Below are 70,208 nucleotides of genomic sequence, written 5' to 3'. Positions count from 1 at the left end.
GGTATTATGCAATCTAGTCTGTGTAGTCTAGTACCTGGATGGAGACAGTTGGCCAAGTCTGTACTCTAGAGTGAACCAATCCACTCTAGAGGTTGAGTCAATTATATTCAATTATACTAGAAACAACCTAATTAGGGGGTAGGCTTGGTCTTTTACTCACTCTGGGTCTTGCCCCAGGGAATGAGCGTATATCATATTCACTTTAGAATATGGTATTTTGGGTCTTACAACAAGTGTTGGTGATTGAAGTTTGTCGATGTAGATCTTGATTGTCGACTGAAGATTCTCCAACGAAATGTTTTTGATGATCTCTGTGGAGAAGTTCTCACTCTGTAACCCATAACATGACTCTGGTTCCGGTGTAGGCTCGTTGATTCGAAGGTCGGCTAGTTTTCCAAAGACGTCAAGCTCGTAAGTCGTTGCAATTCTCCTAAGATGTCACTGCTGCAGGTGAAAAAATTGTTGATGGCTTGGGAGGGCTGGAGGTACTCCTTGTCAGAGGAGGTGAACTTGGTGGTGGAGTTGCGGGTGCGGAGGGCGAGCTTAATGTGGCGCATGTCGACGACCGAATCGATCAGGTTCTCGAATACAAAAGGCGAACTTTTAGAGGCAAAGATGGTTCAGGTGTGGTTGTCATGGTACATGTTGGAGTGCAAGGTGCACACGGAATGACCGGTTTGGCAATGGATTTTGGTGGAGAAGTGAGAATGAAAGTTGCGGATGTGTGGCAGGAAGTGAGAATAGAAACCATTCTCAAAGCTCAGAGCTTTATAACAAATTTCAAAAAATTTCAAATGTGATTTGAGTTTTTGGGTAATTTAAATTAGGGTTTTGTATTAGAGTTAGTGTGGAGTAAAGAAGGAATTCATGGTGCGAGGAAATGTGGAATTGGGAGGGAGGGAGAGAGAAAATTGAACATGTTTTGGTATAAATTTTGTATGTTTTGACGGAGATTTGAGTGTTGAATGGAACTAGAATTTCTCGCCTTCTTCCTTATAGAATTCAGTTGCAACAGTGCAACCCGTGGGGAGAAAGGAGAGAAGAAGTTTTTTTTTTTTTTTTAAATTGTTAAATAAAAAATTAATTTTTTATTCCAATTGGCGAATGGGTGGGCTCCCGCTCTTGTCGCGTTATCATTTAACAATCAAATTAACAAAAAATTTAACGAAGGTATGACATTGCAACGAATTCATAAGTTGAGGTATGTCATTGTAATGTTTAAAACATAAGGTATGAGATCGTAAGACTAGTGAGATAATTGATATATGAACCCCTCATATGAGGGCTCTTTTGTTCTTTTTCAAATTACACAGAGAAATTATGTATTGAATTCACAAAAACAACATACTACATAATCATGTAAATAAGAGAGTTACAAGGAAATGGCATGCTAGGATTTAACATTCTTACCAGGATGGATCTCCTCGATGACAAATTCACAGCCTAACGCTTGTACCCGCTGAAGCCCTAAAAAGATACAAAAAATACAATACTAGATTAATGCAAAAGCAAAGGGTTTTTTTTTTTGAACCTAAACACATCTTTATTAACATCCATAGTTATATCCATCTGTATTGCATATATGCCAGAAAGGTACCAACATTTTTTCAGAGGCATCACCCCCTACAATCCTAGAAGAATTGCTTTTGACATTGCAGACATCGGCCAATGCTCTTCTTATAACATTTGCATTTGCTAAGATAAAAGCAAGTAAAAACTACAAAAAAAGGAACTGATTGAAGATGTGTAACGCAACTAACAAGTAGAGTCTTGTCGAACCTTACCTGTCGAACTACCAAGTATGCCTTTTCGCTTCTCCATACTTTTCAGACCAGCTTTGATAACAAAACAATTTACAAAAAGAAGGCAGTAAATATATAATTAAAACAACAACTCCTTATCAAAAGAAATAAGACTCCATCCAAATCCACCTCCAAAATAAGCAGAGGAATAAGGTCATTAGTTACCATTACTTTGTTAACTGCTGCGTAAGACCTGAAATTAAAAGGGGCAAACAGATATAATTCCCCCTACAATCCAGATGGTTGGCAATAACTAAACCATAACGTTCTAAAACAACTTAGATATTGATTAAAACCATAACATTCGGTAATCGAGATGAAATTACACAAGTTTAGAACCACAATTACCTGCTTCCGCCATCAGCCTTAGCAGTGTCACTTTCTGTATAAACCTTAAAACTTGGGACATAAACTGCTTAAAACAATGGGAAAAGAATGTCAGAAATTAATAAATCACCACCACAAGAATTTTAAACCAGCAGAAGAACCAAGAATTGCAGTTCCGCACCACTTGCCCGATTCTGTCCTATCCACATTTGGGCTGAAAATTAAGAAAAAAAAGCAGGATTCGCACATGTCAGAATTGCTTTCACCCAAAAGAAACACCAGAGAAAAGAAATCAAAGATAGTTAACCGGGAATCGACAATTGCCACAGAGTGCTCTGTCGATGATCCAATTTCTACAAAGACCGAGACAATTCCAGTCAATTCAAGCTAACATTTCGTCAAGCATCTGCCCACCGCCTATGTTAGTGGTTCTTGATTGAAGATCCAGATCCTGTAATGCATAGAAAGCATCACCATCACAATAATTTCTAAAAGATGAGCTAATAAAGGCTTCCTATAAGCACTTTAATAGGACAGAATCTGAATAGCATACGTCCTAATCTCATCCAAATTTCGGATTTATACACCTTCTGATCAAAAGATTCAAAACTCAATTTCCAACTCTGGTTTCTTTTCGTGATATAGAACCCAATCCGTTCACAATTTTTTCACATTGAACTGAATGAAAGGATTTAGATAACTCACTTCAAGGGGCAGGTTGAAAGTGATTGAAAGGGCTTCCTCATATTCTGCAGCATCCAGGTCTTGAAGGTGCGCTCTTTTGAAAAACTTAGGGAGAAAATACTGCCGCACCAGGACTAGAAGCATGTTCAACAATGGGAAAAGCACCACAGCAATCGGGATCCATGTTAAGCCAAAACACATAAGCAAGTAAGCCTTCTGGAACAATGTGAAGGTCACAATTGTTTTGAAAGGCAGAGTGTTAAGAAAGACTCCATGATTCTTCTCCAGCACCTGGCAAGATGGATGATGGTTACCAGTTGACGAGTTTTTCAAAGATAGTAATAGTCATGATCTAGATCAAGAAAAATGGTACTATTTAAGTATGAGGAAGTTAAATTTTAAGATTTGAAGATTCTAAAACATGTTTACGTGCAGACGTATCTAGAAATTCTGAAGCAAACCTTGTGGTTTAATTTACAATATCCAATATGCGGAAGACTATTTAGTGAAAGAATCGTTGGTACATTACAAGGGAAAGCACCAACCTACTTGTATCTTCGACTTGGAGCAGTGAAAAGAAACAATATCCTCTCCCAAAATTGATTTCCAGGCAAGCTTTCAATCGCCATGAAAGTAAAACAACCCCAAAGAACTGATGTTGGGATTTTTTTCAAAACAGGCATAGCACCTACACAACAACCAGCCATCAATGATTGAAGCAGATTGCTGAGACGTTGCTCTTTTACTTCAATGGGCAGAAGATTGTCAATATCCTTAGCCACATCGAAAACAGTCTCATCAACAGGGGCATCAATGTAGCCAGCACTAGAGGCCAATTGGACAGTGTATTCTTTCAGCTCTTTTAGTCCCTGTTTGAATCACAAATTTTAAAGCAGAAGGGTAAAAGATATAAACTTTTGTATCAATCATGAATAATATAGTAGATAAAAGCAGATGGAAGTTGGTAGACTAGTGAAGTCTGCATTCTGTTGTATGCACTTTCGTGCTCTGGTATAATTCACTCAAACTTTATTTTTGCGTATGCTACTTCGAGCTGTTGATGCAAGCTTAACCGCAAAAGCTATTCCAAAGAAAAGAACAGATCCACTCCATTAATTTACATGTTAAAATCACAATAAAGTATCCAGTATTGCAGAAACAAACATTCTAAAGGGAAGCAGGAGAATGACCGAGAGATGTCCTCTCAGTGAGAATCAATAGTAGCAGCGTGAGAAACAAGTATCAAGCCCACATAACATGACCTGGAAGCAAATAATCAGAATTAAAGGAGAACTTTCAAGATATACGAGTAGGTAAAATCTCTCTCTCAATTTAGCTGGTCCGGAAGCAGCTTACCAGAAAACCCAATCCACTTCCAAAACAATTTACAGAATGAAAGCAGTAAATACATAATTAAAACATAAACTCCTTATCAAAAGATATAACACTCCATCCCAATCCACCTCCAGAAAAAGCAGAGGAATAAGGTCACTAGTTACCATTAAAGCAGCTGTGTTCTCCCGAGTCCATACTTGGTTAACTGCTGCAAGTCCTCAAATTAAAAGGGGCAAACAGACATAATTCCCCCTACAATCTAGATGGTTGCCAATAACTAAACCTTAATGTTCTAAAACAACTTAGATATTGATTAAAACCATAACATTCGGTAATCGAAATGAAATTACACAAGTTTAAAACCCCAATTACCTGCTCCCGGCATCAGCTCTAGCAGTGTCACTCTCTGTATAAACCTTAAAAACTTGGGACATTAACTGCTTAAAAAATGGAAAAACGATGTCAGATATTAATAAACCACCACCACAAGTACTTGAAACCAGCAGAAGAACCAAGAATTGCGGTTCCTGACCACTTGCCCGATTCTGTCCTATGCCAAATTTTGGCTGAAAATGAAGAAAAACAAAGCAGGATTCGCAGATGTCAGAATCGCATTCACCCAAAAGAAACACCAGAGAAAGATCAAAGATTTTTAACTAGGAATCAAAAATCTTAAGGGGTTTTATCTGACCTTAGCAGCCAACATTTTGCTTCGCTTTTCAACTGCCAGAGCGGTCTGTCGATGATCCAATTTCTAGAAATATCGAGACAATTCCAATCACTTCAAGCTAACATTCAAAACAAAGTAACTTCCAGAAAAGGAACGCTGAATTTGTGAAAAGTAAACCCTAATTTTTTCAAAACGACTTCAAACTTGCACGAACGGTAAAATTCAAATTTCAAAACGCAGCCCTAATTGAATCGATCCTTCGAATAAATTCGATTTATAAAGAATTAAATGGAAACGATAATTTCTTGCATAGATTCGTCGAAGAAAGCGTACCTTCCGTGACGTCATCTGGAGTTGGAGATATCTCTTGTTCTTCTCGGTTTCTGATCTTCGGAAGTGAAGAAGAATGAGAATAGTCGACCGTTGCAAAGGTCTTGTCTGATTCTTCCCGTTAAAGCAGCGGCCTTTAATTCTTTCGTTTTTTGAAATATAGATCCAATTTTACGTTTTTAACCCTTGCCTCATTTATTAGGTCAACTACACCCCTTATCAATTTTCAAGTACTATCTTGATTTGTAACATTTTTTTTCATGTATTATATTGATCAATTTTCAATTTCAAAGACTGTCTTGATGTGGTTGGTCAATTTCATAAAAACCCAAAAAGAATAAGATTCTTTTTTGTGGATTTGGGTTTTCCATACAAGATTTACACAATGTGCATTTGCACCCAAAAAAAGGCAATGTGCATTTGCACCAACAAAGGGAATGCATCCTAAATTGTTTATTAATAATTAAGGTACTAATTAAAATTATAATACCACTCTATCTCTTCCTTGTGTTTTACCCTCTGCTAACCTCTTACCACACGTTAGGGGTGAGACGTCGGGTGGGTTGGTTAGGTTAGATTTCAACCTGTTGGCCAACCTAGGTTCATGTTAGAATTGTTCAAATCAAATGTCACTCAAGAAAATTAGCAACCCAACCTAGCTAAATTATTCTTAGATGGGTTGGGTTAGGCTAGTTTCACGGATTGGGCTTGATTGGTTTCTTTTCTATTCCTATTGTGAGTATGACAGACAAATATCAATACTTACGTCAAATAGGCCTAAATCATGTGATTTTTTTTTCTTTTTAACAAATGATATTCTCCACACTAAGGGGGAGGAGTGGGCTTAGCCTCACAATGAGCTAGCAATAATGTGGTTGAAACGCCTTTGACAATAATCGAACATAAGATCTCTCACTTAGAAGTGAAGAGGTACCACTAGACCGTATTATTAAGTAGCAATTTGATGTTGTTATGTCACTACATGTTACTAATGCATAAAGAGAAATGCTAAGGGCACTCTCTCAAAGTGGGACCCTCCATGTACTATCTTTTACCTCACAGTTTAACTTCAATTCATGTACCAACATTATAAAACATTATGCAAAAAACATGACGTGGCAGAGAGTCTCCTTAGCATTTCTCATACATAAATTTCACTATTAAAATCAAGCATTAATAAACAAGTGCATTTAATAGTTACTAGATTTTACGTATAAATCTATTTAATATATGTGTATGTTTAAGAATTATTGTTATTCAGGTATGCTGGTTTTAATCAATTTAGTAATACTTCAACCCAACACAACTCACCTATTGAATAAGTAGTCGGATTTTTATCCAAAATTAAAGATTTTATGTTTAGAACACCACCCAACCCAACCCATATCAGGTGGGTTGGTCGATAGACCCACTAAAATGCCCACCCCTACCACACACAAACGCACGTGATAATTCGCTCTTTTACATTTATTATTTACTTATAATTTTTATTCTTTCTGTGAAGCCTTTTGATCTTACAGTGTGGCTTTGACTTTCTAATAGTAAATATAGATTAATGGGAAGATAATATTCAAATTTGTGACATCTTCCATCATTAAAAAAAAGAATTTCACTAGATCACACCAGTTGATTATATGTTCTATGTTGGCCGAGGTCCCAACTTTGAATCCCCGTCTGAGGCATCAGTTCCATATGGCCCTCGCGACCAAATCGTGCATTTAACCTCAACAAAATTTGGACTGGAGCGAAAAAAACCCATGCATAAACAATACTATTTGATAACAACGATAAGGGATGGTGGGGAATTAAATTAGCAACTTTGAAATGCAGTGATAAACACTCTTTAACTAATTGAGTTACAAATTCATTTTTCAATTAATCAAAGACTCAAATATATAACTTGGAGCTTGGTTTTGTTCAAAAAAATATTAATATTGTGTTTAGGCCGCCCAATTTTACACCATCGGTCCTGTGCAATCAAGATTTTGAATGAAGAGTTTATAGGTGTTTAGAACTAATTATTGCACCGCCGGCCCATGTATATTTCAGACCGTTTGATGAATGAAATTGATCGTATTCTATTTGATCAACAAAATTTTTATAATAAACCATTTAAGTTTAGTGGTTAAGATAATGGTAACTACGTTCATTTTGATTTATCATGTTTAGCCATATTCGTCTACGATGCACGTGCCAATGATAAAAGATTGACCACCACCTATTTTTGGTTTATCATGTGGCAGGATATATGGCGTTTGTGATGTGATTTGGTCACCATTATCATTTGGCTACATCATCCATTTGGTTTACCATTATCCATTTGGGATTTTATTCGTATTATCCACTGACCATAAAAGATGATTTGGTCACCATTATTACTTGATGGCAGATGATTTTGTTATCATCAAAAGGTATTTGGTGTTCACGGCGTAGACTCTACGACACGTTCAAATGCGTTGGTCCAACAAATATAAGACACTGTGCAACAAGGGAGGATTTTTAACTCAACACGTAAATTATCGCTCTAAGCAAACTCTCTCAACTCTTTTGAGAAAATACTATCTGCTCCACTAACAAGTTAGCACAAAATCAGTTTGGTTAAACAGGTTTGGAGTTGGCAGCCGACGGACGATTACAATTTAGTTAAACAGAATTTTCCAGAGATAATCAGTGAAGGTGACAGTTTGGTTAAACATCACTGGAGTCGTAGAATCAGCTTAGCCTAGGAGTCTTGACAGTTTGGTTAAACAACAAGTTCTTCTTTTTCGATTGGTTATTTATCCCAAGTCCGTCGGCGAAGAGTCCTTGATTCTCTCGCCGAACAAGATCACTTCATTAGCTTTCTCTGCAAGTGGAGTGCTCTATGGTCAAATATTCCCAAGTGACGTTCAGAGTTCAACGTATCCCAGTTCAACAAACCTATATTCGAATCAGGTGCTTACACAGAGAAGTGTCACTAGTTTTACATTAGCTTTGAGTGGTGGCTAGAAAGTGACCCTAAAACAAGGGTGGCATCTTCATGGGAAACTTTAGTTAGGTATGAGTGCTGGGTTACTTGGTTGATGGGTCCCTAAAAGTGGGTTAACAATCTTAGCCAGTACCATAAAGCTGAGTGGAAGACCAGCTTGTAAAACAAAAAGGCCACTTGGGAGATACTCCAAACCAAAGCAGATTTTGTAGTGGAGAGTAAGCATGCAATATTCCACCATCTAATGCAAATCCTAGATGATCAGCCTTGTCATCATCTGTTGAGTATTTATGCAGTCTGTTTCTAATCGCTATCAAATATCAATCAAAGTTTTAGAGTGGGAGACAAGAGTTGCAAAATCATAGTGGCACGCATGATAAGAATGGAAGGGGATTCCGAGAATATTTAGTTCAATCCTAGACACCAAACGAGTGTTTCAAGTACAAATATCCTACTAAGTCTCAAGTATTCAGACGGATTCAGTGTTCTTCACTCAGATTTTTGTGGTAAGGTTTGGTGAATACAATGGATTCAGTGTTCTTCACTCAGATTTTCTCGAAAACTTTGGAAAACTGAAAACTGAATGGTTACAAGAACATGCTGCTAGTGGAAATGAACAAATTAAAGCTGTAAATGATCTAAGATTGAATCAGGGATTTTGTAGGCTGCGTAGTTCGCATTTAGTTTGAATAAGAAAATTACGCATATAATTACAGCTCTTGCATTATAGTATTCATGAAAAGTTAGAAACAGACCTACAAAGATGACACTTTGTTACACATAAACTTAGTTCATAACCTCTCGAGATCATTGCCAAGAATAATCTCACCAGAGTTGCAATTTTTAGCTTGAAGAACCACGAGAGATTTGTCCGAGGGTAGATGGCCCAGGGCTGGAAGCCTGTGTTGTTTCAAGTCCCTGTCCACTCAGACGGGGGCTTCTTTCTCCTCTCAGTTCATTTAAACGGGTGCTGTGCACTATCTGTGACATCCTTGGGCTACCTTCTAGCGGAGTAGGGTTCAAACTTGATGTTTTTGAACTATGAGTGTGGCGGATTTCACCTCGGCTTCTTGTGATAATTTCATCAAGCATCTCCCCACCGTCTATGTTAGTGGTTCTTGATTGAAGATCCAGATCCTGTCATGCATAGAAAGCATCAGCATCGGTACAAGAATTTCTAAAAGATAAGCTAATAAAGGCTTCCTAGAAGCACTCTAGTAGGACAGAATCTGAATAGCATATGTTCTAATCTGATCCAAATTTCGGATTTATACCCCTTCTGGTCGAAACTCAATGTCCAACTCGGGTTTCTTTTCATGCTATAGAACTCAAGACGTTCAAAAAATTTTCACATACAAACTGAATGAAAGCATTTAGATAACTCACTTCAAGGGGGAGGTTGAAAGTGATGGAAGGGGCTTCCTCATATTCTGCAGCATCCAGGTCTTGAAGGTGAGCTCTTTTGAAAAACTTAGGGAGAAAATACTGCCGCACTGGGACTAGAAGCATGATCAACAATGGGAATAGCACCCCAGCAATCGGGATCCATGTTAAGCCAAAACACATAAGCAAGTAAGCCGTCTGGAACAATGTGAAGGTCACAATTGTTTTGAAAGGCACTGTCTCAAGAAAGGTTCCATGATTCTTCTCCAGCACCCTAGCAAGATGGATGATGGTTACCATTTGACAATTTTTTCAAAGATAATACGAGTCATGACTAGATTAAGAAAAATGGTACCATTTAGGTCCGAGGAAGTTAAACTTCAACATTTGAGGATTCTAAAACATGTTTACGTGCAGACATATGTAGAAATTCAGAAGCAAACCATGTGGTATAATATACAATATCCAATATGCGGAAGAGTATTTAGTGAAAGAATCGTTAGTACATTACAAGGGAAAGCACCAACTTACTTGTATCTTCGACTTGGAGCAGTGAAAAGAAACAATATTCTCTCCCAAAATTGATTTCCAGGCAAGCTTTCAATCGCCATGAAAGCAAAATAACCCCAAAGAACTGATGTTGGGATTTTTTTCAAAACAGGCATAGCACCTACACAACAACCAGCCATCAATGATTGAAGCAGATTGCTGAGACGTTGCTCTTTTACTTCAATGGGCAGAAGATCGTCAATATCCTTATCCACATCGAAAACAGCCTCATCAACAGGGGCATCAATGTAGCCAGCACTAGAGGCCAATTGGAGTGTGGATTCTTTCAGCTGTTTTAGTCCCTGTTCGAATCACGAATTTTAAAGCAGAAGGGTAAAATATATAAAATTTTGTATCAATCACGAATAATGTAGTAGATAGATTTACCAAAGCAGATGGAAGTTGGTAGACTAGTGGAGTCTGCATTCCATTGTATGCATCTTTCATGCTCTGGTATAATTCACTCAAACTTGAATTTTTGCGTATACTACTTCGAGCTGTTGATGCAAGCTTATTCCGCAAAAGCTATTCCATAGAAAAGAACAGATCCACTCTATTAATTTACATATTAAAATCACAATAAAGTATTCACTATTGCAGAAAACATTCTAAAGGGAAGCAGAAGAATGACTGAGAGAAGTCCTGTCAGTGAGAATCAATTGTAGCAGCGTGAGAAACAAGTATCAAGAGTCCTAATATCCATATATTGACGCATCAAATGCCTACAAAAGACACTAGTTTCACGCAAGCTCGTAGGCTTATCAAAATCTTGAGAGTGAACAATTCCGCTATTTAACAGACAAGCTAACTCTCACTATGCAGAAAACTATAGTACCTGATGTTTTAGAGTAGCTAAGCTTTTTGTATGCATAGGAGATTGTGGGATTACTCCATTGGAAGGGGGAATGCCAATAAGCCCACATAACATGACCTGGAAGTGAATAATCGGAATTAAAGGAGCACTTCCAAGATATACGAGTAGGTAAAATCTGTGTCTCAATTTAGCTGGTCTGGAAGCAGCTTACCAGAAAACCCAGAAGGAGAAGGTCATAATGATATGAAGCCGGTTTCTTCAGATTAAATTCTTTCTGTTGGGCAAGTTGAGATGCAACACTGTGATCAAAGTAGTAGAGCACAGCAATCATAGTTGCTGGTATAAATGCTCCAACTATATATAATGGAGGTACATTCATCATCTCCTGCACAATTAAACAGTATGAGTTCATAGCTGGGATTTAAAGGAAAGAAAGCACAAATTTGGCTCTGTAAGATCCAATTAGATGTAAGGCTTAGATGTAATGGAAAAGTTTTACAAAGTGTTTGGGAAACAATCTCTACAATTTCACCTTGATAACTGTCCAATTTGAGTATGCACCAGGAGACCATGGGTTTGGACTGAACAGTCGTCTTGGGATTCCTCTAGGGACATCATTAACTGGTATGTAAGAGACCGCAGTCCAAACAAGCACCATAAATGGAACTCCATAATCCGCAATTAATCCCCGTAGGCAACCTATAACATTTGTCAGACGGGAATGTTTCTAAGGTATATAGTTGACGTACAAAACTGACCACTCAGAGATTCAATTAAACTTTCACCAGAGAAATAGGGTTGCATTATAAATGAATATGATTTGATCTTTCAACTTCTTACTAGGGCTCAAAAGTAAATTCCACGTACCTGTGCCATAACGCCAGGATCTTGCTTTACGGCTTCTCAATGCAGTTAAAAGAAGGCCAAATGACAGAACTAGCGCAAACATTCCATTGCCAAACCGCCAAGAAGGTTGCAGTGCAGTCTGATGAGGATTTTCTCTCTGGGGTATGCCAAATTCCTCCACAAGTCCCTGTAGAATGGTTTCATAAGTTGGATTCAATATGAAACGAATAGTTCTAAAGCATAGAAGTATAGAGATGTTTGAAATATAATCCTTTTGTTCCTGAAAATAACACCACCCCAGAAATTAATGAATTGAGATATCCTTTTGGAATTCATGAACAATTAAATCTAAAAAGGTTTAAATTCTCGTATACCAAATAAAAATTGATAAACTAATAGTGAAGGATCATAAAGAAAACTCACCTTTATGGCCTGCTGCATAAAAAGCATTGCAATTAGCAGACCAAACAATTCACCAGCAACACGCGTAAACCTATTGATAATAGAGCATGCACCCAGAACCGCCAGCAAGAAGAGCAAAAGGGCTGTCCACATACATACCCTAGATACCCATACCATGGGGAAACAACGTTCAGTTTCATCAGAAAATCAATTGCTTTGCAATTTTAAGATTTCCAAAGTGTTCTAGAGAGATACCATCCAGTCCAGGCTAAGAAGAGTTTCTGCCCCAAATCCTTCCGGTCCTTAGCAAAGTTGAACATAAATGTATACATCAATACCGTTGGCTCAGCCACCCCTAGTATAAGCAGGGGCTGGCCTCCAACAATTGAGTGGATAATGCCACAAAGTGATGTGGACGCAAGAGTCTGTACTGCAGTCAAGCTTCCATCTGTAAAAATACATAAATACAGCACTTTTCAGAAAATTACCTCCAAAAGAGAAACTCTGAGAGGACATGACAATCAAAAGAAAAATAAAAAAAAGGTATTGTTCGACTTGTATTTCTTTCAAGCTGTTCCCCAAATGAGATAACAGGAATTGCTGAAGCAAAGAATATGTATGTTGTTGGCGCCAAGATCCTACATAAAAAAAAAGATAATGATCATGATAACTTGAGTAAGGTACAATGCAGAAGTGCCAATATGAAATATTGTTTGGACAAAAAGCTTCCTAAGCTGTGATGCTTATCAGATGATTTTCATTAGAAACATGAACGTATCCTCTTTTTGTGAAAAAAAAAGAAGAGAAATAATACATTCACGAACCTGATTCCCGCGCGTAAACCACCAGTCCAATCCTGTTTGTAGCACAGAAGTCTCCCCTTGAGGTCATTCTTTATCCCGCGAAAGGGAACAAATGTTTCTTCCATAATAACTCCAATACTTTGAAAACAAGAAAACAGAAACTTTTCGAGTTCTTGTTTGAGTGACAAGTAACCAGGTCGTTAAAGTTCAGATCCAAATTGCAAGGGACTCGAGAGGCGTATATGGTTTCTAAGGTTGCATTAGGATATAAATAAATACTTACGATATTACGGGCAGACAGAGAAAGATTTCTTGACCATCATAGAGTTTTGAAGGTGAAAAACAAGCGGGAAAGAAAAGTGTTGAGTCATCGAATTTTTGAGGTTTGATAGACCCTTAATGAGGTCCATTTATGAATGAACTTATACAGGAAGTGTGAAATTTACATTTCAAGGAATCAATAACGAATGTGGCAGATATTTCTCTGAAGAACAAAAGAATCAGTTAGCAAATTTAGCTACTTAGATTCCATATCTTGTACGAGCCAAGGTTTAGCGAATCAAATTCATTGTGAATCAATCAGGAAGTTTGAAAATTAACGACATGAACAAGCACTTCCCATATGGTCAAATCACACTACTAGCAGTAAACTTGGACAAAGCTTGGATCCACTACCCCTCCCTTCTCTTATCAGAAAAGGCTCCTAATTGTTACCAGGTGCATAAAATGCTAAAACACCAGATATTTGGTACAAATTTACGAGCTTTAACAGGCGAAAATCGCAATCAAGTTCCACACTTTGAGGGTTTCACAGCAAGAACAAGCAAATTAGCGAAAACCCATCATAAACGGCATTTGGAATGGTTTAGAACAATTTTAAGCAAATGGCCACTCACAGAACACAAGAAAATGCTTCTTTTTGCTGATAGAAAAAAAGAAAAGACCCGAAATTTGGAAAAAACTGGACAAAGGAATTCTATGCAGCCAGATTAGCGAGAACCCATGATTGATATTACAGGTAACTTACAACCCTTTTGAGCAAATGGGCAGTGACCAAATAGAGAAAATAACAAAGAAGAAAACTTTACTCGAGATTACATTATTCAACAAAAACCCTTTGCGTTTTCGGATTGGAGCAAAAAAGCACAGAAAATTCAGAACTCACAGAGAATGTGCAAGCATGCAGCTACATCACCAGGGAGGGAGCAAGTTTTCTGTATAAAAATGGCAGAAAGGCAGAAAGAGAACGAGACTCCAATGTGTTCAGAACAGCAGCTACTGACTTCTGAGGGAATAAATGGCAAGTGAGAGAGAATTAGAAGGGATTTTCGTAAACGAACTCTGAAGTGAAAGGATTTTGGTGTGAGTGAGATAGTGTGTGGTGACTAGAAACGATTTACTCTCTACCAGCACTGGAATATTTATACAAACTACATGATAAGTTGAGAGAGGGAGAGAGAGAGGGAGAGTGGAAAATATGATAAAAAAAATTAATTTTTTTTTTTAATGGTAGATAACACTGACTGAATCCGAATCCTCGTGATATCCTCTTTGTGAGGATTTTAAGAATTCGTGAATTGTGTCTATTTATCGTACATCGTACAGTCATAAATTATTTTAAATATTTTTATTTAAAATTAGGGAATTATTATTAGCATACCAAAAATCTCATTCTACACTCCAAACTTTCTATATTTAGAAAGAAAAATACATTTGTGATGAGGGTTTAATGAGATTTTTGGAGTGCCAATAACACTTCGCTAAAATTAAACACAAAGAGTACCTGATAAAAACTGACCGCACGATGTACGATGAACAGATACGATTCACGTATCTCTAGAATCCTCACCAAAGGGATTCAAAGAGTATCCTCTTGGACACTAACTAATGGGAAAAATAAAAAGAAAACTAATGAAAAAGATTTGAAAACTTTAAGTTTTAATCAAAATGACAAAAATGTGTTGTAAATGAATAGTACCATGAATGACTTTTTAGAATAAAAATGTTATTTTCGTTAAAAATGAACAGTACTATAAGTGTTTTGTTAAAACTCTTAAAAATAAATGACGGGAAATATGATTTAGGTAGTTAAAAATATTTACTATTCCGTTAAAAATAAAAAAATAAAAAAAACTATTTACTATTCCGTTTGAGCTTCTAAGTCCACTCAATATTACTTATATAAAAAAGTATTAAGAATGATACCATTATATTCCTATTTTACCCTTCCTCTACTGAATAAAAATTTTAATTACCAAGGATCTTTACGTAAAAAGCAAAACTGAATTTATAGTCGTCTAAACCCCACTTTCTCCTCACGTGTACAATAACTTCTACCAACTATTCAACCGATTATAAGATGTGAGTAATTGCCAATATTAATAATAAAATTGTTTTCATAAGTGATTTTTTAAGAAAAATTATTACTTAAATCATATAATTGTATCATTATTTACATCGTCATTCTAATACGATTACTTTTCTTTAAGAGGTTTTTCTTATAAAAATACATGGTATTAGGTTTGGCTATCCTCTTTGCCACGCCACTGGCCACTCACTTGAGGGAAGCTTAAATAAATAAATTGGATCAAATATGTGGGTGAGAAGTGGGAAGGGAAGACAAAAACAATCATGCAATTCAAAGCTTTCAGCCACCCGTTCCAAAAAGAGCCACTCAAAAAGAGAGAGAATTTTTAGTGTAACTGAAACACGAAGTAATATATTATGCAACCCAAGACTTTCTGCCACCTGGTCCAAAAAGAACCATTTAAAAAGAGAGAAAATTTTTAGTGTAACTGAAACACGGAGTAATAAACCAATGTGATTTTACACATTGAAATATGTGTGTTAAAAAAGTTTATAACTTAAAAAATAAAATTTCTCACTATTTAAATAAGAACACATGATGTACTACCCGTATTCTAGTCACATTGAAAAATTTCTCTCCACAGAAGAAGAGAAAATTCAGGAATTGTTATAAAATAGATCAAAGTTAGAGAGATAACCTTTACTAGTGACAGAAGCGAAGCAGGTGTAAAATATTACACTGTAACTATAGAACAAGATGATGACAAATAAAGGAGGTAGGAATAGATAATGATGTTATTGATCTTTCTCTTCTTTTTCTATGTAATTTGATTGCAGTCGACTGCTCTATTTATAGAGCAACTCGCATTATTACATGTTGAAATTTACATCACATGACTTTGAAAATACAATCCTTTTGTTTCCAAAGTTTACATCTCATTTGTGGGCATTGAAAAACATGTGTGTGGGCATTCATAACAATGCCAATGTTTTCAACGTTTTCAACACTCCCCCTTGGATACCCACAAATCAACATCAGTTGCCTCGTTAAAATCTTGCTTCGAAAAATCCAGTGGGAAAAAAACCATAACGAAGGAAAAATAGTACAACTTTACTTGGATTGTTGATAGAGTGCTAAATATGCTTATGTTGCCTCATTAAAACCTTGATAGGAAAAACCCAGTGAGAAAAATCCTAATCGAAGGAAAAAGAGTACAACATGCATATATCATGGATGCTCCCCTTGATTTTGCATTCTTCAAATTTAGTTGTTTGGTAAGTCGACGTAATCCGATATTTTGCAGTATCTTCTAAAACGTGCACTTTGGTAGAGAGATTTGGTGAACAAATCTGCCAAATTTTCATTCAAACGGATTTGTCTGATTTCAATAACTTTAACCTTCTGAATCTCATGTGCATTGAAAGACTTTGGAGATATGTGTTTAGTCTTATAGCCCTTGATGAATCTTTCCTTCATTTGGGCACACAGTCTGCATTATCTTCATGAATGATAGTTGGAATGTCTGTCTTTGAAGGTAAACCACATGAATTTCGAATATGATGAATCATTGATCTTAACCAAGAACATTCACAACTTGCTTCATGTAAAGCAAATATTTCTGAATGATTTGAAGATGTAGCAACTAATGTTTGCTTTGTTGAGCGTCATGAGATTGTTGTATCTCCATTCTTGAACACATATCCAGTTTGTGAGCAAGCTTTATACGGATAAGAGAAAAAACCAGGATCTGCATATCCAACAAGGATCTGGTCATTTGTGGATTTCTTTGAGTAGAAGAGACTCATGTCTGTTGTCCCACGAAGATATCGCAATACATCTTTAACTTCCTTCCAATGATTAATTGTTGGAGCAGAGCTATACCTTGCTAATAAGTTGACTGAAAAAGTTATATCTGATCTAGTACATTGTGCTAAATACAATAAAACACTTATTGCACTCAAATATGGTACTTCTGGACCAAGGACGAGTTTATCATCTTCTTTTGGACGGAATGGATCTTTCTTAATGTCCAAAGAACGAACGACCATTGGCGTACTGAGTGGATAAGCCTTGTCCATACCAAATCGCTTCAAGATTTTTTCAATGTAAGCTGATTGGTGAACCAAAATTCCACTAGTACAATGCTCGATTTGCAAGCCGAGACAAAAATTTGTTTTTCCAAGATTTTTCATTTCAAATTCGCTTTTCAGGTATTCAGCAGTTTTATTAAGCTCTTTAGGGGTTCCAACTAGGTTCATATCATCGACATATACTGTCACTATAGTAAACCAGAGTTGGATTTCTTAATGAACACACAAGGGCAAATAACATTGTTGATATACTCTTCTTTGATCAAATACTCACTGAGACGATTATTCCACATCGTCCAGATTGTTTCAGCCCATACAATGATCGCCTTAATTTGATTGAGAGCATACCTCGTGGTTTGTTAGTTGTTTCAGGCAACTTAAGTTATTCTGGGACTTTCATATATATTTCAGTATCTAATAGATACGCGGTGATGACATCTATAAGTCGCATGTCAGGTTTTTCTGAAACCACTAAACTTATTAAGTAACGGAAAGTAATTGCGTCCATTACAAGGGAATATGTCTTCTCATAATCAATTCTAGGTCTTTGCTAAAAGTCTTGTGTAACGAGTCGTGCTTTATATCTTGCAATCTCGTTTTTGTCATTGCGTTTTCTTGTGAATACCCATTTGTAACCCACGGGGTTTACACCAGGTAAGGTTTGGACTACTAGTCCAAAAACATTTCGCGTTTCCAAAGAATTTAATTATGCATGGATTGCATCTTTCCACTTATCAACAGAGCGAGGCTCAAGATTATCACTTAATATGATTTCAGTGGCTACGCAAATGTGAACATGTCATCGATGATTATTTCATTCTGATTCCACAATTCATTAGTACAATCATAATTTATGGATATTTCTTTGCTTTCATGTACCTTTGTTTCTTCAGGTACATGTGTCTCATCAAGGACATTTTTTTTCTTCTGAAAGTACAGAATCATGAATTATGGATGTGTCATTCATTTTTTCTTCTTGAATGATTTCATTTAGATTCAGTTGTGCCCTCGAATTTCTCTTTCAAGAGGCTGAATCTTTTGAACCTAGAGGTCTACTACACTTTAGGCGTGCACCAGATGAATCATTCGCTGCCACTTTATTTTGTGCAACAACGACATCAATTCTTACAGGTGCATTTGTAGCTGGTATATGTGATTTTATCACTTTCATAGCATCATTAAATGCATCTGGCATTTGATTAGTAATACTTTGAAGACGAACGATCATTTTGACTTCATTTTCACATTAAGTGCTACGTGGATCAAAATGAGATAAGGTGAGAACAACCCATGTCAGCTATTTCTGTTCTTCTGGAACAATATTTTCTCCCCCTAACGATGGGAAAACTATCTCATTAAAGTGATAATCAGCAAAACGAGCTGTAAACATATCATCCGTTAAGGGTTCTAAATATCTAATGATAAATGGTGAATCAAAACCCACGTAAATTCCCAGTCGGTGCTGGGATCCCATTTTGGTGCGTTGTGGTGGTGCAATAGGTACGTAAACATCACAACCAAACACGAGTTGTATTGATGAGTATTGGTGGTTGGCTATATGTCTCAATCGAACCAATGATGCAACATGTAAGATGGTATGTCCCCATGCAAAAACTGGCAATTTTGTTTTCATAAACAGAGTGCGGGCTATTAACTGAAGCCGCTTGATCAATACTTCTGCTAAACCATTCTGAGTATGGACATGAGGAACCGGGTGTTCAACATCGATGCCCAATGTCATGCAGTAATCATCAAAGGTTTGAGACGTAAATTCACCAGCATTGTCAAGTCGGATTGACTTAATGGGGTAATCTGGGAACTGTGCTCGCAACTTAATTATTTGAGCAAGAAATCTCGCAAAAGCTACATTCCAAGTAGACAATAAACAAACATGTGACCATTAGGTAGATGCATCAACCAAAACCATAAAATATCGAAATGGTCCACAAGATGGTTGAATAGGCCCACAAATATCCCCTTGAATTCTTTACAGAAATGATAGGAATTCAGCATCAACCCTTAATTGTGATGGTCTAATTACCAACTTCCCTTAAAAACAAGCCTTGCAAAGGTTATCATTTGAGATAGCAATGTGTCTGCTCAATAATGGATGTGCATTAGAGTTGGTAATGATTCTATGCATCACGGTAGATCCTGGGTGACCCAAACAGTCATGCCAAAGCATGTAAACATTTGAATCAATGAACTTCTGGTTCATGACAGCATGTGATTCAATTGTCCTTATGTATGTATAATACAATCCACTCGACAAATCACGCAACTTCTCCAATATACGCTTCTGGGTATCATTGGAGGAAATGCATAGATTCTCCACATTTTCTGCACTTTTTATTTTAATGTGGTATCCATTTAAACGTATGTCTTTAAAACTCAAAAAAATTCAAGTAGATCGAGTAGCGTACAACGCATTCTGTATGGACAATATTGTTCCATTTGGTAACATAATCTGGCATTTCCCTGAGCCTTCAATCACATCTGGTTGCCCTGATATTGTTATTACCCTTACTTTTGTAAGCATCAATCTTGAGAAATACTTTCGATTTCGAAGGATAGTATGCGTGGTTGCGCTGTCTGCAAGACAAATGTCTTCGCTATTTCTCATGTTTTGAGAATGACCATAATTTTTATCCATGCTCTCTGAGTAAGGGAATCACAGTTCAAAGCAATTTATAACAGGAAATTTAAATGTCACTTTTATTGAATCTGAAACCCTAGTTTTTAAACTACAAGTTCAACATAATAAAAGTACATCAAACATCAATCATTCAATCGGACCAGTATACTTCATTTCCCTTTTTCACCATGAAGTCCGAGACCTCTAGGTGGGTTGTGTTCAACTTTCTTGATAAGTTGCACACTGAATCAGGTATATCCATTGGTTTAGCCTGGACGAGAAAATTGGTCTCAAAATCCTTTTCTTTAAGGAAGGCTTGATACAGATCCACCAGATGTTTTGGGGTACGACAAGTACGCACCCATTGCCCATTGCCACCACACTTATGGCAGGCTCTTTCAGAGTTTCTGGGAGCATTGTTCATATGAGCTTTGCCTTTGTGGCGATTTACATTTTTGAAGTTTAAGCCGGAATTATGCCTTGGAACCTGATTGTGAAACTGGGTACCATGATTATTTCCTTTCTCGTTCCACCGTCTTCGCATGTGGCCACGTCCTTGTTTATGATTATTGCCACTAGAGGATGTGGCATTCACTTCGAGGGAAGCAATATTCATTTCTGGGAATGGTGCAGATCCAGTAGGTCGGGAATGATGTTTTTCAACAGGAGCTCATTGTTTTGTTCAGCAACCAGGAGCACAGAGATCAGCTGGTTGTATTCAGTGAAGCCTCGCACTCTATACTACTACTGGAAGAGCACGTTAGAGGCATGAAATATGCTGAAAGTCTTTTCCAGCATATCTTCCTCAGTAATGGTATCCTCACAGAGCTTCATCTGAGAGGTAATTCTGAACAACGCAAAATTGTACTCAGCCACTAACTTGAAATCCTGGTCCTTAGGTGAGTCCATTTATAGCGAGCCCTTGGAAGAATCATCGTTGTCTGGTGATTGTATCTGTTTCTCAATGTCTTCTAAAAAGCTAACGAATTTTCAACCGTTAAGTACTCACTCTTTAGTTCCTCATCAAAATGGTGACGAATAAAGATCACGGCCTTCGCCTGATCTTGAGAGGATGAGTTGCTTTCTTTCCTAATGGTATCTCCAAGATTCCCTACTTCCATATGGATCTTGGTATCTAGTACCTAAGTAAGGTAATTATTCCCAGTAATGTTCAGAGCAGCAAAATCAAGTTTTACCAAGTTCGTCATTTTCTTTTTTGAAAGAAAATTGAGATGTGTAAGAACTTGCAATAATATGTAATCTGGGGGATGTAGTGTTATAACTTATGATTCTTACAAATTTTTCATTTTGATATTCAGGCCAAAATGATAAGAACTCGAAACTTCTGGCTTGAGATTTATATGATGAACGAGGAGGACGATTGTACCGTACCATTCTCATAATATAGGATGAGCGATTATTCCGCACCACTCAAGTAGCAAGAAAATTTAAATATGCAAAGTAAGGTGAGCAATTATACCGCACCACCTAAAATTGCAATGAAATTAAACAGCAGACAAATTTAAACAAACAGGATATGATGAGCGATAATACTGCTCCACCTAAAATTTGCAGTAAAATTAGATCTGCAGTCCAAGATAGGCAATGATACTGCACCATCATGGATTGTAGTAAGATTAAATTTGCAGTTCAAAATGGGCGATTGTACCTCAACATCTTGGATTGTAGTAAAATTAACATAAATAAACACTGGGTTAGTAATCAAGATCTACACCAAACAAGAAATCAAAGATATATGTAACTGTTAGGTTGAGAATTAAAAACAGGCATCGTGCAAACAGTTCTTTGCGATGGTATATCCAGCAATTGAGGTAGAGGAAGAAGATGAACAGTAAAATTCTTGGAGGAAACTTTTTTTTTTTTCTTTCGGCGAAGAGAAATGAGGAATAGTTATATTTACAAAGTCGTGCTGATAACATGTTATAAAATAGGTCAAAATTAGAGAGATAACCTTTACTAGTGACAGGAACGAAGCAGGTGTAAAATATTACAATGTAACTATAACACAAGAGGATGACAAATAAAGGAGGTAGGAATAGATAATGATGTTATTGATCTTTCCTTTCTTTTTCTCTGTATTTTGATTGCAGTCGAGTGCTCTATTTATAGAGCAACTCGCATTATTACATGTTGAAATTTACATCACATGACTTTGAAAATACAATCCTTTTGTTTTCAAAATCCACATCTCATTTGTGGGCATCGAAAAACCTGTGTATGGGCATTCATAACACTGCCAATGTTTTCAACATTTTCAATTGGAATAATGTTGTAGGCTTCCTCTCGAGAGAATGACAAAATACCATAACACATTGATTTGGACATAACACTGCCAATGTTTTCAACGTTTTCAACAGGAATAATGTTTTAGGCTTCATCTTGAGAGAATGACAAAATACCATAACACATTGATTTGGACATTTTTTGTCGGTTACACGAACATACTGATATTGACACCCTTTCACTATTAGCTTCCTACCGTTTTTTTTTGCTCTGAAATGTTTCGAGATTTCTCTTCTAAATTATTAATTAGGTGTTGTTTTAGAGTGTGGGTATCAAACTTCTAGTACGTAAACCTCTTCTAAATTATTAATTTGGTGTCGGTTTAGACTTAGAGTCTGGGTATCAATCTTCTAGTGCGTATCTATTTTCTTGTACGTGTTTTTATTATAAATTAGTAGTTATTTTTTTCTTCCAAATTTCGGCAATGGCTTTTTTTTTTTTTTTTTATTTATTTTTTTCTCTCTCAAGGTCTCTTTTCTTAATAGGATCTATCATCTTGTACGTATTCTTGTTCTATTAATGAATATCATAATTTTTTGTCAAAAGTTTAAGTTCTCTCTTCTCTCGTAACAATGATAAGTATAAGCGATAGCTTATTATTATAGTTTTTGTGGTGTTGAGTTCATTTGGAGTTTTTATTTGTGGACTTTCACTCAAGCATTGTGTGTTTGATCAATTTTTTTTATAAAAATATTTAAATTTGAGATATTGAAAAGAAAAATATTATTAAAACATAAGCTAATAACTAGATGCATATTGGAGATATGATCCTCACTGGATCCTTTTTGTCAGGATTCCGGGGATCCTTAATTTAATCCTGTCTTTTCATTGTATATTGTGCGGTCAAAAATCATTTTAAATTATATTATTCAAAATTGAACACAAACAGTACCTGACGAACACTAACCGCTGATGTACGATAAACGAACATAATGAAAGAATTTTTGAGATCCTCACAAAAAGGATCTGGCAAGGATCCTATCTCGCATGATTGGATGCACTATTTTGGAGCCGGTCTGCATTCTGCACAATGCATGTACAAACTTCAACAACCCCCAACCCCAACTCTTGTTCCATACGATCTAAAAGTTAATGTTTATATTTTAATCTTCTTTTTATGGGTAAGAAGAAGTGAGATAAAAGTTTGGATAAATTACATAAAACTACTTCAACTATTGGGCCAGTCACAATTTCATACCCCATCTCTAAAACATTTCAATGTCATATTTTATCTTACGAATTTGTTATAATTTCATACCTTCTGTCAGTTTGTCTCTTAATTCTTCTGTTAAATAGTGACGTGGCTTGAGACGGGACCCACTCTTTATTAAAACATTAATTAAATATGAAAAACTAATAAAAAATCATTTAATAATTTTTTTTTGCATGGGGGACCCACCCCTTATCTCCCTAACCCTTTCTTTCCCATCCACCTGTGTCCCCCCAACCTTCCTTCAATGCCAAAACCAGAACAGCCCCCACCGCCCTCTCTTCCTCCATCTCCACCTCCTTCCCATGGCGCTCTTCCCGCTCCCCCTCCTCCTACACACCCATCACCCTCACCAAATTAATCCCTGTAACCAATTTCAAACAAAATACCCCAATTCCTCCCAAACCCTAACCCTAAATTTTGAATTCACCTGTTTTAGAGAAAACTTCGGGCTTTGAAGGGTTTGTGAGTTTTGGCTCAGGGGACGGGAGGTAGCTATGATTGGGTTCTGGGGTCGAAGGAGAGTGAGTTCGATCGGGTTTTTCTAGGTCTTGGTTTGGAGTTCGGAAGAGGAGGCGGGGAGCAACGTTGACGTGCCACGAGGGCCGCAGGGGGAGAGGTGGGGAGCGACGGTGGAATCCATCACTTGCAAAAAAAATTCTGGATTTTTTTGTTTCAAAATTTGTTTGTTTCTGGGGAGAGAAGAGAAGAGTGTGGGAGTGGGATAAGTGGTCAGGGAGGGTGGGATATGGGTTTGGGGTGGTTTTGGTTTTGGGTTAGGGGAAGACGAGAGCGGGGAAGAAGGGTGAGGGGGATAAGGGGTGGGTCCCCCATGTAAAATAAAATTATTAAATGATTTTATTTTTTTTAGTTTTTAATACTTAATTAATTTTTTAATAGAAAGTGGGCCCCGTCTCAAGCCACGTGACTATTTAACAAAAGACTAGACAGACAAACTAACGGAAGGTATGAAATTGTAACAAATTCGTAAGATGAGGTATGACATTAAAATGTTATAAAGATGGGGTATGAAACTATGACTAGCTCAATAGTTGAGGTAGTTTTATGTAATTTACCCTAAAAGTTTAGCCAATAATATTCAATGTTAATGATCTACATAAAAGATAGTTGTCACTATATAATAAAAAGTAATGTCAGGGAGACTAAATTTGTCGACTAAATTTGCAAATTAAATAATGTGTCACCAATAGAAAATGAGCACGTTTATCAACGTTTAAGTAATAATCCAATCATTAAATTTTATGTCATTTAGTTTACAAAAATTAGTCTCCCTAGCATTACTCATAATTTAATACTTCTCTTTACTTTCAAATTACAGGTTTTTATAAGTTTCGAAGGTGATTCAGAAGCAAACTCTACAATATTGGCAACGATGATAAAAAAAAAATCTACATCAAAATAAACAATTTAATTAAAAGCTTTCACAATTTTTATTTTCTTGCTAGAAAGCTGATGAAGAACCTTAATTTTTATATAACTATTCTAGAATGGATGATGTAAAAGAAAAAGAAAAAATATATTGAATGATGACGTAGATCAAGATTGAATTGGTATATATTAAAAAGTTAATGAAGCATTAATCAATCTAGGTTTTTTGTCGGAATTAATTCCTATAGGTTGAGGAAAAAAGTAGCTACAAATTTTCATGTGAAGATCGGTGGCCATGCATGCATATATATCCTACGTTTATAATAAGTAATTGGTTGAATTTGGATATATACTTCCACTATTTGATTAATTTTAGTTTTTGTAATCAATGATCCTAAAGAATAAAGGAAGCTTTTAAGATCGAATGAAAGGAACACCGAAAATAATATGTTTGAACTATATGGACATGGTAAGTTTCTTAACCCATTTGCCGGGATTTTGATATGAATATATATTGGAATAATATATATGAGCTCGTTTGTAAGTGTTTTAAAAATTGATTTTGGGTTTCAGAAGCATTTTGAGTGCTTTTTGGAAAAAGCATCATATGTGTGTTTCTTGCAAGAAGCACTTTAAATTCTTTTCTAGAATTCACTTAAATTTTTACTTATAATTGGTTAAAAAAAGCATTTGAACTAAAAGTGTTTTCAGTCATTATAAAAACACTTCCTAACGAGCTCTATATTGTTTAAATGGCTTTGGGGATGAATGATCATGAATGGAGTTGGATTTGGTAAATATTTACGTAAAATTATTCACATTCGATGGGATACGATACCTTATGTTTCTAGAAGTAGGAAGACATCAAGCTAAGATGTTGAATTTAAAACTTGGAGGAGCAGACTATATGATAAAATTGACTACCCAAATCATCAAGATATCTCGATTTAGATTCTGAGTTTTAGGAAGTTCACCCTTTTTGCAAAGTAGTCCACTCTCCATCCCTGTGAAAAAAGAAACATGAGAAACATGTACAAATAAACATTTTTACAATTCTTTGCTAACAAACCAGAATTTCTTCACCAAAGAGCACCGACATACAACAAAGAGACTATGATAAAATGGCGTTTTCTTACCTCTTTGACAAAAGTTTGTTTTTTGCCGAATAAAATTGACCTACTCCACCTCAATAGTTTTCCTCTTAAAAAAAAAGTGATGCTAGAAAGACTATCTTTTCAGATTATATTTTGTAAATCATAAATGTGACGGTTAATAGTTGATTTCTTTAGTTAGATTATTAAAAAATAAATTCAACCATCAACAGTTACAATCATGTAGTTTAAAACATATGATTTATCATAAACACTCTCTAGCATATTCATTTAGAAAATACTTTATGAAGTGGCAGAGCCAGAATTTTCATCTAATGTTGTCACGATTTCAACCAAAAAAAAAAAACTTATTAGACCATTTTGTCGAGCACTTGATAGAAACATGTCAATTCATGCCAACATATGTTGAATGCTTATGCCAACATACATCAACAAATACTGTGATATGTAGAAGCTTGTCAAGAGTGGTTACAGGAAACTGTAGATTAATGTTGAAACTGTTAAGGCATGTCAACTGCAGCATTTCATCGAGCATTTGATGCGTACAATAGAATTGCACACAAAAGAGAGAACATGAGAACATGGATGATAACAAAAAATAGAAGAAGTAGGAAGAGGAGGTTGTAATTTAGTTTTTCCTAGCTGTCTATAGAGTCAAATACAATATACATACAATTATACATATATATATATATATATATATATAGGTTGTTAGGTTCATTGACAACCAATGACCATTTGTGCCACTTAACGAAATTATTAGAGATCATGCTTGAATGCTTTACTTTCCACCCGTAAAGAGATCACACACAAGCACGCACCCACTAATATACCAAGACAAGAAGGATGACACCCACAGACTACACTACAAGAAAACATAGATTCTGTGACGAACAAGTTTCGTCACATATACATTGGAATTCATCACATATAGTGACGAATTTCCTACGTCACAAAAGCATCACCTATAGTCTTTGACGAATTTTAACATTCATCACCTATTATATCTATATGTAGCACTTCTTTCCCTCACATATTCGCAGCTCAAACTCCATAATTGAACAAATATGTGACGCTTTGGGTGTCACTTATTATTAGAATATGTGATGACCTATGCTTTCATCACATATGTATTGAATTTCAATTTTTCCTTCTATATTGCTTTTTCTCATTTAGTTTTTTTTTTATCTATAATTAAAACTTTATTTAATGAACTAGGAAGATGAATAATATGAATTACATTGTAATAATAAATGTAAATTTAACATTACTAACATGTTTAATAAATTGAACATATACATGCAAGAGAACATATGTGGTTTTAAAAAATAAAACTGATGAAAAAAAGCCCCAAAACAACCTAAGTCTCCCACTATCATATACAATAAGACTACATGAAGCCCAATTGGGTCATGAAAGGCTCTCATGTTGTTGCTACTGTTGGTTGGAGGGTGCAAGTAACTTATTCGACAAAAATTTCTCAGAAACCTGTGGAGATATAAGAGAAGAAAATTAAAAATTGAGCACTATCCCATGTGTAACAAATAACAAACTCACTCAATTAATCTATACTCAAAATGCACAAATCTAGTTCGGTATAGTTCAATTTTCTACCAAGGAAAGTAAGGTAAATAACAAAGACATGTCAAAATTTAATTAAAACCCAATCCGAAACAAACCATTCCTAAAAAACAATAAGACCAAAATCCTCAATTCCCACATGATAACTAGCACTACAAGAGAAAAGGGCTATAAACCATAATGGATTAGATAGTCATTCCAAAAACTAGCTAGATATAGCCAACTTCCATCATAACTCAGCCTTATGGTAAATAGGAACTAATTGACCTTTAAGATCTTCATAATTGTTGTTTAGCTAAAACCATTGGCCACCCGATCAACCCTCCTTATATTCTCTAAACACAACTTCAGACTACATCATCCAAGAAACGAACATGATACATTAAATTATAAACAGGATGAGTTGGAGCATTTGTAGTGGGAAAATGCTAAAGAGACTTTTTCAAAGTGAGATTCTTTATGGATTTTCTATCACCTCACAGTTTAACGTTAATTTATGTGTCAATATTATAAAACATTGTACTAAAAATATACAGTAGCAAATAATCTATAAAAAATCTCATTGTGAGAGAATTTCCTTAGCATTTCATACATACATGCATGCGCGCCGATTGGATACCTCGCATTTTCGTGGTGAAATTTAGGTTACATACTCACAATCGTACAAAATACTTTTCAAAATTGGGTTCTTCGAGACGTAATTTTCTGTCGTTAAATATGAGATGATGCATAAAAGGTTGACCGAGTGTTTCAATTTGTTACACGAATCTTTAAACTACCACAAATCCTAAGTTTATTATAGATTTAAGCATTGAAAAGATAGCCCTTGCTTTCAACGATAAAGATGTCTGTGTTTTCCTGCTTGCCAATGAGTTTTAAGTTTTAATGGGCGTTTGTCAGCTTATGTATGTCTTTTGTGTGATCAAATATTCATATTTCAAGACATATAATTTAGTCGAGGAACAGTTTTGTAAGTAGAACTCACTTTGTATTGTATTTTAACAGTTTAAACACTTATCTTTTAATTATTTTTACATAATATCACCTAAATCGAAAATTATATTACAGTTTGATTAAATGAGGGTCATTTTAGTGTTCTTAGAATTGTTCAACTTGTAGAAAACAATGTCCTGAAAGGGAAAAAAAAAAGTTTAGAATGAGAGAACGAATTATAACTCATATCATCGCTCAATTGATCATTTCATGAAACAATCTCTCTAAAAAAAAAAAAATTGGAACCTACAGTCTTAGTACTGGCTGGTGAGTTAAGATAATACAAATCGATCTTGCTCTTTAGGATGACTAATTCAACAAGGTTTAAGGATTCAACTTGAAGGAGGTTCTAGATGATATAGTACTCAAGAATTACAAACTTGGAAGTGAAATCTATCAAATTTGTTGGAGTTTTCTCATTTTTTTTTTAATGGCCATTTGCTTTGATGTATATTATACACGAAGAAAAATAAATGGTCTCACTGTGAAAGTGACATTTTCTTGGGCAAAACACTTTTCATGATGTACGTACAAATTATGAACGTTGAATTGTTTATGCTTTAACCAATATAATGGAAGCTCTCCACCAAAGTTTAAAAAAAATAGAAAAAATGTAAAACAAAAAAGAACATAGATGCTTCATTTTCAACATATTAGGTCATACCCTAATATTGGCCCCCTATGACATAAGTAGGGATTCTAAATGTATGATATATAATATTACGGTGAGGGTGATAGAGAAAGAACAGTACGGGTTGGGTTGGTCATAAAGTGCAGTATTTTCTGTTCGACTTTAACATGGATGAACTATGATATATATGATATCGTGTCGAGTTGGGAACAGTTTATCCAAACATAAGACGTGCATATGACCACTCCACTATTCCGAAGTTTTTTTTTTTCTGGATTACGAACACACAATTTAGACATTTTCCCTACGAATTAAAACTGATTTTGTTGACAGAAATGTAAACAACATGTTTTTTTATGAACATTCTATTTATTTACGTAATGCAAAGTATTACCAATATGAGGCTCGTTGGAAATTACTTTTAAAATGGTTGAAAATAGTGATAGTGCTTTTACGACCAATTCTTAGAAAAAATGCAATTGAATCATTGTAGAAAGAACTAGTGTTTCTTGCAGGAACCACTTCAAATACTTTTAGAACTTAAAAATATTTTCTTTAAAAGTGTTTTCAGTTATTTTAAAAATATTTCTAAACGAGTTCTAAGTTGTTATTCAACGATATTGTAAAGTAAAGCTAAAATAACCAAAATTCCAAAATTAACTAGAACCTTAGCTTAACCAGTTTACGGGCTTAACCTTCTAGATGTTCATGCATTATTTTGTCTTTTTAATGGACTAAATTAAAGGAAAATTAAAAGACACAAAATAAATGCGCAAAGGAGAAAAAGTTGGATTTACGCAAATCACTTCTCAAATAATATATTATTTACAAAACTCACTTTAAATATAAGTCAATAGCTTACAGATACAAATGAATAATTCATTAACTAGAACGAACCAAGCCAAGTCTAATACGATGGGTAAGAAGAAGTGAGATAAAAGTTGAGCCAATAATATTCAATGTTAATGATCAACATAAAGATGGATGTCACTATATAATAATGTAGTAATACTTCTCTTTACTTTCAAATGACAAGTTTTTATAAGTTTCGAAGGTGGTAAATGACGAGTTTACACTTATTTATTCTTCCCATCTTTGAATTATAAATATAATTGAATGAAATAAGGTATTTGAAGACATTTAATTGAATGAAATAATGTAAAATAAATGTAGATAATAAGTGAGAGACCCAAAGTAAGTGGTATTAGGGGTAATTAGACATCCAAAAATACAAATTTTGCCAAGTCAAACTTAATTATGGATATTGCTTTAGTTGGAGCCTAGTCATTGGGTTTTTGTTAGAGAAATTCACAATGATGGATTTTAGTTAGAGAAAATTGAATTTCAAGGGATGTACTCATATTTTTTGTGATTTTTATATAACTATTCTTCAATGGATGATGTAAAAGAAAAAAAAAAAATTGAATGATGATGTAGATCAAGATTGAATTGGTATATATTAAAGAGTTAATGAAACATTAATCAATCTAGGTTTTTTATCGGAATTAATTCCTATAGGTTGAATTGGTCTATTTCTCCGGAAAAAAGTAGCTACAAATTTTCATGTGAAGATCGGTGGCCATGCATGCATATATATCCTACTTTATAATAAGTAATTGGCTGAATTTGGATATATACTTCCACTATTTGATTAATTTTAGTTTTTGTAATCAATGATCCTAAAGAATAAAGGAAGCTTTTAAGATCGAATGGAAGGAACACCGAGAATAATATGTTTGAATTATATGGACATGATAAGTTTCTTAACCCATTTGCCAGGATTTTGGTATGAATATATATTGGAATAATATATATGTATATAGATATATATGAGCTCGTTTGTAAGTGTTTTAAAAATTGATTTTGGGTTTCAGAAGCATTTTAAGTGCATTTTGGAAGAAGCACCATATATTTGCTTCTTGCAAGAAGTACTTCAAGTTATTTTCTAGAATTCACTTAAATTTTTACTAAGAATTGAATAAAAAAACATTTTAACTAAAAGTGTTTTCAGTCATTTTAAAAGCACTTCCTAACGAGTCATATATTGTTTAAATGGCTTTGGTGATCAATGATCATGAATGGAGTTGGATTTGCTAAATATTTACCTAAAAGGGTTTTTAGCCAAAATGGTCTCTGAGATTTGCATAACTCCTCACTTTGGTCCCTGAGATTTCAAATCAATAGAAGTGGTCCCTGAGATTGTCCACCATCCATCATTTTGGTCATTTCATTAAAAACTCCGTTAAGTGTCCCGGAGCTCTTGGCTGGAAGTTTGGGCAATTTTCAAAGCTTCGTAACTTAATCATTTCTTAACCAAATTTCACCCATAATATATCAAAATGAAGATAGGAAAGTGTAGAATAAGATTATACCTATTTGGAAGCCCAATGGTTGCAGAAGATGGTCGGAAAATAGCCTCAAAGTTGACTGGTCCGAGGGAAAACTGGACAACTCGCTGGAAACTGGACAAACTTTAAACGTTCATAACTTCTTCAATACTCAACGTAATCAAGTGATTCAAAAAAGAAAATCATACTTCTCGACAAGACGAAGGGAATAGTATCTTTTTCAGCGGCTAACTCTCCTTGTTTTGGCAGGAAAACGGCTCGAAAGTGGCTTTCTTGGTCTCGAGTTAGTCACTTTCGAGCCGTTTTCCGGCCAAATTACAGAGAATTAGCCTCTTAAAATGTACCATTCTCTTCGTCTCGTCAAGAAGTATGATTTTCATTTTTGAATCACTTAATTTCGTTGAGTATTGAAGAAGTTATGAACATTTAAAGTTTGCCCAGTTTCCGGCGAGTTTTCCAGTTTTCCCTCGGATCAATCAACTTTGAGGCTATTTTTCAACCATCTCCGGCAACCATTGGGCTTCCAAATGGTATAATCTTATTCTACACTTTCCTATCTTCATTTTGATATATTATGGGTCGAATTTGGTTAAGAAACGATTGAGTTACGAAGCTTTGAAAATTGCCCAAACTTCTAGCCAAAAGCTCTGGGACACTTAACGCAGTTTTTAACGGAATGACCAAAATGATGGATGGTGGACAATCTCATGGACCACTTCTATTGATTTGAAATCTCAGGGACCAAAGTGAGGAGTTATACAAATATCAGGGACCATTTTGGCTAAAAAGCCTACCTAAAATTATTCACATTCGATGGGATACGATACCTTATGCGTCTAGGAAGACATGAAGCTAAGATGTTGAATTTAAAACTTGGAGGAGCAGAATATATGATAAAATTGACTACCCAAATCATCAAGATATCTCGATTTAGATTCTGAGTTATAGGAAGTTCACCCTTTTTGCAAAGTAGTCCACTCTCCATCCCTGTAAAAAGAGAAACATGTACAAATAAACATTTTTACAATTCTTTGCTAACAAACCAGAATTTCTTCACCAAAGAACACCGATATACAACAAAGAGACTGATAAAATGGTATTTTCTTACCTCTTTGACAAAAGTTTGTTCTTTGCCGAATAAAATTGACCTACTCCACCTCAATAGTTTTCCTCTTAAAAAAAAGTGATGCTAGAAAGACTATCTTTTCGGACTATGTTTTGTAAATCATAAATGTGACGGTTGATAGTTGATTTCTTTCGTTAAATTATTAAAAAATAAATTCAACCGTCAACAGTTACAATCATGTAGTTTAAAACATATTATTTATAGAAAATCTCTCTAGTATATTCATTTAGAAAATACTTTGTGCAGTGGCGGAGCCAGAATTTTCATGTAATGTGGTCATGATTTCGACCAAAAAAGAAAGGTTCAGCGAGTGTTTCAATTTGTTACATATGAGATGATCCATAGAAGGTTGAGCGAGTGTCTCAATTTGTTACATGAATCTTTAAATTAACTACCATAAATCCTAAGTTTATTATAGATTTAAGCATTGAAAAGATAGCCTTTGCTTTCAACGATAAAGATGTCTGTGTTTTCCTGCTTGCCAATGCGTTTTAAGTTTATGGGTATTTGTCAGCTTATGTATGTTTTTGTGTGATCAAATATTCATATTTCAAGACATATAATTTAGTGGAGGGACAGTTTTGTAAGTAGAGCTTACTTTGTATTGTATTTTAACGGTTCAAACATCTATGTTTTAATTATTTTTACATAATATCATCTAAATCGAAAATTATATTACAGTTTGATTAAATGATAGTCATTTTAGTGTTCTTAGAATTGTTCAAGTTGTAGAAAACAATGTCCTGAAAAGGAAAAAAAAAAGTTTAGAATGGGAGCACGAATTATAAGTCGTATCATCTCAATTGATCATTTCATGTACAATCTCTCTAAAAGAAGTGAAACCTACCGTCTTAGTACTGGCTGGTGAGTTAAGATAATACAAATCGACCTTGCTCTTTAGGATGACTAATTCAACAAGGTTTAAGGATTCAACTTGAAGGAGGTTCTAGATGATATAGTTCTCAAGAATTACAAACTTGGAAGTGAAATCTATCAAATTTGTTGTTGGAGTTTTCTCTTTTTTTTTTAATGGCCATTTGCTTTTGATGTATATTATACACGAAGAAAAATAAATGGTCTCACTGTGAAAGCGACATTTTCTTGGGCAAAACACTTTTCATAGTGTAAGTACAAATTATGAACGTTGATTGTTTATGCTTAACCAATATAATTGGAAGCTCTCCACCAAAGTTTTTTAAAAAAATAGAAAAAATGTAAAAGAAAAAAGAACATCGATGCTTCATTTTCAACATATTAGGTAATGCCCTAATATTGGCCCCCCATGACATAAGTAGGGATTCTAAATGTATGATACTATTAAGGTGAGAGTGATAGAGAAAGAACAGTGTGGGTTGGGTTGGTTTTCTCAACCCAGAAAATATTAGTAGCAAATGGATATCGATCTTAAGGGGAAACGATAATTTAAAATATAACTTTTGGATTAACTATCTGTTATAAAGTATAGTATTTTCTATTCGACTTTAACATGGATGAACTATGATATATATGATATCGTGTCGAGTTGGGAACAGCTTATCCAAACATAAGACGTGTATATGACCACTCCACTATTCCGAAGTTTTTTTTTTCTGGATTAGGAACACAGAATTTATACATTTTCCCTACGAATTAAAACTGATTTTGTTGACAGAAATGTAAACAATATGTTTTTTTTATGAACATTTTGTTTATTTACGTGATGCAAAGTATTACCAATACGGGGCTCGTTGGAAATTACTTTTAAAATGATTGAAAATAGTGAAAGTGTTTTTACGACAAATCCTTAGTAAAAATGAAATTGAATCCTTGTAGAAAGAACTAATGCTTCTTGCATGAAACACTTTAAATGCTTTTAGAACCTAAACACATTTTCTCTAAAAATACTTTTAGTCATTTTAAAAATATTTCTAAACGAGCTCTAAGTTGTTATTCAACGATACTGTAAGGTAAAGCTAAAATAACTAAAATTCCAAAATTAACTAGAACCCTAGCTTAACTAGTTTACGAGCTTAACCTTGTAGATGTTCATGCATTATTCTGTCTTTTTAATGGGCTAAATTAAAGGAAAATTAAAAGACACAAAATAAGTGCGCAAAGAAGAAAAAGTTGGGTTTACGCAAATCATTTCTTAAATAATATATTATTTATAAAACTCACTTTAAATATAAGTCAATAGTTTACAGATACGAATGAATAATTCATTAACTAGAACGAACCAAGCCAAGTCTAATACGATGTGCAAATTTCTTGGGTGCGCAAAAGCAGGATTTATTGATCAACTCAGTTTGCTCATCAAAAACATCATGGGTTAGATAATAAACAAGCCAATGGACTTGCACATATATAGACATACACACACACACACCAACTAGGCATGCATGTGGTTGGTGGGTCTTTTGTTTAAGTGTTTTGGAGTGAGTTGGTGGAATGGAGGTCCCCGAGCTTACAACACACACACACACACACACACACACATGTATGTAGCTGCAATCGTTTTTTTTTTTTTTTTGGAGTGAGTTCAGTGTGTGAAACCAGCACTATGAACATTAAGAACAAGATGGAGGGGAAGTTAGGTTCGTTGAGGAACCCATCTGTCCAGCTAGCTGGATCCTTCTCAGTTCTCACTCGTATATGATAATACCAATAACATAGGTTCATAAAAATAAAATTTCGGATTTAAAAAAAAAAGTTACAATTATTGGTTATTGGAAGCTAAGCTTGAGGTTGATAACGTGAGATGGCCGACTCGTCTTATTTATTAAACGAACTGGTCTAAGCTACGGTGGACCGACTTTAATGCATGGGCTAGAGGTGTCAAAAATTCTTTTGGATATAGATAACCCCATATATTCACACTTTTTAATTCGATAGGATGAATGTGATAATATAACTCTCAACCTTAATTGTCTTGTATACTTGTTTAACAATTTAAAATATTAAAAATATATAGTTTTATACAATTTTTTAATAATCTAGAATTTCTCTTTCTTCGTCTTTCAAATTTAGGAGTATTCTTTTGGTTTAGTATTTTTTTTTTTTTTTTTAATTCTGAAACGTTTAATTGGGTTCTCGGGTCATTGTACTAAGGGGTGTATCTGTCATTCAATTTTCTTCAAAACTTTGGGTACCCAAAGATCACTTTTGGGTGTTCACAGACCCACTTATTTTCCAATGGTAATATAAAAAGCCCAGGCTCGTTTATAATTGGATTAAGGTCCAAACAGGCCCAAATGGGCTTATGACAACCCGAGCGAAACCTCCACCGTCCACTTGCGAGGACAATCTCCTCTTTGTAAGGATGAGGAATACTCTAATTATATTTATTCATCGTATATTATATAATTTTTTTATTTAAAGTTAAATATAAACTGTATTTAACAAAAACTGATCGCATAATATACGATAAACGAATATAATTAAAAAATTCCGAAATCTTTACAGAGAGAATCCGGTAAAAATCCTATATCACTTATCCACCAGCTCATCCAGAAATCTGGGAAACTTGCTTTCTTAAACATCTGTCATATCACATTTTAAAACAATCTCCGCCGTCCACGTGCCCACAACCAAACCGCCTTCCAAAATCGGAATCTACAAATGTCGTATTCTTTTGTAGTTAACCAATTTCTCTCCGTCTTCGTTCACAAAAACCGGATATTTCACCCTGAAAATTTTGCAACCGCGAAGCAAAAATGTTGAGACTTGCGGCGAAGAGGGTTCTCCAAGGCGGCCGTCTGGGGTCGCCGGAGGCTCAGTCACCGGCGGTCCTGAGCCTGCCACGTATGTACCACGAGAGGGTGGTGGACCACTACGACAACCCCCGCAACGTCGGATCGTTCGACAAGAATGATCCGACGATCGGCACGGGGCTCGTTGGCGCTCCAGCCTGTGGCGACGTGATGAAGCTCCAGATTAAGGTCGATGACGGCACGGGAAAGATTGTTGATGCTTGCTTCAAGACCTTTGGGTGTGGATCGGCCATTGCTTCTTCTTCTGTCGGTTAGTCACGTATATATGTGTATATATTCAGATATTTGTTTATGTTATTGACTGTTTGGTTGCCTAGAAAATTTTGGGACGGACAAAGAATGAATCTTTTTAATAGCAATCGGAATTGAAGCATCCTATGGACTGTAGTGTCTATTGACTGAATTATTTGGTGCTTTGTTGGTTTAGTTTGAGGTACGCATAAGCATGTGTAAATTTTGAGCTTATAACTTGTTCTGTTGGGTTGCCAATTAAAATTTCCAGGTGTTTAGATTGAATTCATACATTTTCCCGAGTTTTCGTATTTCATTGCAATTCGTATAAGACATTTTGTTGATGTATGATTAATTTGATTATCTCCTGCATGGTTGCATTTCATCCTAGTACCTGTATCAGTAATCAATCAATTGCATGCACACTTTGGGGTAATGGGAGATTTTCGCCCGTTGAAACAAATCCGTTGTGTTGCCGCTTTCTTTGAAGCCAATAAATTTGGAATTGTAACATTTTTATAGGTTTAAGATGAATAATTGTTACTGTATCATGGCATATGATGCTTACCTTGCATAGTTTTTTGTCGTAATTTGGTGAATATGACTCTTTCTGGACAGATAGCTTCGATTTAATTTGTCTAATGCTGGGTTTGTATCTTCTTTCAGCTACGGAATGGGTGAAGGGGAAACAAATGGAGGAAGTCTTGACGATTAAGAACACGTGAGTTCTGCTTTTCCTCCTATATTCTTATCGAATATCTTTTGTTCATATTTCGCTGATATTGTCGTCAACATTATGGTCTTGGATATCTAGTTGAGTGCGTATTTTTGGTTTGCATCATGCTGGTTTTACTCTTTCAGTACTTATATTTACATGTATAATACTTGCCAATGGCAATTGTATGCTAATTTGGTTCGTAAGTGTTTATTGTGAACTTTGATTCGATAATATGCCCAAAAGGTGGGATTTTTACCGTGTTTCCTTTGTCCTGCTTAGTCAAATAGCCTTGTTTGGTGCCCCTTTTGCCAGCTAACCGTCCTCTTACCGGCCTTTGCCATAGTGATTTATGTTATCTGTTTGAGGTCTGGTTTGCTGTTGCTCAGAACTTGTTCTGCTGGAAGCTTTGATAGCATGTGTCATTCTCTTCACACATTTTTGCTCATTGTTTCAATTGGTTCTTCTGAATGTCGTTGCAGAGAGATTGCAAAACATCTTTCGCTTCCTCCAGTGAAGCTTCACTGCAGCATGCTCGCCGAGGATGCTATTAAGGCAGCTGTTAAAGACTATCAAGCCAAGCAAACCAAAAAAACTGGCAGTACAGAGGCATCTCCTGCGGAGAAGGCTGTCAATGCTTGATTCTTCTCTCATTTGAAATGATGCTGAAATGTATAGGGTATAGTTTTCCACCTCCTGGTTGTTTACTAGATGTTATAATAATGGTGGTACAGATTAGCGTTCCTCGAACCCTTTGTTTTCTTTTCGTGTGGAATTGCGGCTGTATGAACAAACAAGTTTATTTTTTATGTATAATGTAAATTAGATATACGAAGGCGGCATTTAACGTGTTCATATGAATCGTTAACATGTTCGTACTCCTGCAGCTTATTCGAACTCCAAAACGTGGTCGAATCTCTATTTTCTGGGTCCTGCGACGACGGTGGATTGGTGAAGCGTTTGGTGGTGAAAATGTTAGTTGGTTGTCCTCTCTTCTTTGTTGGAGTGAATGTGCCAAACCAATTCGCCAAGCGCCAGAATAGATGGAAGTGATCCAAACATTTACATGTTTTATAAATGGAAGGATAAAAAATGGGATTACCAAAAAAAAGAAGGATAAAAAAGTGTTTCTGTACCTTAAGTTTTTGGGAACTTTAAAGAAAAGCTTATGATACTATTCATTTTAACGAAAAATCATATTTTTACATAAAAAAAAATCAGTTTTGATACTATTCATTTCACTCTTTATTTTGTCCTTATCATTAAAACTCAAAGTTTCCAAGCTATTTTTATTAGTTTTTCTTAAGTTTTTTTTTGGTGTTTTTAAAGTAGGTCACGAGAATTTAGTTCTTAAACATTTCAGTGCCATACTCCGAAGTTTTAAAAACTCAGTAGCTTGAGTCATTTAACTGAAATGAATCACTAAAATTATTGCTTTCCCTAAAGCCCACATAACAGCAATGATCGCAAACAATTGCTGCTGGTGATAACTTTTTTGAAAGAGAGCTGAATATGGTAAGTATTTAAACAAAATCATAAATGAATATAATCATATCTGAATATGAACACCCTAATATTTTTTTGGAACAAAGCCACCCCTGGTTTGAAGTTAGAACTTTTCAGTTTCCTCCAATATTGTATCGCCAATGATCCTGTTGGAACCAGACAATTTCTGAGTCTTGCCTCTACAATATCACAATTTACAAATTTATTGATTTTTGTTTTGGTTGAAAAATGGGCTATATGCTAATAACTCAAACAAAAATATACTATATAGATTTTTACGAACAAAGCTAACTGAACAAGATAATAAGAACTCATATATGAGAAAATTAATCGATGTTGTCTATTATCTAACTGTTAGAATCTTTGACTTTTGAAAAAAAAAAAAAAAAAAAAAAAGCAGGATGTCATGGTTATCTTTACTAATTAATAAAATACCTATTGTCAACTAAAATCCTATGAATTTACTAGTTTAACTCTCTAATTAAAACAGAATATGAATAAGAAATATGGAAGAGAAATGTAATTTCACACAACCAAATTTTATTTTATATTTTTTTTTCCAAAGCCTCACATATATGTAATTATAACATATATCTAATTTAACAAAAAAAAAAAAAAATCATATTCCCACGTTCTCTATTACTCTCTTCCTCTCTCTCCTTCTATTTCAAAAATAAAAATAAAAAAATTTTCTCACACACTCTGTGTGTGCCCATATGCTAGTGTTATTTAAATTAGGAAGTAGAAGACTTGGTAAATGGCATAAAAAAAAAAAACAAGATAAACTTATATAGTCAGAACCATTGTAAGTGGCTCAATGGTAACAGTGGATTGAGACTCTTCAACAAAAAAAAAAAAAAATGTGGGAGGTTACGAACGGAACGAAATTCTCCGCAACGTTCCCAAACCCCAAAAAGATGAATAACCCTGAAGTACCATCACTTTTTTTTTTTTTTTTTTCCAGACTATGAACTTATAGAGCTGATAGTCATAATGGTAGTTTATGGCATATGAACCAATAATTCAACTCTCGCATAAATCGATGCTGCGGGGCGCGAAATCAGCGCAACTCTCGCAACTCTCACGCGCTTCTTATGCGAGTAAGTTTACACCACCCAGCTCGCAAATCACAGGAGGAACCAAACAAAACCGATCACAAACCGGAGACAGACACAAAAGCTGCTGACTGCCCCACATCTCCTACAAGGAAAAGAACCAATCCTTCATAATCTCCCCTCCTAAATCCTCGTATTACTGTGTTGCTGTCTTCCCTCCTCTCGGATTCAAAGTTTCACACTTTTAAGGTCCGCATTTGATTTGTTTTTTTGTTTACATTTCCAGTTCAATCAGTTCCCTCCCACTTTCTCACCTAATCAAAATTTTTAACCTTTTTATTGTTTATTTATTTATTTATAATCTTCTGGGTCCATTTATTTCTCCTTTTTTTTTTTTTTAATTACATAATTTACATGTTTCTTCTTACCATTTGATGTAAAATTTGTCTGAGGTGGTCCAGATACATTTAAAAGCTTGATAATTTCATCCTATTTTTCACTTGGGTCCCCAAGTTCAGAAATTTTAATTGAAATATTGAATCTTGTCACAAGGGTTTTCTTCTGAATCAGTAAATAGCTTCAAAGTTTGTAAATTTAAAGCAATGTTCTTAATTGTTTCAGTCAAAATTTGATTAATTAATTGTTTATTTAGTACAGAGAAGGACAAAGTGGGCACACATAGGCCAAGGGGAAGCAGTTGAGAGGTTGGGAGGGGGTGAATTTTTGGATTAATGGCTGGTTTTGGAACTAGCGATATAAAAGAGAGAGAGAAGGAAGAAGGTGGTGACAAAAACATTAATACTTTAGAGTCCCATGCGGTGATTAGAACAGAAGGAGGAGAGGTTGGTCAAAGTAGCAGTGAGAGGGATATGGCTCCGGCCACCGGAAATTCGATTCACCGGTCGGGTTCCCGGCCTCAGTTGGACCTCAGCAAAGCGGCCATTCAAGGGAATTTTGAAGAGAGGGACCCCACAATTCTTCTGCCTAATCAGTCTGATGACTTGTCTCACTTGGCTTTGGACATTGGAGGTATAATTGTATTCTTCCCTTGAATCACTTGCTTTTGAAAAGTCTTTGCGGTTTTTGGTTTCTAAATTTTCTGTTTTATTGGTTAGCTTTTGGTAATTCTGGTGTCAGTTTTCAGTGCATGGGTTGTGTTTTCTTTTGTTCTCTGCTTAGCTTTTTAGATTAAAGTGAACATCTTTTTTAAGGAAAGTAGAAGTTTGATCTGTTGGAGGAAGGGGCTTGTAGCTCAGTTGGTTAAGTGCGTTCACCAATGCATGGAGATCTCGTGTTTGATCTCCCCCTCCCCCAATATGGCATGTATAAAGATATGTTTGATTTGGTGACGAGAAAGAGAGATTATGCATGCCATGCTATATCCGGTGTGAACTGCTTATTGTGATCGTTGGTGCTATAATTTCTGGTGTTTTAAATTTAACTGTGAATTTGTGATCAGTACCTGGCTGTGTGGGATCGCATGTAAATTTTGAGTTCAAAAAAACTGTTTTAGTGTGTTTATAAAGATCGACGTTTTAAGCTGTTTAATGGTTAATGGCAGGATCTCTCATCAAGTTGGTGTATTTCTCAAGACATGAAGGCCAATCAATTGATGATAAAAGGAAGAAAACTTTGAAGGAGAGGTTGGGAATATCAAAAGGTAGTAGGAGAAGCTACCCTGTTCTAGGTGGGCGGCTTCATTTTGTGAAGTTTGAGACAAACAAGATTAACGAGTGCTTAGACTTCATCTACTCTAAGCAGCTTCACCGTGGTGGTATATTTTTCTGGATGTTCTTTTCTCTTGTTTCAGTTGTTTTATTCAATAGCCAAGCATGGTAGATTTCTCGAACTTGTATGATATTTATGCTTGAATCCTTATGTAACTGTGTCAATTTTTAGCAAAATAATATACCTGTGTTCTAAGAAAGACAAATTGTGGATAGGAATGGATGCTCGGATCTGGAATCCTGATGCCCCAACCAATGAAAGTTCCGTAATCAAGGTAATATAAGTGTTTATCGATCTTGTTATGTATTTTAGAAATCCATTATTCTGTGTATTTTTGGGGATCATACTAATATCAATGAATGAATTCTTGCCTGAAGGCTACAGGTGGTGGGGCATACAAGTTTGCGGACCTCTTCAAAGAACGGCTTGGGGTTAGTCTTGACAAAGAAGACGAAATGAATTGTCTAGTATCTGGAGCAAATTTTCTACTCAAGGTGGGTGTTGATACAAGATAACATTTTCTTATGGATTAGGTTTTTTTCCTCCTCTTGATGTGTATTTTTGTTTGAAAATGATATGAACTTCTTGTATGTCCATTAGTTTTCCAGTAAGAACATTAAAAACTTCTAATTCTCTGCTCCTGGGTGTTGACTTTGCCTCTATCAGTAAAATTGAGTTGAGTTCATACGTTACCAAGAAAAACAAACTTTAATTTTTAGTTTTTTTGTTTCACTTTATTTGTGATATTAGAGATTTTTCCTTATTCGAGAAATCTGGCATTTTGTGTTTATTTGATTTCTCAATTGCTCATATCTCTTCTTGAATATGGGAGTTCTGTCGTTTAAGTGTTGAATATATTATCGTCTGAAAAGAAAGACGGTGATTAGGAATTATCATGAGATTGTTCATTCATGGCTTGCTGATAAATTGTCTGGGTACCATATAGGGATGCCATCAAGTACTCTAATCATATTAACTTTTAGTACATTTTTGCCTTCTTTCCTCCATCATAACCATACTTCTCTAAGAGGTAATTAGATGTTCTACCATGATTCTAGTAGGCAATTCGTCATGAAGCTTTCACACACATGGAGGGTCAGAAAGAGTTTGTGCAGATTGACCAGAATGAATTATTCCCATATCTTCTAGTTAACATTGGGTCCGGTGTTAGTATAATTAAGGTAACTCTTTCTTTTGTTTTCTTTTTGTTAATTGAATTCTGGAGGCTTGTTGAGTTTATTAATTATCAATTAATCTACGTTGCTATAGGTTGATGGAGATGGCAAATTTCAGCGGGTAAGTGGAACAAATGTTGGTGGCGGTACTTATTGGGGCTTGGGAAAACTGTTAACAAAGTGCAAAAGGTTTTTTTTTTCCTTCTGATTAACTTTTTGTTGCTTTCTATTTTTCATCTCATCTCTTTCTAGAAAGTTTGTCCAGGTCTTTGACTAATTCATTCCCTTATCAGTTTTGATGAGTTGTTAGAGCTGAGTCAACGGGGAGACAATGGTGCTATAGACATGCTTGTTGGGGACATTTATGGTGGTATGGACTACTCAAAGGTATGCAGATTGTCTATTCTGTTGAGAACACTACTTTGAAGTTTGGAGCTGTAAATTAGTCAGAAATCTTGATATTGATTATCATGAATTATGCAAATTTTCTTAATCTAGTGGTGAGACTAAGAATCCCTAATCATAAAACATGTTATAGATCGGTCTATCTGCATCAACCATCGCCTCTAGTTTTGGGAAGGCTATTTCAGAAAACAAGGAGTATGAAGACTACCGCCCTGAAGATATATCACTGTCTCTCTTACGAATGATTTCTTATAATATTGGCCAGGTGTGCTCTGCAGTTACAAGATTATGCCATGAAAATGCAATTTATGTTGTACCTCTGTCGAGTACATGAAATCTAAAAATGATAACAATAATTTTTGTTCTAAACAACTAATAGATGTGCTAATTTTGGTAGATCTGATTGGACTGTTCTGCTGTGCAGATAGCTTATCTAAATGCACTACGGTTTGGTCTGAAGCGAATATATTTTGGTGGTTTTTTCATAAGGGGTCATGCTTATACCATGGACACTATCTCCTTTGCCGTTCAGTTCTGGTACACATACAATTTTCTTATCAAGATTTAGACTTTTATTCCTCTTCTTCCTTGTCTTTGATATTGAGTATAATTTGTTTACTGTTTTATCGTAAAGTTTGAAAATATCATATGTGTTTTTTAGGTCAAATGGAGATGCACAAGCAATGTTTTTGAGACATGAAGGTTTTCTGGGAGCTTTAGGTGCATTTATGAGCTATGAAAAGCATGGTCTTGATGACTTGATGGTCCATCATTTAGTTGAAAGATTTCCTGTGGGCGGTGCATATACCGGAGGAAAGATTCATGGTCCACCACTTGGGGATTTGAACGAGAAGGTAAAATGTTATCAAAGTTGAAAAGACCTGACCCCGAGCTGCTGATTCTCTGATAATAATGGATCTGGGTCGTATGTTTTTCTCTTGTTTAGTTTCGGGAAGGCATGAATTCAGCTTTAATTTATCGGTCTGAAAAAAATTTAACAAGTTTAATGTCAAAATGTCCCGCAATGCATCACAGCTTTTTTCGGGGAGAGAAGCAAATTAGAGTTGGAAAATTGACTCCACTACAATGATTCTCTAGAATCACATCTTTTTATACTTTTCCAAATAAATAAATAACTGAGGCATCTTTGAAGATTAGATTATTGGAGCAACTATACAGGTGCATATATACTTTCTAAAGGCCAACTTGGCTAAAAGGCAGAAGGGTAGGAATCTATGGATGAAATACCATAAGAGCTGCTAGAGTTTGGACCATAGGAATAGGAAAGGTTGAGCAATCAGCTGCGGTTTCCATCGTTATCAAGGACAGAGCTAGGAAAGTCTGTAGGGGTGAGCTACTTTTCTTTTTCTGTTCGAGGTAGGCTAATTTTATAAAAGAAGGTTGTGCTAGTTTCAAACTAGACAACTTTGGCTTATAGAGCTGCATGCTATTTTTTGAAATTCCAAAATTTACCCTAGGCTATAGCCCACCCCAGCTTATTCTACCTCCGCCCTTGATTGTTATCGACTCTTCAGTATGTACAAGGCTACAAGCCATTGTTTTTTACTGGTCTCACCATGAATGCTCCTATATATCATTCCCTAATGAGAGGAGCTTTAATCTTATGGTACTTTAGGTCTTTGTTGTCCGGGATTTGATGTTCTTGTTCTTTTTCATGTTACTTGTATCAATTTCTTTACTAGTAAAATTTGGGTTTCTTGTAAAAAAAGGGAAATGATTATACTATGCTCTGTAATGGAATTCTAGTCTTCGGACAATTTTGTCTTTTCAAGTATGTCCAAGAAATCTTAGAACTTAAGTGAGTCGGAAACCTTGATTGCAGATTTCATGGATGGAGAAGTTTGTTCAGAAAGGGACTGAGATTACTGCTCCAGCACCAATGGCTCCTCCTGGAACTACTGGACTTGGAGGCTTTGAAGTTCCTTCGTCCAAAGGAGGTACTCTCCGTTCTGATGCAAGTGCTTTAAACATTGGGGTCCTACATCTGGTACCCACGTTGGAAGTCTTTCCATTATTGGCGGACCCAAAAACGTAAGTCAACTTATAGATTTTTATTGATCACTACCCTGCGAATATAGTTGCTGGGGCCTAGATTAGATGGTAACTATACCTCTCTGATAGAGTGGAGTTCCATGATCACCCTTCCCGTATGTCCTATCCTCACAAAGTTTGTGTTTTTGGAACTTCGACAGTTTCACTCAGTGTGTTGGTATCCTTTACAATGATACAAGTGAGACACTAATATGTTTGGTACAGCCGTGGGGCACGTCTTTTACCAGGATCTGATGATTGGTGCTGAGTCTTACACTATTTTGGTTTTTTTAATCTTACATGTCCTTTTACACTAAATACTTGTTTTGTTTGTTTTTCTGATGTTACAGGTATGAGCCTAACACTATCGATCTCTCAGATCACGGCGAGTTAGAGTGAGTACATGCTGTTAGTTTTCTTTTTGCTTGGAAATCCTCAAGAGTCCATCTGCACAACGCTAGTAACTATAATGTGTTATTTGAAATTGTCTATGTCCAAATTTATGAATGATTAGTTTGTTATGGGTAATTTGAGTGTCTTTCGTGTTATAGGTACTGGTTCACTGTGCTGTCAGAGCATCTACCAGACCTCGTTGATAAGGTAAACATAGCATCAGCTAGAGCATCTGTTTCATAGAACTCTATTTTTTTCACTGTCTAAAGTTTTATAGGCAACCAAGTGTCCGTCAGTTATAGTTAAATGTGGAAAATATTGAAAAGTTCACTTTCTCTTTGGTTTTTATTTATGCGATTTTGCATTTCCATTTTGTTAGTGCTCATTGTGTATTTAGAATCTTCCTTGATAATATTAATGCAAACAGAAATTCAGATTGGATACATTTTCATTATTGATTTATGACTGATTATGTTAGGCAGTGGCAAGTGAAGGTGGAACGGATGATGCTAAAAGAAGGGGCGATGCTTTTGCTCGTGCTTTTTCTGCTCATTTGGCACGGTATCTATGCTATGAGAAATTATATCTAATATTTGTTGTATTATATAACATTCTGGTCTGTTATAAAGCTTGAAACTCCTGGTTCTGTGCGTCATACATGTGCGTACAAGTTTGTAATGCTATCATGTATCCTGTCTGAAACCTTTTTTTTTTTTTTCTAAAATAATATGTTCTTGGAGATCAATGAGATTTTTATTTGCACTTATTCCATTTAACATCTTCCAACTGGCTGTATAGGTTGATGGAGGAGCCTGCTGCATATGGAAAGTTAGGGTTGGCGAATCTATTGGAACTAAGAGAAGAATGCTTGAGGGAGTTCCAATTTGTTGATGCATATAGAAGTATAAAACAAAGGTAAAAGAAAGTCTTTAAATAGTGTAAAAGAAGGTCTTGCCTGATGAAAGTCATTGTTTCATATACTTAACTCGTAGTGATTCTAACCCTCTCCTGGTTTACGAATGCAACAGGGAAAATGAGGCATCACTTGCTGTTTTAGCCGATCTGCTGATGGAGCTTGATAGTATGAGTGAGGTACAATTCCTGTTCTTCATTCAATATGGTGGTTACCAAATGCCATTAAGGTATCAGTTGATATTTATCCGATTCATCTTTCATTCGGTCTTTGCAAAAGTTTAAAGAGTATGGAAGCCTAGTCTATTATGGTTGAACTGTGGTAAATATAAATTGTTGTGGGCACCTCGCTACATTTTCAGACGGTTTAGTTTGTTCCTTCCAGCACAGTTGAGCCATTCCAACTGGCACGTTTTGAACTGTTGTTCTGATCATTCGAAATCTTCTTAATTTACAGGAAGCAAGACTACTTACCCTTATTGAAGGTGTCCTTGCTGCAAACATTTTCGACTGGGGATCCCGTGCCTGCGTGGATCTCTATCACAAAGGAACGATTATTGAAATTTATAGAATGAGCCGCAATAAGATGCAAAGACCTTGGCGCGTAAGTGGATTCAAAACAAAGTTCCCTTGTCCTTTCAGTTGTTTCAAATTAATTGCCGATTGGGTATTCGAATGTAGAAGAGCTGTTAATCTTTATGCAGGTGGATGACTTTGATGTTTTCAAAGAGAGAATGTTAGGATCTGGAGATAAAAAACCTCGTCCACATAAAAGAGCTTTGCTATTTGTGGATAACGCGGGTGCTGACGTTATTTTAGGAATGCTGCCCCTAGCACGGGAACTTCTCCGACATGGAACGGAAGTAAGTTTTGCTGCCAAGGCTCATTCCGTATCTAATTAAGTTGTGCATTGAAAACATCGTAATAAGATTGATTTTGCAGGTTGTCTTGGTTGCCAACTCCCTCCCAGCTCTAAATGATGTAACTGCAATGGAGCTTCCTGAAATTGTTGCCGAATCTGCCAAGGTCAGTCCACAAGCATAATTAAGTCTTTTAACCTTTCTTTCGTATATATAAAATGATGAGGGAAAAAGAAACTGATTCTTCTAGTCAACAGCATTGTGACATTCTTCGCAGAGCTGCTGAAGCAGGAGGTTTACTTGTCGATGCAATGGTTAGCACTCTAGATGGTTCCAAGGGAAATTCATCTTCAGTTCCATTGATGGTTGTTGAGAATGGTTGCGGCGGTCCTTGTATAGACTTACGGCAGGTTAGCTCTGAGCTAGCTGCTGCTGCAAAAGAGGCCGATTTGGTATGATCCTTGTTCAAACTACTAAAACCATTGTCAAGCATTACTCATAACATGATAAACACCCGAAGAAAAAAACAGAACGAGTTAGAAAAACTCTTCGAATCATTCTATTGACTGAATACTATTCATGCAGGTTATCTTGGAAGGGATGGGCAGGTCTCTTCATACCAACTTTAATGCAAAGTTTAAATGTGATGCGTTAAAGGTGAGGATTTCAATGGTTGTCGGTATTAACCTTGGTGTGATGTTTCCGGTAGAGATAGCGAACCAAGTGAACTTTGATCCAACCTGCAATAGGATTCTAACGTTTTCTTTTACACTGCAATAACAAGAACAACTTCTAATGCAGCTTGCAATGGTGAAGAATCGAAGGCTGGCCCAAAAACTGATCCAAGGCAACATATACGACTGTGTTTGCAGATACGAACCAGTAAGTTAAAAGCTCCGGTTCGCATCATCTTGTAGCGCCCGGTTGTAAGCCATGGGAGGTCTCGATCTTAGGATACAACCGCTCGATACAAAAACGACTAAAGACTATGATTGTATGCAGATTTACAAGGACCCCGATTCAGTGGCGGGGTTAATGGTTCTCTTCTCTGTATGTTATGTATTTGTTCATTGGCATCCGAAAGGATGCGGCTTTTCGATTGTGCAAACAAAATTGACACAAAATAATGTCGTCCACAAAACTAAAGTACGAAGAAAAAGAACTGAAATCGTCACCAAAGGTTATATACTGCGACCAACTAGTTTATATCTTGGAACTTTTTTCTGATTACGTAAAATCATGCTTTTAAATGTGCGGTCCTGATTTACATCCTATGGATTTTATGGATCCGCATCTTTTTCAATTATAATTCTTATAAAATATTATGGTTAGCTCTTTGTGAAGGTTATACTCCGACTAGTTTACCAAAAAAAGGTTATACTCCGACTATACTCTTATCATATTTTGATCAAATTTACGAGTTGCTCAACTATAGTTTGTTTCTACGAATTGTGATTGGAAATTCTCCCTTGATTTCTCTTAGAACATTTTCTTTTATCAATGTGAATTTGCATTAAGTTACAGGATCGACTAACCATAATAATTAGTTATTGAATTCTTATCCTTGTGAATTTACGTGGTTCTAGTTGAGTAATCTCTTTGATGTTTGAAGATATTCGAGAAGAAAATTACATTGGAGGCTAATTAGTTGATGTTAAGCTACTTTATGAAATAAATGGGTCAAGCAGTAATGTTGTCGTCTTTATTTAAACGTGTGTTATATGAGTTAACCATGATAATGTGTTATTTCTACCACACATTAGTGATAATTAATCTCCCTTTCATGCAACCGTACGAGGCGATAATGTACTTTTAATCTTCGAATCAAACGATACGTCAAAACAGAGTCAATAACTCTAAAAATTATGGAATAAATATACATCATGCTAAAAAAGACTCAAATCTAACAAAAGTCCAGTCAGTCAGTACTATAATCTGGTGGTATTCCTCTTCGCTTAGAAATGAGAGGTCTTAGGTTCGAATCTCGTGGATGGCGAATTCAATACTAAATTAGGTTGCTCATTATGTGACTTAATCGAACTTCTCTTCTACTGTAAAAATATCGATCTACTCAAAAAATCTAACTAGAGTCTAGAGTGCTTACGTTCTCACGTGTACTAAGAGGACGTGCAGGCCACAAAAACCACCTTTAAATACCGACATTTTGCTACAACATAGCCGAGAGCGACTCTCTCCCTCACTCACTTACACTCACTCACTCACTCAATCTCTCTCTCTCTCTCTCTCTCTCTCTCTCTCTCTCTCTCTTTCTCTCATTCAGTTCGATACGCATCTTTCGCCTCTTCGGCCTTTTCCCCATAGATTCCTCAAAACTTGTAACTCTCGAGGATCTCACGCGCCGACCCACCATTCCAGCTTAGGGTTCGTCTCGGATCACACAGGCTCAGCACTCATGGAACAATCATACATTTTTCTTGAGGTAATTTCATTGTTTCCTCTTCTGTAATTTCTTTCTGGTAGTTATGGGTCTTAAATTTTAATTTTTTAGAGAAGAAATTTATTTAATATTTAGGTCTTTGCTATCATTCTGCCCTAAAAATTTTGTTTGTTTTTTTTTTTTTTTTTGGGGTGCTGAATTTTTTTAGTGATGATAACAAAGCTTTGTTCTTTTTTGTTTATTTTCGTTTTTTTCTTCATTAGGTTTGATGTTGGGAAAAATCGGTGGACTTGTTAGGAATTTGTAGACAATGGAGAGGCCAAAGACCCCAGAAACCCTAGAAGATCAAAACCCTAGTGGTAAAACCCTAGAAGGGGCATCTGAGTTGTTAGGGTGGAGTGAGAACTGTACTGGGTTGGAGTCATTTCCTGGAATTTTGGGAGGTAGTGGAGAAGGAGTTGGTGTTACCGGTAATGATGCGGCACTTGGTTATGTGGAAGGGGTGACTCAAGCGGTGGAAGCCAAGAAAGGAATCCTGGATGGTAATAAAGGAGAGGATTTGGGATTGTTGGGTATGGATGCAGTTTCTGGTATGTTTAATAGTTGCATGAATGGTGTTGGGGTTGAGGAGGCTTGTTGGCTTAATGGTGTGGTTGGTGGGGAAAATGAGGCTCAAATGGGTTCCCAAAGGTTGCCATCCGAAATAGGAAATGATGTTCAGATTGATTTTGCGGAGCCACAGTCAGATGGGAACGGGAACTTAGAGGATTTGGGTGGTAATGAGAATGAAGAGGGTGGAGTTGATGTGGAAAGCGATGCTCAAATGAGTTCCCAACATTCCCTATCGGATAATGGAAATGACGTGCAGACGGATTTTGTGGAGCCACAGTCAGATGGGAACGGGAACTTTGAGGATTTGGGTGGTAATGATAATGAAGAGGGTGGAGTTGATGTGGAAAGCGATGCTCAAATGGGTTCCCAACGATTGCCATCAGATAAGGGAAATGACGTTCAGATGGATTTTGCGGAGCCACAGTCAGATGGGAACAGGAATCTCGGGAACTTAGAGGACTTGGGTGGTACTGATAATGAAGAGGATGGAGTTGAGAAGATAGCTGATTATGATGATGGTATGAATGAAGGAAAAGCATTGGGATTGAATGGGATTGACTTAGTTGGGGTTGACTCATCTAGCAAGAAGATAGAAGTTTCGGATGATGGTATATCACTGTTCGTGGATTTTAGTGGCCATCCACCGGATGATCTTCAGGTGGCAAGTTGTCCTGGATTTGCAGGTACAGAAACTGTAGAAGAATTTGGACATGATGAACAGGAGAAGGATTTTGATTATCAAGGCTATGGTTTTTCTGTGGGTGACATTGTATGGATTAAAACCAAAACCCAGACATGGTGGCCTGGTAAAATATATGATCCAGTATATGCGTCAAAGTTTGGTGCCAGTGGGGATCCAGGGGGCTGTCTACTAGTTGGATATTTTGGGATGAGTCATGTAGCATGGTGCCATCCATACCAACTAAAACCTTTTCGTGAGTACTTTGAGCAGATGTCGGGGCAAAGCAAGGCTAGAATATTCCTTGGAGCTGTTGAGAAAGCACTCGAAGAGTTTGGTCGGCTTGTAAAATTGAATATGACTTGTATGTGTGTTTTGAAAGAAACCCACCTGTCAGCCAGTGATGCAGAATCTAACAAAGGAATTCCCATGCCTGACCGCAAATCTGGCAAACTTGGAGAATTTTCAGTTGATCATTTTAATTCTGCAGAGTTTCTTGCGCATCTCAAAAATCTTGCACTGGTTGTTTCCATAGGTGGCACACTTGATTTTGTTGTCAAACGAAATCAATTATCAGCCTTCTACCGTTCCATAGGGCACAGCCAACTGCCTATGCATCTACTCCGGGAAACAAATGATGCTGAAGATGGTGCTGATTGCAAGTCAATGGCTAAACGTAATGTCGACATTCGGGTTGGATATGGAGATACTGAGCTAGATGAAGTGTTCTTGAAAAGCACACCATTAAATAACTCTCAGAAGAATGGAAGAAATGAATTGTTAGACAAGGTTTTTGATGGAGACAATATTGCTGATGAAGGTTTCATCTCAGGTTCAAAATTGAGGAGGAGAAAGGTGAAGAGGGATTCTGACTTTGAATATGGTGATGTTGGAAATGAGGGAATGACTGAAAAAGGCATTGAATCAAAAGAACGGAAGAAGAGCAGGTACTTGTCTTACCCGTACATAAACTTGGGACAGAAGGGATTGCCTGCTGAAATGGATGATGAGGGAGTGGCTGCAAATGTTGATGCCAGCCAGTCTAGTGGATCGCCTTCTAATTTTAAATTTACCGGTGAGAAGTTCTGGAGAAAGTGGTATAAAAGGCTTACAGGTGAAAGTAACATATCCGGTGACCCAAACTTAATAAATGCATCTTCTGCTGAGTTGCTTTCTGAAATCTACTGTACAGCTGTCAACTGCCTATATCCGAACGAAAATAAGACATTTGATTCAGTTGCCTGGTTTGTTTCTAGATTCAGGATTTCAGTATTTCATGATGAATCTATTTGTGAAGCCTATCGTAACAATATGGCTGGTCAGGAAGATGCTAACCCCAACCTGTTGGGATATAGTAGTCAGAACGAGGCAAAATCTGAACCAAAGAAAAGGAGGAGAAAGTCTAAGTTGAAGCATCCAGAGGGCGAAGACACTGCCAGCATACCAAATCTAGTTCAAAGCACTTCAACTGCTACAAAGAAAAGGGGACGACCAAATCTGGGAAGATTGAAGACTAAATCCCTTTCTGGACTGTCAGATGTGAATATTGGCATCACCCCTGATAGCTTTTTGGTGCAAGAGTCGTTGGACGTACACCCTCTCATGCCCTGTGGTAAGCAAAAGAATAGAAAGATCGATGATGTAGCAAGTCCAGTGTGTCTGCAGAATAAACAAACTACAGGAATTCCAGATTTAAATGGGAACAATCTTCTACCTGGCCTTCTCGGTGATGATCAACAGGCTATTGGCACTGCTGCTTCTGAAGGTAAAGTTTTGTTAGAAAATAGGTTAGGGAGTGAAACGGCTTCAGAGCATTTGAAGTCTAATATCCCTACTGGCTTTGTAGATGTGAATGTAAACAATGTGAAACCTGGTTCTTTGGTTGTAGATCTGCGGGTTTCTCCTCAAGCTTTGTCATGCCTGGACCCCAAACAGATTACTGGCTTACTCTCAGCTGAAACTAGGCCTGCACAGAGAAAGAGAAAGAGAAAGGAGAAAGCAGAACCAAAGCCTCCGGCTGATGGTATTCCAGATTTGAATGGAAGTAGTGCTGAATGCAACTTATTGGGAAAGGCATGTCAAGAGTTTAATGGCCTTACGCCTCCAATTAAACCAGAGCGGAAGAGGAGGAGGAGAAAAGGAGAAGCTACCGCTATGCAGCGGAAACTGGATGTGAATAATGGTAAAGCTCAGATTAATGATAAGGCTCTGGCAACTGCTCTTATGTTGAACTTTTCCCCAGGAGTAGCAATGCCTTCAAAAGATGATTTGATTTCAACATTTTGTCGGTTTGGACCTTTGAAGGAGTCGGAGACACAGATGTTGAAAGATCCTGGTAGTGCCCAGGTTGTATTCATGGAAAATGCTGATGCTGGAGAAGCACTTCGGAGTCTAGAGAAGGACAACCCTTTCGGAGGAAACCTCGTTAGTTACAAGCTCTTCCATCTTCCATCTGTGTCCAGGGTTTTAGAACCAGGTTGGTCTCTCCCCACAGGTCTAGCCTCTCCAAGTTTGCCTGAAAAGGCACCTCGCCTCGACTTCATAAGGCAGAATCTTCAGATGATGACATCAATGCTGGAGAACTCAGGAGACAATCTTTCTCCGGAGATGCGAGCAAAGCTGGAGTGTGAAATTAAGGCCCTCCTGCAGAAGGTGAGCTCCATGACTGGTTCTTCTTCCTCTCTTAATTGGAATTGAAGGTTATGGAAGTCTTATATGCGTTGTCTGTAAATGTAGGGAGTGACTCCTTCGGGCAGGCTCTGTAGGTGAATTAATGTTAGAATTGGAACCTTCGTAATTTATTGCATGTAATGGCATAGGCAAATGACCTATTGCATTCGAACCTCTATGTATCTCTAGTAATTCGGCTTTTCGTTATTTCATCTCTCTCTCTCTCTCTCCCTCCCTCCCTTTTGTAGTGTTATTTCATCACTCGGTTCTCTCTAGTAATTCGGTTTTTTGTTGTATGGATTTTTCTTATGGTTGTGTTTGGGGTTCTTGTTTATGTTTGGCCTGCAAAGTGAACGAAGCTGAATTTAAAACAATGATGAGTTATATCACAGAGGTCGGACGATTTGGTTTTGCTGTTTAGACCGGTTTGTTTATGGTTTGTAACTTAAAACAGGCCGGACCGTTAGGTTCTTTCAGTTTCAGCCTGGCCGGAGTTTTGGTTTTCAGTGGTGGCGGCAGAGGACTGCCTCCCACGCCGGACGTCAAAATAGTCAAGCAGTGTTTCAATCTCCAAAACAAAGCTGGAAAGCTTATTTCAAACCAAGCTTTTGCAGAAGAGTCACAAAATTATGGCTTCATATCAAATTTGTATTCACAACAGAAAATTCATATTCGAAAATCGCGAACAACTTTCCGGAGATCATGAAACCCGATTGAGCAGAAACAACAATGCAAATCGTTTCAGGAACACAATAAAACAACTTCGAATGCTACTCCAAAACGGCAACTCCTCCAGCCGTCTTTATTTTCTCAATTATGTCACTTGCTTCCTCTTTGGTAACCCCTTGTTTAAGCACGCAAGGTACCTTCTCGACAAGATCCTTAGCCTCCTTCAATCCCAGATTGGTAAATGTCCTCACTTCCTTGATCACCTTGATTTTTGCAGCGGCATCGAACTTCTCCAATTTCACATCAAAAGCCGTTTTCTCCACCTTCTTTTCCTCGGCCTTTGAACCACCAGCTGCCCCTCCCTGTGAACCCAAGTCCAAGCCTTCTGTTGATATTGGTTGCAGCTTCGGATGCCTTAGCCTCTCAGCAAGAGTAGGACCAAGTTGGCGCCGTGCTTCAGGGGCCAGTGCTGCAATTCGCTCAGCAAGCTGAACGATTTTATCTGAAGGTGGAGGCCTAGGACCGTACGGGTCATAGAATGCCGGATATTTGTACTTTTTTGGCTTGGCATTGGGATCCCGGGGCACAAAATCAGGTTGGAAGCAACGAAACTGCAAAGGACCAGTTGTTTCAGGGAGAGTGGGACGGGCACGAAAAGATCTGGCAACTGCAATGAGCCTCATGGTTCTTTTTGGATCAATGGAAAAATTGCCTCATAGAATGAAAGATAGCTCAAAAGGCTGTTATCTGCATTAACCAAGTTGCACCATTGGGTTTATATAGCACAATCTGAACCGAATGGAAAATGTCGAGAAGTCGCCTGTCTGGAGGAAAACAAAAACAGAAGAAACTTCAATTAGCAAAAGGAAGAACATTCCCTATCATTGTAAGTTTTACGAATGCATCACCGGTCCTTCTGCAGACTGATTAAGTCTACAGCTTCAGGATCATGTTACATGTCAATGTACATATCTAACATAAAAAAACAACAACAAGAGAGAATTAAAATTAATGGAGAATTCAAAGGGGCATTTCCACAAACGTGTGGCGTGCAATGACAATGGCTCGTAGAAAACAAACAATTTCCCGGAAAATAATACTCAAAAGCTATCAATTTTAACAAACTAACCACAATATTTAACAACCCCATTAGCTTAAAAATCCCGCCCTAATCGTTTCGTACAAAATTTACCCTTTTGGACTACAAACTCGTAATATGGTTCTGCGTTTCTCATAAAACTCAATAACCTCCATAGAAGAAAACAAAATCATCTGAATTCAACAAAACCAAAGGATATACCAAAGAATAGGAAAGATTTAAGAGAAACCCACAAGGAAGAAACTCACCGTAGCTTCGTAAGTGCGTGCGAAAACAGCAGCCAACTCCAGGAGAGCGAAATGAGGCAGAGAAAGCCAAAAAAATACGTAGGAGATGACTGGAAAAGTGTATATGGTTTGGTTCGGGTTACTATTGGCCCAACTAAACCTATTACTGAAGGTGGATTTGCCTACTTGTGTCCAAGGTTTCTGGGCTGGTGGACACAATAGTTTACTCCTAGACCCAATTCTGGGGCCCCAAGACCCCCAAACCAATTAAGAAAACCTACCCATTTAAGACTTGAGCCTAATCTCAAGATTCGAATCCACGACTTGAGGTGTGTGGCTAAACACTCTTAACCGACTGAGCTACAAATTCTCTTATGCCTGATGGCCAAGTATAGAAGAACTTTAACAAAACAATCAAAAGTGTAAGAGTGGGTAATATTTTTGGAAATGTGAGACTTGTCGCAGTCAACGGTGGCAGATATAATCTTAAGAAGGTTTCTAGTTAGAGCGCTGTTATTTGGAGCATATTTATTGATTTCATCATTGACTGCATCTCTAATACAAGTAATGTGAGCCAAATAACATTATTTTTGTCTTATATATTCATAAATCTCATGAATGTACTAGTGTCGAGCGCATTGCATGCCCCACCTAACTTTTTGCCTACATAACTATATTATATATACCATGGCAAGGCTTTTACAAAATAAACCTTCTTCAATTATTCAACTCAAGTCTGATCCATAGGGCAAAAAATTATAAATAAAAAACCTTAATTATCAAGTAAACTTAGGAGTTTTTTCTCTTTTATAATGCCAATTAGTAACTTTGTTTGTGTTACTATTTTTTCTTACAAGTTGTGCTAAAATTTTCTTCTCCTTCCATGTCTATTTTCTTACACCAACAATGGGGTCCTCATGGCAAGAAAGAACTCAAAACTCAAAGATTGAATAGTAAGTTTTGCTTTCACTGAAAACTCTGGTTTGCTCTCCTTTTATGTCTCAACCATTCCCAACCAGAAAGGCAGTTTACAACACTTTATAACTTAAACACACTCCAATCTCCATTGATTCGAGATATTTTTCAGTGTGCTGGACACACGGTTCGGTATATCATGTGTAATAATACAATTGGTTGAAAATTTCAAAAAAAATCAACTATTTTAATATGAAACTGGGTGTGCCAAATTGAAAAATTTCTAACATCGACCATGGAGACAAATTGCACATGAAAAAGAGATAATTAAGACTACTGATTAAGTACTAAATAACACATAATCTATATTTAATTAAACTTTTAGACCATAAAGAAACACCACTATATCTTCCTCGGTATTACAACAAATCCTGGACCATTGAATCGTCTTGCACTTGCAGCCAATGAGTACAACAAATTGGAAGAAAGACCAAAGACAAAAAAGAAAGAAACAAAAAGAAAATTAATAATACAACAAAAACCAATCATATCTTGCAGCCAAATGCAGTACTCATTTTTGGACTCTCCATGCTCCCATTCACACACTCTTTGTTAAGTCAAGAAAGATGAAAGCAATGCCACCTCCATACATAACCACTGCCCAACCCACCCACCCCACAGAAAGGAAAAACACAAAGAAATTAAACCGTTTTTCTAAAAGACGTACATTATCTTGAGAATCGGCAATGTGATATTTTGGCACCTATATGCATGTATGTGATGTCGACTCATCACATACATGCATAGAGAACTAGCAGTGCATGCAGTGGTAGTAGTAGTAAATAACCTACTGATCTAAATGCAGATGATTTATAATTAATTGAAGTCACTAATCACGCCTAATTACTTAATTAGACTAATGGATTTGTTGTGGAGGGGACATAACTGTTCATCACATTGCTCCATGATCCTAGGCCATTGAGGTACCCAAATGAGTCCTTTCCAAGGTCAGAGCAACCAGCTTGGTCTTGCCACTCAGGCGATAAGAGCTTCGTGTTTGGTTTCACATCCATTGCATTAATTTGATGATGATCCTCATGATTTGCTTGATCATATGGCAACATTAACCTCTGGCAACTGTCCATGAAATTACCATTCTGCCCATCAAGTGATGACATCCCAAATGGAGATGAGCAAATGCCATGAAAGCTTGACTGATGATCTAATCCATGACTAACTCCACCCATATTATTTCCATATCCACCCATCATACCCAAATCAGCACCACCCCCCATGAAATCATAGTTCCTGGCATTCTCCACTATAGCCTCCAACTTGCTCTCCATGAAATCAATCGGTCTAGGGTTACTATTGTCCATGAAGCTACTAGGGTTCATATTACTTCCAAGCATCAAGTTATTGAGGTGTGAGAACTGCATCTGATCAGGAAAAGAAAGGTGGAGATCAGTTGGGATGTGAGATATCGACGACGAAGATGATCCGGGGTGGTGGTGTTGGTTCATCAACAGTGAAGGGCTCTGATCATTGGGTTTCTTGGAAGAAACTTTCTTGTTCTTTCTACACCCGCCGCCGACGGGGATGTTTCTGAGCGTCCCGCCTTTGGTCCAGTACCTTCTGCAGGTCTTGCAAAAGTACCTAGGTTGGGAGAGGCTGTAGTTGTTGTAGTAGCAAAACTTGGTGTGGGTGGAATCGCACCTAGGGCACTTGAGGGCTTGGTCGTGCTGGGGCCTCAGCCTCCGCTCGACCAACGGCCTTGAGCACGTTAACATGTCACCGGATAACGGCGAGGACGAGTCCATGGGAGAGTCCTCGCGAATCGTTCCCTGCAGACATGGAAAGGAATTTAGGAGATTGCGTCAGAAAATATTATTTTTGTACTCCATCACTTAATAATTTTAGGGCGACACACTCTTTGTCCTTCCGCTGCATATCAATTAATCAAGCCAACATAAAGCTAGCTAGAAAGTACTACTAACATTTAGTGAAAATAGCTTCAAGAAAATTGGAAACTTGAGGGGGGAAAAAAAGAAACGGCACAATCGAAACTACTCTACTTTCATCAAACTATTGTTCACATTATGCTCATATTTATGAATTTAATAAAAATTCTGATGGGAATTTTTTTTCCCTATATGACGTTACTTTGTTTTTAGGTTATCAATGAGAGTTTCGATATTACCCTATCCACATTTCCCAACTAGCTAAAAATTACAGACTTCTTTGGTTATGAATGTGGTTGTCTCATCTCATCACTAGCTAAAATAATAGCATTTTCCATGGCATTACAGCGCTGTCTATAAGATACTTTGGTCCTTAAATTCTAGGAAAAATGTATATTAGTTATTCTGCTAGCAAATATATATTAGGCGCTTTCAATATATTGCATTTTCAGGTGCGAACTCATGATGAACTGAGGATGGAGCTAGTGGTCACATAATATAAATTAAACTAAATTAAAATGTCTACTATGAAAACAAAAACAAAAACAGAACAGAAATAAACAAATTGGTGATGATGAAGTACAACGTACCTGTAGCCAGTCAGATGAATCCATGCAAACTTGCAGAGAATTATGACCCATCAAACAAAACTAGCCGAACCCAGAGAGAGAGAGAGAGAGAGTCCAAGCAGAAGCAACAATTTTAACCAAAGTTTTTCCTTCATACACACTTCATTTCCTTAGCTCCCTCCAGTTCCACTAAGCGAGAGAGAGAGAGAGAGAGAGAGAGAGAACAAGTATGTTAATGAAGGAAAGAGCGACTGAGGGAATGAATGTAGCTAAGTGATGGGAAGAGGAAGGTTCTTATTGTGTGGGAGGGGTTGGTGTTGGAACTATATAACAAGAAGAAGAAGCCACAAGAAAAAGGCGAGTGTGTGTGTTTGAGTAGAGCTGCTGAGCTTTCTAACCCTACACACACTCTCTCACTCGGCAAGGATATGTAAACACCGTCGGTGGCAGCCCCAATGGCCCCTACTCTGTCTGCACTCGGACCAACACTGGCCCCACACCTTACCTCACCTTGACTGAAAGCCTTCCTTCACAACGAACGGCCCTGATGCCATCATGGATTTTAGGATTAGACAGCTTGGGCCGTTGATGTCATAGTCTCATACGTCAGAGATAACGGCGTGGTCGTAACACTTGAACGATCGTCAGTTTATGTGACATGACAGAATGAGAGACTGAGAATATTTGGGTCCTAGATAAAGAAGGATACCGAAAGAGCACTCCACTTGCGGGAAAAATTTTTAGGAGTGCCGGGTACACCAAAAATTTTTGGTGTACCCTCACTCATAAAAATTTGATTTTATTTTTTTATTGAAAAATAAGTGAGGTAGGGTCCACCATTATGAGTGAGGGTACACCAAAAATTTTTGGTGTACCCGGCACTCTGAAAAATTCCTCCACTTGCGGGCCCAAACGTGTGGGTCCCATTCGCCCTCCTTCTACAAGCAAAGGATATATTCTTCCCACCCTCCCCCTAATCATGTGCAACGTTCTAGCACATGTATATGTCCACTGTTTTCGTAGACTTCGATCGAGTTATCAACTCCAGAAGTCTAAACAGTTTCATTTCTTGATTAGTCATCCTAATATGTTATCTGATTTGTAAATGTTTGATTTTGAAAATTATTCCTAAACTGTTAAGTGAAAGTTTAAACTTTAAAACACTTGCATTTTTTTTATGAGTAGATTTATCTTAATTGTGGAAAGACAAACAGATAAGTGTAGTCTCACTAGTACTACATACCCTAGAAACTAAAAAAGAAGAAATCATTGCCTTTTGTAAAGAAGACTCTGATATGATTTTAGTAAAATCAGTTTAGATTATGTCATAAAACTACTGGACAATATATAGAGTAGTAACTTATTATAAAGATATACAATGTCTCTTACTCTCTAATGTAGAATGACGCTCTCAACACGGGGGTCAATTAAGTGTCATTTAATTTCACAATATATGAGTCATACTTTCAACACGCTTCGTCACATGTGGCGTTATTTAAGCCTAATATAGATAACTTCATAAAAGAAGCTATGGTTTCACTACAAAACTAATTGATAACAAGAGGAAGTAATGATCCATATTAGCACAATGTCCCTTGGTTCCTTTACCTGGGATAAACTCAATAGTACCACTAACCATATGCCAACAATACAGATATCGATCAATTGCTACATAATGTACGCGTGTGTATTACATTAACTAATATTGTTATAACCCAAATCAAATAACGCTTGGCGCGCTGGTTATGAATCAGGACGAGGGACATTCGAATTGAGCTAGCTCTAATCAATCTAACACACACACACACACACACACACACACACACATATATATATATATATGTATATATATATATATGTGACATGCATACATGCCATGGATGCTGCTCGATCTTGATAACCTTGAGGGTTTGATGGCGTGAGGAAGACACTCAAAATCAATGGGGCCCAAAAGTTCATCTGTCATATGACTCTATGAGTAATTAAAGTGGGTTGTGTGCCCACGTTAAATTCCACCGTACACTAACGGTTCCATATTCCTATATACAATAGAAGGTCAGTGAATCCATCTGATATCTGTTTTCTTAATCATTTCATTGTTCTTCTCTCAGCAGCTGCTGCATATCTTTTTGATCATTTCAAACGACTACAACTGTACAAATATCCTGGAATCTGATCACACCATCTCATCCCGATCAACTTCATTTTATCATTTTTGCTTTGTTTCCCTTTAATTATTTGTTAAATAACTTGGTGTATGTTGAACCAGTTAAAGAAACTTTCATAATAACTTTGTGATGAGCTTGCATGCGGGTTTTGAAAGTGAGCAATCATTTTGCTAAATGTTGAGGGAAGAAGGACCACGTGCTTTTCAACTATATACACTATATTAGAGCCTGGATCCAAAGCCTATGATATTAATCAAAATTGTTATGTTTGATCCCTTTTGATTTAACTTATTTTGTTGATTCAACAAAATGCATTTGATCTAATGAAGCTATTTAGTGAGTTTTACAAACCTTGTAGCTATAAATTATCACTGCTAATTGTCAAAAGATGATCAAATCTCACGCAAGGGGAGTTGGGCACCAGATCTGGAGATGCATACTAGTTTGAATTAATACGTTGTCTAATCCTTTTTATATATAAGGTCATGACAGCCTTATACACCCTTAATTAGGCCATCTCCAGCCAAGGGCTATAGGCCACATTTAGTTCTAAAATTGACAAACTTAGTCTCCAACCAAAGGGTAAAAAGGAATCAAGCTAAAAGAATTAGGTTAAGTTTGGCTCCAGGACAAACTAAGTTTGGCTTCAAAAAGTAATAAAATATGAAGGGGAATAAAATATAGCCCTACACAATTGAAGATGAAAAAAAATTTAAAATAATCTTTAAAATATTAATTTTAGAAGATTAAAACATAGCCAAGAGCTATGTTTAGCCCTTAATGACTGAAGATGGTCTTAGCCTTTATCTCGTAACTGTCCATTACGTGCCACTTACATGTCGGTAATTGTGAGAGAGAGATGATGATGATCCTTTGTGTCTCACACTGCATGAATGACATGCCTAATCTATACACGTTTTTATGGTACGTATATAAATAGTTACACATCTAGAGTGAGAGAGTAAGTTACACATCCGGTTGCAGATTCGGCATGCTGTCATTCATGAAACACGTTTTAGGGCAATTTAAGCATCGACCATATGACTACAAAACTGACCCAGTATTAACTAGGATACTGCTTTTTTTCTTCAGCATGGCACATGCTGTGCACTACTGGGGCATGCATGCTTTGCATATTCGATAGCAAAGAATCCCCTATACATATAGAGACAGATCACTTTCAAAGCATGTCCCTTTAATTCATTAACTTAATATTAACAACAGGTCGATGCGGAAATCTTGAGCTTCAAGCTTCTGAAAACCTGTCCCGTAATCTTATCTCTTTATGCATATATTGCTTTGTGTTCGATCCTTTTTTCTATATCTTCTCTTCTCTCACTCAAATAAAAGTTTTGCAAAGGACAGTTTGATTCTTAAATTCTTCACATCTTTATCGATCACTTTTTTTATTTTTCCAAATCCAATGGGAGAGAATGTCAATGTTACGTGTTCTTATTGAAACGGTTCAAATTTAAGTTGCTAAAAAATTACATGGATGTTACAGAATATTTGTCCAAATTTCAAATTCCAGAGTGCATGCCCGTAGAAACATGATCAACATGTATGAAATGGTGTGACTAAAGCATTTCTAGCTAGGGTTAATTTGAGTGGTCCTATCCATCATGGTGGTCAAACAAACTAAACCTCGTTATGGGTGCAGTCAATCAGGTTCTTTGGGGGCCAAAGAATGGACCCTACAGTGAGATAGCTGTCGATCCCTATGCCTTATGCTAGCTAGGGCACATGTATGTAATGATGTGCAGGTATTCGAGCAAAAACCAATACCAACTTGATCTTGGGACCATATAATTGGCCAGAAAAGTTTCATGATGTCACTCTAGGTTATTTGGGTTTTGGTAGTGGTGCTAAATTTAGGGGCTGGGTGTAAAAATCTAAATAAAGGTAAGTTCAGTAATGTGATTAAAAAAAAGATAAATACGTAATTGTATATTCACAGTTTGTTAATAAAAAAATTGATATGAAGGCATTTATCTAACATTTGGTAATGTATTATAAATTTAGAAGTTGAGAGTAGATATCTAAAACTAAATGTAAGATAATGTTGACGAAAGAGAGAGGGACGCATAATTGTGTGTGTGTGTGTGTGTGTGTGCGCGCGCGCATAAATGAAAGCTTAGATAGCCGATTCGGAACGATGGAGTTGCACAATATGTTTTCCATTTCTGTTTGTTATGGGAGTTGCTTCATTCTTGTCTTGTGGTTGGTTTTCTTGTGAGTTAAATTTGGAAGTTGAGTAGAAATCCCAAAGAAGAGGTAAGATAAATTTACAATCACATAATAAAATATAGTTTTTGTAGTATTAATATCATGTTTTACAAGAAATTTTCCAATACGTCAGGAACACGATTTGGTACATCAAATGTTATTATATAATTTATTAAAAACTTAAAATAAATTACAACTAATTGTATAATAACACTTAATATACCTAGTCGTATTCTCGGTATTGAAACTTTTTATCACATTCTACATTCGTTTTCATGCATGTGAAAGAAAAAAGATTGCGTGTGGTTTGTTACCAATACAACCAATAGTCATAGATTATGTGCACTACTTTCTCTTCAACTAAGAAATAAAAAATGGATAAATATATATAAGTCTGCTGCAAGATCACACCATAGTCAGACTCTTAATCGCATGCGCGACACTTCCAACGGTGAATGCGGCGCGCGGCATACGTATATAGCAAACAAGTCAAAAATATTCTCTTTGCTATATAAAACTCCACCTAATAATTGACCAATCTACTATTGGTCGGTCGACAGGATCTTCAGCCTCATTCTGGAGAGATTTTTCAATGTGATCATCATACGAAATGGTACATCACGTATTTCTATATAAATAATGGGTTATATATGTTAAAAGTTTAATAACTTAAAAATTAAAATTTTTCACTACTTGTATAAAAACAAGTGGTGTACCATCTGTGTTCCCGTCATAACTAAAAATTTCTTCCCACTCTGTACGGTTATCTATTTTTTATAATTTAATCTTTCCATCAACTAATCTTTAATTTAGTATTAGTTTTCTCCACTTAAAACTTCCATGCAGATGCTGATGCAGGGAATTCTTTATTGTCACCAAGTTATTACGTAGCAAATGTTTATTAAACGGGTGGTTCGTTTTTTAATTACGTGACAAATATTTATGAGAATTGTTATTAGCACTAAAAAAATCTTATTTGGCGCTCCAAACTTTATATAATTAGAAAGAAAAATACACTTATGAAAAGTGTAGAATGAGATTTTTGAAGTGCTAATAACAATTCTCATATTTAGTAATTGTGAAAAAGTTTCTCTGTATAACTGGGTTGAAATGCATGTTGATCAAATGCGACCATCGAAATACAAGGAATGTTTCTATGAGAATAATAAAACGTTGCACCTGGTCCAGTTATCAAATACAAAATTCTATTGTCCACTTAATTGAAGGTAAATTCGACTCATATGAAAGTGCAAAAAAAATGTAGGCATTTTAGCTTAAATGGTTACTGAGATTTGCATGACACATCACTTTGGTCCCTGAGATCAATAGAAGTGGTCCTGAAATTGCCCACCATTCATCATTTTGGTCATTTCGTTAAAAATTCCGTTAAGTGTCCCAGAGCTCTTGGCTGGAAGTTTGGGCAATTTTCAAAGCTTCGTAACTCAATCGTTTCTTAACCAAATTTGACTCATAATATATCAAAATGAAGATAGGAAAGTGTAGAATAAGATTATACATATTTGGAAGCCCAATGGTTGTCAGAGATGGTCGGAAAATAGCCTCAAAGTTGACTGGTCCAAGGGAAAACTGGAAAACTCTCCGTGAAAACTGGAAAACTGGTCGAAAACTGGGTAAATTTTAAACGTTCATAACTTCTTCAATACTCAACGAAATCAAGTGATTCAAAAATGAAAATCATACTTCTCGACGAGACGAAGAGGATGGTATCTTTTTTTTATTTTTTTTATGGCTAACTCGCCATGGTTTGGCCGGAAAACGACTCGAAAGTGGCTGTCTTGGTCTCGAGCTAGCCACTTTTGAGTAGTTTTTTGGCCAAACCACGGCAATTTAGCCATAAAAAAAAAAAAAAAAGATATCATTCTCTTCGTCTCGTCGAGAAGTATGATTTTCGTTTTTGAATCACTTGATTTTGTTGAGTATTGAAGAAGTTATGAACGTTTAAAGTTTGCCCAGTTTCCGGCCAGTTTTCCAGTTTTCCCTCGGACCAGTCAACTTTGAGGCTATTTTCCAGCCATCTCCGGCAACCATTGGGCTTCCAAATAGGTATAATCTTATTCTACACTTTCCTATCTTCATTTTGATATATTATGGGTCGAATTTGGTTAAGAAACGATTAAATTACGAAGTTTTGAAAATTGCCCAAACTTCAGGCCAAGAGTTCCGGGACACTTAACGGAATTTTTAACGAAATAACCAAAATGATGGATCGTGGACAATCTCAGGGACCACTTTTATTGATTTGAAATCTCAGGAACCAAAATGATGTGTTATGTAAATCTCAATGATCATTTTAACTAAAAAGCTAGAAATGTATATATTGAGTTCAATAACTAATTATCCGGTCCATTTTTCAACCTAACTTTATTATAACTAAGTTATATTGCTATAAAAAAAATTTAAAAAGAAAAAGGCCTATCGTTTGTGAGAGAAGAAAAAAACCTATCCTACTTGCTATTCTTTCTTTGTTCTCTAGTCATACGTCAGAATCATTGTTGTCTCTACTATTTTTGCTACGAAATCTATCAATTGGGTCCCATTCTTGTCCATTGAACCCGCCCAAGTGTCCTTTAGCTTACTAAACCAAAAATTGAGATTCTTTCCGGATTTCTTGACGGAGATTTGAATTATTTAGTTTAAATTTTGCATTTCTCATTAGCTTATTTCATTAATTTATTTCACACAATACAAAGGTTCAGAGCTCTCTTTTTCTCTTTTCAACAACCTGAATGTCGGGGTCTTTGAGCTCTGCACATAGAGATCCAGAGAGAATATTGACTCCAAAGTTAGACACTCTTTGCATCACCTTCTTCTGCATATTTTTGTCCTATTGTTTATGGCTTGTGTATTAAAGATTACAATAATTAATTGTTAGCTATTTGAGAGTCATGTGATTAGTGAATTAAACAATATTTTGAGGGATGCCGTTAAATTTGCATTAGTCAAGAAAATAGGCTTAACATAGCAGTAAAGTTACGTAGCTAACTTATTTAGTGGACTATATAATATTTTTAGATATGCATATTATACACGAGGATTATGTTCAGATCGTGTCTCCTTATCCTAAATCCAATTCGAATCGAAACACTTACCATCATCTATTGGTTTAGGATAATGCTAGGGAAATTAAACTTTTAAACTAAATTTTATAAACTAAATGACATAAAAGTTGACGGTTTGATTATTAAGTAAGTATTGATTAAAGTGTTCATTTTTTTATTGATGAAACATCATTTAATTTACAAATTTAGTCTACCTGACATGACTCATTGGTTAACATTAGATCTTAGGACCTTAATTTATTGAGAATAGGTTTTGCAACTATAAAATTTACCTAATTATCCAAATGAATGAGCAATTAACAATACCAAACAATATTATTAAGCCTTGATTACTGATACCATGAAAAGCTATATATAACATATATAATTTTAGGTTTTGCACGTACGTGCAATCAGAAATGAATCAAAGATATATAATTGTTTGAATGGTGACATATATCAATATCAACAAGTAATGACAATGTGTATACTCAGGTAATGAGAATATAAATGTAAATCACATTTTTTTCATTTTAATCTCTCAATCTGATCATCGTCCCAAAATCATCATTTCATAAAACCTTTTGTTTTCTTTACATCTAGATCTACCTTTGAAGGAGTTTGCTAGCTAAGATTAGTAGCGGAGCTAATATGGAAGTTACTGGTTGTCCATGATACAAACCTAAGGAGTGGGATACCTACATGTGACATAGCTAAGGACAAAGCTAAGGAGGTGGGATACCTGCATGTGACAAAATTACTGTGAGAGGTGGGATACATGCATGTGACAAAGCTAAGGATTTTCTGGATTCAATTGGAGCAAAGTTCAAAGAGTCCGAGAAAGCTGAGATGGGTGGATTGATGACGACGCTGACCAGATTGAAATTTGATGAAGGCAAAGGTGTAAGGGAGCACATACTGAAGCTTGTTGACACTGCAACAAAATTGAAGGACTTGGAGGTCCCGGTTGATGATGCTTTTGTTGTTCATATGGCATTAACTTCTCTACCTCAATCCTTTGATCAACTGAAGATCACTTACAACACACAGAAGGAAAACTGGTCACTAGATGAACTAATTTCCATATGTGCTCAGGAGGAAGGCATGCTCAAAAGAAACACCAACATTGGTGCTATGAACTTGGTGCACTAATCTCTGGAATCTGCTGAAACGTGGGAGTAAGAAACTCTTATATGAATTGCATGTATGAATGTGTATATGTATTTGCATGGTTGTCAGTACGACATTACAATTATGAAGTGATGGTTTAAGACTGAGTTGTTGTAATAAATATGCATGTGCTGAATGTTTATGATTATTCTGAGTTATAGAGCTTATATATCACAAAGTGATATATGATTTTCAAGTCAGTAAAGGGAACTGTGATTATCCAAAGATGATCCATAAAGTTGATTGAATTGAATAATAGAAAAATGAATGTTGAAGGTCATTGAAAGTTTGACATCATACAGATTAGATTCAAATGACAATGATTTTAGAGTGCATGTGCCAATGAGTTGCACATGGTTTTCTAGAGTTCGACATTTGAACTGATACTAGTAGATGTGGGGAAGCAAGTTACGTATAACTGGATGTGATCACTAAGGAGTTAATATTGTAATTATGATAACATTTCAATTAAATGATTAGTTTACGTCCAAGTGGGAGAATGTTAGAAACTTAATTGGACTAAACTATCATTTAGTGAAGGATGAAATGTGTTTGGTAACAATAGAGTCTGACGTAAGTTGCAAACTTGGAAAAAAATTGCTTCCTATTATTAAGGAAATATGGAAAACAATTGTGGAGATAACTTACATCCCACTTATTTGATGAAACTGCTGTTAACCGACAAAAACCAACTCTCCATGATAGAGGGAAGTTGGTGAATGTTGATCTATATAAGGACTCCCTGCTTGTAAAGAAAAGTTTTGCGTTATTGGGTTCTATCACCTTAAGAACATTAAGTCTTTCAACGAGTAGAAGATATCCTTTTTCTTGTTCTGCAATGGCTGCCTCTGTAAAAACTGGAAAGGAAATGGAGTTTGCAGATGAATAATTTCTTACGTAATTGACTTGATATTCAATCATACAATGATAAATGGCTTTATACAACAAAGGGAAGGCTACTCTAGGTAAATACATCCTGATTGTTTGCTAATTACATTACGATCCTATAATCACTCTAAATGAATAGTTGACTTATTTTCTTTCCTTTAACACTCCCCCTCAAGTTGGAGTATGGATGTCAATAACACCCAACTTGTGAAGATGCGTTTGAAAGACGGCTTCCCTTGTCGGCTTTGTGAATATGTCGGCAATTTGTTCTCCGGTTTGCACATATGCAGTTTTGATCTCTCTATTTTGAATTCTTTCACGTACTATATGACAATCCAACTCAATGTGTTTGGTTCGTTCATGATATACTGGATTTGCAGCAATGTACAAGGCCGCTTGGTTGTCACAGAATAGTTTTGCAGGTTCAGGATGATTAACCCTCAAATCATGTAACAAATACCTTAGCCAAGTGAGTTCACATGTAGCAGCTGCCATGGACCGGTACTCCGCTTCAGCTGAGGACTTAGAAACAATTGCCTGCTTCTTGCTTTTCCAGGATACAAGTGCTTGTCCAAGGAATACACAATAACCTGTGATGGATCGTCGTGTAGTTGGACAACGAGCCCAATCCGCATCACAATAGCCGACCAAATTTAATTGGCCATGTGATGGAAAGAGTAATCCTTGACCTGGAGCTGCCTTTAAGTATTGAAGTAACCTGTGGACAGCATCAAGATGAGGCTTTATGGGTTGCTGCATGAATTGACTAAGGGTATTAACCGAATATGTGATTTCTGGTATTATGATAGTAAGGTAAATCAATTTCCCAACCAACCTGCGATAACGAGTTGGGTCCTTGAGAAGGTCACCATCGTTTGGATTCAACTTTAGTTCTGGATCCATAGGAAATTTGGCAGGCTTCACACCAAGTAAACCATTCTCTTCCAATATGTCCAATGTATATTTTCGTTGGCATATTGAAATCCCTGCCTTCGATCGTGCAACTTCAACCCCAAGGAAGTATTTCAATGGGCCAAGGTCTTTAATCCGAAAACAATTACTGAGAAATTTTTTAAGGTCACTGATTGCCACTTCATTGTTCCCTGTGATGATCATATCATCAACGTATAATAGTATCACTGTAAATGAATTTCCACGGACCTGAGTGAATAATGAATAGTCTGCCCGTGATTGTTGAAAGCCAATGTTTTGGATTGCAGATGAGAACTTGTGAAACCAACTTCTTGAGGCTTGCTTCAGTCCATACAAGGACTTGTTGAGTCGACAAACAACTCGCTCCCCCTGTCGACGATAACCAGGTGGAGGAAGCATGTAGACCTCCTCATGGAGATCCCCATGAAGAAAGGCGTTTTGGACGTCCATTTGGTGAATGCTCTAATGGCGAACAGCAGCAACCGTCAAGAGACAACGGACGGTGATGAGTTTGGCTACGGGGGTAAAAGTTTCTTTATAATCA

General features: G+C 36.4%; 6 protein-coding genes and 1 non-coding gene across 16 annotated transcripts; 3 read left to right on the top strand and 4 right to left on the bottom strand.

Moving 5' to 3' along the window:
• Positions 1 to 1,236: 1,236 nt before the first annotated feature.
• Positions 1,237 to 5,253, bottom strand: LOC148691097 (uncharacterized). Of its 3 annotated transcripts, XR_015955782.1 has the most exons (11): positions 5,152 to 5,253; positions 4,840 to 4,902; positions 4,521 to 4,714; positions 3,355 to 3,682; positions 2,835 to 3,104; positions 2,437 to 2,580; positions 2,311 to 2,343; positions 2,151 to 2,214; positions 1,968 to 1,995; positions 1,785 to 1,835; positions 1,237 to 1,467 (listed from the first exon to the last, which is right to left on the bottom strand). XR_015955782.1 is itself a non-coding variant. In XM_088684429.1 (5 exons), exons 1-4 carry the CDS (start codon positions 5,164 to 5,166, stop codon positions 4,018 to 4,020), a joined length of 330 nt encoding a protein of 109 aa, XP_088540555.1. In that variant the 5' UTR covers positions 5,167 to 5,253; the 3' UTR covers positions 3,303 to 3,682; positions 3,978 to 4,017. The 3 variants fall into 3 exon arrangements, 1 of the variants encoding a protein (XP_088540555.1); XR_015955781.1 differs by having other exon boundaries at positions 1,237 to 1,835; XM_088684429.1 differs by lacking the exons at positions 1,237 to 1,467; positions 1,785 to 1,835; positions 1,968 to 1,995; ... (2 more) ...; positions 2,437 to 2,580; positions 2,835 to 3,104 and adding an exon at positions 3,978 to 4,075 and having other exon boundaries at positions 3,303 to 3,682.
• A 3,519-nt stretch (positions 5,254 to 8,772) lies between these two features.
• On the bottom strand, positions 8,773 to 14,306 carry LOC137712506 (putative boron transporter 2). The gene is made up of 13 exons (XM_088684058.1): positions 14,079 to 14,306; positions 12,935 to 13,051; positions 12,666 to 12,748; positions 12,366 to 12,558; positions 12,132 to 12,270; positions 11,730 to 11,895; positions 11,395 to 11,561; positions 11,074 to 11,247; positions 10,884 to 10,979; positions 10,436 to 10,573; positions 10,031 to 10,350; positions 9,503 to 9,773; positions 8,773 to 9,253 (listed from the first exon to the last, which is right to left on the bottom strand). The coding sequence occupies exons 1-13, from the start codon at positions 14,093 to 14,095 to the stop codon at positions 8,960 to 8,962; spliced, it is 2,175 nt and encodes a 724-aa protein (XP_088540184.1). The 5' UTR covers positions 14,096 to 14,306; the 3' UTR covers positions 8,773 to 8,959.
• A 21,901-nt stretch (positions 14,307 to 36,207) lies between these two features.
• Positions 36,208 to 38,190, top strand: LOC137712927 (uncharacterized). Its single transcript, XM_068452131.2, has 3 exons — positions 36,208 to 36,639; positions 37,287 to 37,341; positions 37,818 to 38,190. The coding sequence occupies exons 1-3, from the start codon at positions 36,333 to 36,335 to the stop codon at positions 37,975 to 37,977; spliced, it is 522 nt and encodes a 173-aa protein (XP_068308232.2). The 5' UTR covers positions 36,208 to 36,332; the 3' UTR covers positions 37,978 to 38,190.
• A 1,588-nt stretch (positions 38,191 to 39,778) lies between these two features.
• On the top strand, positions 39,779 to 48,629 carry LOC137713342 (pantothenate kinase 2). 4 transcript variants are annotated; one of them, XM_068452631.2, is made up of 23 exons: positions 39,779 to 40,145; positions 40,554 to 40,925; positions 41,458 to 41,670; positions 41,840 to 41,898; positions 42,002 to 42,118; positions 42,686 to 42,805; positions 42,894 to 42,988; positions 43,093 to 43,186; positions 43,338 to 43,469; positions 43,629 to 43,741; positions 43,866 to 44,058; positions 45,048 to 45,256; positions 45,607 to 45,651; positions 45,808 to 45,856; positions 46,128 to 46,210; positions 46,448 to 46,564; positions 46,678 to 46,741; positions 47,019 to 47,165; positions 47,266 to 47,424; positions 47,504 to 47,587; positions 47,679 to 47,873; positions 48,007 to 48,078; positions 48,223 to 48,629. In XM_068452631.2, the coding sequence occupies exons 2-23, from the start codon at positions 40,628 to 40,630 to the stop codon at positions 48,310 to 48,312; spliced, it is 2,748 nt and encodes a 915-aa protein (XP_068308732.1). In that variant the 5' UTR covers positions 39,779 to 40,145; positions 40,554 to 40,627; the 3' UTR covers positions 48,313 to 48,629. The 4 variants fall into 4 exon arrangements, with proteins under 4 accessions (XP_068308732.1, XP_068308731.1, XP_068308734.1 ...); XM_068452630.2 differs by having other exon boundaries at positions 39,816 to 40,145; positions 40,549 to 40,925; XM_068452632.2 differs by lacking the exon at positions 39,779 to 40,145 and adding an exon at positions 40,404 to 40,465 and having other exon boundaries at positions 40,549 to 40,925.
• A 972-nt stretch (positions 48,630 to 49,601) lies between these two features.
• Positions 49,602 to 53,992, top strand: LOC137712883 (serine/threonine-protein kinase ATM). Of its 4 annotated transcripts, XM_088684407.1 has the most exons (4): positions 49,602 to 49,861; positions 50,083 to 52,875; positions 52,999 to 53,762; positions 53,847 to 53,992. In XM_088684407.1, exons 2-4 carry the CDS (start codon positions 50,130 to 50,132, stop codon positions 53,877 to 53,879), a joined length of 3,543 nt encoding a protein of 1,180 aa, XP_088540533.1. In that variant the 5' UTR covers positions 49,602 to 49,861; positions 50,083 to 50,129; the 3' UTR covers positions 53,880 to 53,992. The 4 variants fall into 4 exon arrangements, with proteins under 4 accessions (XP_088540533.1, XP_068308167.2, XP_068308166.2 ...); XM_068452066.2 differs by having other exon boundaries at positions 52,999 to 53,992; XM_068452065.2 differs by having other exon boundaries at positions 50,083 to 53,762.
• Positions 53,993 to 54,386: 394 nt separating this feature from the next.
• Positions 54,387 to 55,951, bottom strand: LOC137713611 (uncharacterized). Of its 2 annotated transcripts, none has more exons than XR_015955512.1 (2): positions 55,797 to 55,951; positions 54,387 to 55,273 (listed from the first exon to the last, which is right to left on the bottom strand). It is a non-coding gene; the product is annotated as an uncharacterized LOC137713611 (transcript). The 2 variants fall into 2 exon arrangements; XR_015955513.1 differs by lacking the exon at positions 55,797 to 55,951 and adding an exon at positions 55,358 to 55,381.
• A 1,079-nt stretch (positions 55,952 to 57,030) lies between these two features.
• LOC137713763 (dof zinc finger protein DOF5.6) lies at positions 57,031 to 59,625 on the bottom strand. Its single transcript, XM_068453111.2, has 2 exons — positions 59,242 to 59,625; positions 57,031 to 58,534 (listed from the first exon to the last, which is right to left on the bottom strand). Exons 1-2 carry the CDS (start codon positions 59,290 to 59,292, stop codon positions 57,602 to 57,604), a joined length of 984 nt encoding a protein of 327 aa, XP_068309212.2. The 5' UTR covers positions 59,293 to 59,625; the 3' UTR covers positions 57,031 to 57,601.
• Between the last annotated feature and the right edge of the window lie 10,583 nt (positions 59,626 to 70,208).

This window comes from Pyrus communis, chromosome 14, assembly GCF_041283825.1.
Source record: "Pyrus communis isolate YQ-2024b chromosome 14, ASM4128382v1, whole genome shotgun sequence".
Lineage (NCBI taxonomy): Eukaryota > Viridiplantae > Streptophyta > Magnoliopsida > Rosales > Rosaceae > Pyrus > Pyrus communis.
Note: the sequence above shows the minus strand (reverse complement) of the source record. Positions and strands in the feature narration are given on the sequence as shown.

Excerpts from the sequence above, each read along its gene's own strand:
- LOC148691097 (XM_088684429.1), bottom strand. Across the intron at positions 4,715-4,839 it reads GCAAAATGTTGGCTGCTAAG|CCAAAATTTGGCATAGGACA; the intron begins GTCAGATAAAAC and ends CTTCATTTTCAG. Across the intron at positions 4,076-4,520 it reads AGAGCTGATGCCGGGAGCAG|GTCATGTTATGTGGGCTTGA; the intron begins GTAATTGGGGTT and ends ATTTGCTTCCAG.
- LOC137712927 (XM_068452131.2), top strand. The coding sequence starts at position 36,333 with ATGTTGAGACTTGCGGCGAAGAGGGTTCTCCAAGGCGGCCGTCTGGGG. Across the intron at positions 36,640-37,286 it reads CATTGCTTCTTCTTCTGTCG|CTACGGAATGGGTGAAGGGG; the intron begins GTTAGTCACGTA and ends ATCTTCTTTCAG. Across the intron at positions 37,342-37,817 it reads GTCTTGACGATTAAGAACAC|AGAGATTGCAAAACATCTTT; the intron begins GTGAGTTCTGCT and ends ATGTCGTTGCAG.
- LOC137713342 (XM_068452631.2), top strand. The coding sequence starts at position 40,628 with ATGGCTGGTTTTGGAACTAGCGATATAAAAGAGAGAGAGAAGGAAGAA. Across the intron at positions 41,899-42,001 it reads ATGAAAGTTCCGTAATCAAG|GCTACAGGTGGTGGGGCATA; the intron begins GTAATATAAGTG and ends TCTTGCCTGAAG. Across the intron at positions 43,187-43,337 it reads GTGGTATGGACTACTCAAAG|ATCGGTCTATCTGCATCAAC; the intron begins GTATGCAGATTG and ends AACATGTTATAG.
- LOC137712506 (XM_088684058.1), bottom strand. Across the intron at positions 11,896-12,131 it reads TTATGCAGCAGGCCATAAAG|GGACTTGTGGAGGAATTTGG; the intron begins GTGAGTTTTCTT and ends ACCATTCTACAG. Across the intron at positions 11,562-11,729 it reads ATCCTGGCGTTATGGCACAG|GTTGCCTACGGGGATTAATT; the intron begins GTACGTGGAATT and ends CAAATGTTATAG.
- LOC137712883 (XM_068452063.2), top strand. The coding sequence starts at position 50,130 with ATGGAGAGGCCAAAGACCCCAGAAACCCTAGAAGATCAAAACCCTAGT.
- LOC137713763 (XM_068453111.2), bottom strand. The coding sequence starts at position 59,292 with ATGGGTCATAATTCTCTGCAAGTTTGCATGGATTCATCTGACTGGCTA. Across the intron at positions 58,535-59,241 it reads ATTCATCTGACTGGCTACAG|GGAACGATTCGCGAGGACTC; the intron begins GTACGTTGTACT and ends CCATGTCTGCAG.